This window comes from Diadema antillarum, unplaced genomic scaffold, assembly GCF_040938485.1.
Source record: "Diadema antillarum isolate AM-2024a unplaced genomic scaffold, OU_Dant_1.0 scf00000035, whole genome shotgun sequence".
Classification (NCBI taxonomy): domain Eukaryota; kingdom Metazoa; phylum Echinodermata; class Echinoidea; order Diadematoida; family Diadematidae; genus Diadema; species Diadema antillarum.
The window spans coordinates 4,287,939-4,349,694 of NW_027270924.1; the positions used below are offsets into that span (position 1 = coordinate 4,287,939).

The following is a 61,756-nucleotide window of genomic DNA, read 5'->3' on the forward strand; positions in this document are numbered from 1 at the left end:
ATACCAGAGATACATTGGGTGATTTCAAGTTCGGTGCAAGTGCTAGTGCTAGTGCTAGCCGCCGAATAACAGCGTTAAATCGAGCTCCAACACCGACGGTCAGATTAACGAGGCGATACCGATCAAAATTATCGATCACCAGCACTAGGTGTTGGAATCACAGCACCGCGAGCTCCGCGGGAATTGCGCGACAAAAAAAGTGACTGCGCGTGATTACAGTCAAATATTAAAAGATGTAGCCAAAATTGCTTAGTTTTAGAGACATAGTGAGGAAGACATATTAAAATGCCACAAATTTCATCCACTCCCCAAAATACAACTATCCTAATTTTGCTCCCAGGCTCAGATTTATGAAGTCATGTCGAGAGTGTTCGTGTACGTTACGTGGGCGACCACTGCATTAGCATAGACTTTGCACGTAAAACGTGCATCTATTATGGACGTGAATATGAGTCTCGCACGGCAACGCTAACACCAGCACCGAACTTGAAATGACGAAAATGTTAATCCCTAGGGGCTAGTGTTAGTCAATGGCGAAAAAGCACGTAAATCGCTAACACAATCGGCGGAGCTCGGTTCAGCAGACGACATTCAACACCGAGCCCAGCACCAGCAACCGGAAATACATCATAATTTTGAGGTCAACTCCCAACACCGACGTGATTTCAAGTTCGGTTTTATCGCCGGTGCTAGTGCTGAGATAGCACTAACACTAGCACTAGCACCGAACTTGAAATCACCCATTAAATGTGATGTTATGACATGTTTCGCGGATCTATTTTTTTTCCAGCAATGGTGTTGACCGGGATGGGATACGAGGTCAAGGGGGGCTAGGTATATTGACAATGCCCTGCCCTATTTAGCAGCAAGAATAACAAACCAATGTACACAGCTAATGCCCCACTCTCCCTTACTGACCAATATTTTGGAATGAATGTCATTGGTCATTAGCATTCAATAAATTTTCACATGCTTCAACTAATGTTCCGGATCCATGGAGCAGGGGAGGGGGAGGGGGGTCCATTATGCGTAAACGGTGATAGATGGGGAGAGGTCATAATATCTCACCAGGTTATTTCTCTCTTCCCTTCTCTCCTTTTGTTTTTCTCTCACGAGCTTTATCTAATGAATTCTTTTCTTTTTTCTTCTTTGTATTATTTGTGGCTATTTTTCTATTGTAAATTGTTCTTCACGTGTCTCTCTTTTTTTTCCATTTTTTAAAATGGAAATTGGAAGGGAAAAGGTGGAAAAGCAGTACCTGAATGTGCTGTATTTTCTCAACGCTGTAATGATTGAAATCAATTACATGATTTTCATTCTGGTATAAATGTTCTTTCTCAGGTAAGATAAATCTGATGATCTAAAAGCTGATAAAATCAAGACCGTCGAATATGACCACTTATTAGATACTAAAAAAAAAAGATGCAGCAAGGTAATTTTGCAGCAAAACAATAGAGAAATATTGTAGAAATCCCTTAATATAGTGGTGGTTTTAATGATGTAAGTATATGTATACCAGCGGGCTTCAAGTCGAAGAGAGAGTGGAAATCTTCAGTGCCAAAAATTAGGAGTGATTCCGAAATTCAAAGCATTGTCTGTGTGCTTTATTTAGATATTGTATACATTTTGGTTGACCCCTGCTATATGTGTACGTGGTTGAAGGTGTGATGGTGTGTGTGTGTGTGTGTGCGTGTGTGTATGTGTTTGAGTGTATGTGTATGGGTGAATTAGTGTGCAGTATACGCGCGCTTTCGTGAAGTATATAAGGTATTCATCATGAGCTTCCTCGTGGAAACGATATGAGCTCTCTCGTGATGGAGACATTGTATACTTAATATTCCTGTTTAATATTTCTAAATTTTTATAATGTTTCTCAAGTAAGTATCGACCCGGGCATTTTTGTATAAATTCCCCATTTTTTCTCTCTCTCTTCTTTCTTTCTTTAAAACAACAACAACAACAACAACAACAACAATACACACACACACACTCACATGATAAGTTCATCGCTTGCCTAGTTAATCTTTGTCCAACTTTGCTAATATCCCACTGTCTTCTACCAGGGGTGGCCAAACTCATCCGTTTTCATTCACCCAATATTTATTGATGAAGTTCACACATTTTTAAAATTATTTAATAATAACACAAATATGGCACTTATAGGAATAAGAAGTAACAACACATCATGTGGCCTAGCACATCTGTAGTCATTGCGTCCGAGACATGAGTGTCCCAATCTCAATATCAGAAAAGTTATACGAAAAAATTAATCTAAAAGTTTTGTTCCACTTCACCCCGCTCTCCCTTTAGAGTGACACTACATTGACAGGTTCACTTGCAAAGTAGGGCCTCACAGGCCCGTATATACATAGGGTTTTTATTGGAGGTTTCAGAATTTCAGTTCAAGTTTATGTTCAACATTGGGGCGCAAGAAATATCTCTGGTGCCATTTCCGGGTTTAATTACCTGACAAGCAAACAAACAAACAAGCAAACCAACAAACAAACAAACAAACAAACAAACAAACAGGTTTAGTTTCTGGTACCACTGCACTGCAGTCGCCTCACACAGAATGATGGTTTCTTGTTTGTTCTTTAATTAAAGGGAACGCACTTTGTCTTTTCTTCTTCTTTTTTTTTTTTTTGCTGGTGGCAAACGGGGGGGGGGGGGCTGAACCCCCTCCTCTTGTTACAGGCCTTGGGTGTACAACATTCTGTACCATACCAAAGTGTATAACGTGTAGGCTGTATTCCCCGGTTATACGGACAGATGAAATAAAACAAACCAACAGCTGATGAGTCAAAATCGTCCCAAAGGCGTTCTTTTAATAAAGGTTGTTAGGGTAATACAGAAGTTTTTCAGTTGTGATTATGATTGGGAGAATAAGGGTTGTGAACAAGAATATATATTTTTTTTAAGTGTCTGTATTTTAAAGCATCGTCCAAATTGATGATAGGAATTCTACCTTTAGTCTCAAGCATTACACCAAAGTCCCCTATTCTTTCTTTTTAAAATCCCTCGCAAATTGCAAAAAAGCAAATTGTAGGTTGATAGGGTAGAAGGCAAACATTCTATTATTGCTTTTTAATATAATATGTGGGGGCAATGTGGCATTGATAGTGGGCAAGACTCTCGACTCCCAATCGGAGGACCCGAGTTCGATTCCCGCCCAGTGATTACGTCCTTGGACAAGATGTTTTTTATCCACAATGTTCCTCTCGACCCATAGGTGTATAAATGGGTATACCTGGCAACGCTAGGGTAATAATAATGGCAGGGCCCTCTGGTAGAGCAGTGACAACACTGCAGAGGCTACCTCGGATAAATAAGAGATCATCATTATCATTATCATTATTATTATTATTATTATTATTATTACTACTACTATTATTTTCATTATGTGCCACCTCCTTACGGAGTAGAGAAAAAAAAAATCCATAAACAAATAAAAGCAAAGTACTGTAAAACAACACAGACAAGACCGGGGCAGGGAAGTCAAAGTAATCGGAACTGAATACAGCTAGTGTATCAATATTTTTGAGAGTTCAAGTTCAGACGTGTGCATTATAGGTCTATGTGTCGACTCCCATATCGTATACTAGATAGCCTTACTTTCGGTCGTACAGGAGTACTACTTGTCTCGTGTGGATAATCGCGCACACTTGGTGTCTGGGTGTTGTCTTGTAGGCCTATGCATTATGTATTTTGGAACGTATTCAACTTTTCAAGTCTCATGTACTCACCCGAATATCCGGGACATGTGTTTCCGCATTTGTCGGGGCAGTTTGAAATACCAGAGTGGACTTTATGTTACGCAGTGCATTCGTCTCACGGCACCCACTGCCCCTAGGTGTAAAGAATTAGTAATCGACAGAAAATAACACATCCTCAGGAGTTATCATAACCCGGGTAAGATCGATAAGGGATCAAACTCTGTACCTTTTCTGTATCTTTGAGAAATGTTTACCTTAACTGGTGTTAAAATCTGACTCTTCTCGATTTTCATCAAAGTTGGTAAAAGTTGACATCCGACTTCAATTGCCCCGTTTCTTTCCGTTTCGCAATCTGTTTGTTAAATGTCTGTTAAATGTCTTTATCACCCAGCATATCTTGGTGTTTGTAAACCTTACGGTCTTTGAACTTGATGAAAAGCATTGTATATTACGTTGCTCGATAGATGTTGCATGGTTTTCGTCTTGCTTTTTAAAGTATTTTTGTCTGTGCAGATTTTTTTAACCTATCGAGAGTACGCGTTTGCACAGTGACAATAATTTCAATTATAACCCTTATAACCATGTAGCAGAAAACGTTTGTCTTTTTACACGAGTGATTTCCATTTTTTGAGACATTTGGTCAGTCTTTTGAGGTAGAGTACAATCTTCTAAACTCATACACATTCAGAATTCATCTATCACAGGCTAATTAGTATTTCAATTTGAATTGGCTATTTTTAGCGGTCAGTCTACTGTTTCCAAAAAAGGTGCACGAATCATCGCTTCGGCTGATTTCGCTGGTAGTGGTGAAGCCGTCTATGATTTGGACGCCGTTCAAATACCAGGTCAGAGCAGCCGAGCCGTGGATGTCATTTCCTGAGCACACTGCTGTGACTTCAAGGCTAGCCCGGAGAGGCGAGGGTACCTCGAGGTTCACTGTCATTGCAACTGAAAGAACAATAACAGAAAACAAGGGGATCTTTCTGAGCCATGAATAAATGGACACCCAAACACACCCACACGCACACGTATATATACACGTATACAAAAATGGAACAGAATAAACCTGTGAGTGTTTGCGTGGGTGTGTGTGTGTGTGTGTTATAATAGTTTAGGCCTCAAGGAATATGGAATAAGCTCAAGCGTGATTAGAAAGTCAGTTTATTCACAACTTTACTAGATAAAAAAGTTGTGCCAATGTGGTGACTCTCAATCTTACAAGATTTTATAACATTTCCTTTGCATCACGACTTCCGCCAATCTCTTCGCTGCTTCACACGTTGTAGCTGTCTATGAGGATTTATTTCATAATATACGGAAATGGAATGGTGTCATATAATGTAAAATAATAACTAGATTAAATCAGTGGTACTCCTTACCGCTTTGGTGAATGTTTATGAGAAGAATCCCGACATGCACAAACACTCGGCTGTCAATCATTTTGATGAGATTCCTGGATAACATGAGAATCCTTCTGAATGGAGTAAGTAGAGATGGCAATATTTAATAAAATCATGAGCATATCATATCACGATATAGACAATGCATTAACAAATAGATACCTACATAGAAAATCAGCAAAATCGTTAATAACTAGCAGCAAAGCAAGTCATTAATCGGCACACACATCCTAATTTCATTCGCCTTCAGTATTTTCACTCACAAAAGAAGAGTGAGTATCCAGTATTTTATACGTAAGGAAAATTAGTGGTTAGTTAAAATGAAAGTCAACACTCAGAGTATTTCATATACTTGCTGCAGTCTATAATACTCACAGATATCAATATGTGGAAATCGTCAGAAGAATTTCTTTCCAGATTTCCGGAGACACTTGAGTATGTCCTATGATTTAAAGTTGGTTTCAATCCTGGTTTGTCATCCGGCCTTAAATTTCCTTGTTTTTATTGAGTCACGGGTGGTTAGATGTATGTTAGAGAGACAAATCGTACATCAACATTCATCCGCGCAACGTAATGTCTCTCTTCCGTCTCATTTCCGTCTCACACAATTTTTTTCACGGCTCTTGATTACTTTATCTTAATGCATTTAAAAAGTTTAGTTTTTGATCTCTCCTTTATCTTGCAACTATACATTCGACTACTTTAGTTCTGGGTGTTAAAGGACAAGTTCACCTTCATAAACATAAGGATTGAGAGAATGCAACAATAATAGTAGAACACATCAGTGAAAGTTTGAGGAAAATTGGACAATCGATGCAAAAGTTATGATTTTTTTTTAATTTTTGTGTTGGAAACGCTGGATGAAGAGACTACTACAGCTTGTAAGTCGTATGCGTACAACAGTATAAAGAAAATAAAAAAGAAAATTCAACATATTTTCACTTTTTTCGCATAATAAAAGAGCACTTGACTTGCCTCTTTCTATAGGCGGGGGGAATAATATTACTCATAACATTTGTCGGTAACGAGTCAGGGGAATATGTACTTTTGTCAAAAGATGGAATTTTGTGAAATTCCCTTTTTATTTTCCTTGTATTGTTGTACGCATGTGACATCTAAGTTATACATACACTGCAGTAGTCTTCTCATCCAGCGGTTACTGCACAAAAACTTCAAAAATTCATAACTTTTGAACGGATTGTCTGATATTCCTCAAACTTTCACTGATGTGTTCTACTAATATTGCTACATTCTCTCAATCCTTATGTTTATGAAGGTGAACTTGTCCTTTAAGTTGCCACTAAACCCATAGTGTTCAAGACAACTTAACGCCCTTCTCATTCTCAACAGACGATATTATGTTAAGAGTAAGCAACATAAAATTTGCAGAGATAATTGACATTCATGTCAATATCTACCCTATACTTGTTAACAATCCCATTTCATTACATTCTTCTTGAGAGAGCTTACTAAATTCATTTTGCATTCTGCTCAAATTGCATTATTTTGTCGTTTGTAGCTTTGAGCTCGCAGTTTTGAAAATCAAATTCAGCAATGTTGATTATCAGTTTGACATGTTTCCTGCGTGACATAATAATCGACAAAATGGTTGTTTATCTTACATAGCTAAAGGTGTTTAATGCTTATGATCTGAAGGCATACTGAAACAGAATTTTCCTAATAAATGCTTAAAGATTAGAAAGGTGGAATAAAACATAACAAATCGGTCATGATTTCATTTATGAAATTAAATATATATACATATATATATATATATATATATATATATATATATGTATATATATACATATATATAAACTAGTAGCATATCCTAAATAAATTCAGCAAATGAGACTGGTTTTTGCATTGATTGCATTTACGTCGATCAGTTCTTTACAAGAAGAAAAGGGTTGTATATTATGTAACAGCGTCTTCATTCAGCAAGACCACAGAAATTGTGTAAGTGGTGAAATATTAGTGAAAAACAACCCTGAAGCGGTTAGTGGATTATAACACTTTGAAGTAAAAGTGTCTCGAACGAATTCTCTCATTTCACACATTAATGAAAATCCATGACTAAACTAATCAAACTAGACATGGAAAATGAGGAACTGATTCTCAATATACTGGTATTATTTTTTTTTGTTACTGGATATGTAACACCACGCCTTCTTGATATAGAGAATCTCACTTCCCGTTTTTATTTTCACTGCCTCCAATTTACCGGTTTTTGTTGACTTTTTTTTTGTCAGTCTGTATACACGATAGTCCGCAACGAAACTGATATCACTGCAGTCTGTTTGAATGCCGTGATACTTTGTAAATAGCAGATGCAAGGAATATGCGCTTTGAATTTCACAAGGAGTAATTATAGCAATACATTCACATATTATACGTGTATATGGATGTATACCTTCTAACATTGTATGTTTGTGAATTAAAAAACAAAACAAGAAACACTGCACACTTGCGGCCTCAATGATCTTGTTTATAGAAATAAAAAGGATCTCGCAAAGATGATTTAGCCTGGTCCGATATTGGTGGTTGGTATATGACAAACCTAAACTGACAATCACACGTCAGTCAGATTTTGTATTTTTCTGTTCAGTTTCAGTTAGAAATAGTGGATGAAATATTTTGATTTGGTTTGTTTGTTGTTGCTGTTGCTGATTTGTTTATATATATATATATATATATATATTTTTTTTTTTTTTTTTGGGGGGGGGGCTGTAATTTGCTGAAAGACCGAAATATGAATTATGGATGCGAATGATCCTGAAGTCTCTTTTTGATGAGACATATTATAAGGCATTAAAACAGTATCGAAATAATTTGAAAGAAATCCCAGTATCAAAAACAACGTATCCTTTCATTTTATATCATTCCGAATCTTCCCCACAAGTTTTACATGTAGTATCATATTGTTTATCGTAAATCATCAATCTGCAAACTCAAAATACCAAGAAGAGGGAAATAATTATGACATGTGAGACCTCTAAATGTAGCCCCCTACCCGGAAGGACAAGCCGAAAACACGAACACTCCGGTGACACTGTGAGTAGGCATCAAAGGGCGTATTTACTCGGCGGCGTAATCACATAGGCCTGCAAGGAAGTGGCGATATTAAAAAGTGAAAAAGAAAGAATAACTGAAGATTTTTTTAGTGGATGATGAAATATAATTATGTTGCTACTGTAAAGTACATTAATATTTTCATGTGCAGGCAACCTATAACACAAGCACAAGATGCTTTCAAGGCTGCCTGGCTCTCATTGTAAACGCCACTATTGCTATATTTTTTGTGTGTATGTGTGTGTCTGTGTGTGTTCTATTTTGCCGAATAAATGGCCTAAATTGGCCTCAAACTAATCAATCTAAATAAAAACTTTCATCTTATGTCTCAGTTGAGATTGACGGAATCCTCATAATGTACACATTAGATGAATATTTATTTCTGAATTAATCAAAAGTTGAATTGAGGCACTGCTTCCCAATACTGGTTTGTTTGGCATTAGTAAAAACCTACACTAGTTACTGGATGTTCACTATCACGCCTTTTATCGCTGTAGACAATCTCACTTTCGTTGTTCTTGTTTTTACTGCCTGGCAATTAACCGGGATCTGTTGACATTTTTTGTCATCCTACATGTCCTCAACGTGTATGATATCACTATACTTCGTCTACATGTCGTTATACTTTATGAATAGCAGACGCAAGTTATGCGCTTTGAATTTCACAATCAGTCATTATAGCATTATTCGCATTATACTCATGTTGCTTTGCTACGTTAGTTAATGAAAAAAAAGAAACAACATGAAACACTGCCACAGCCCCCATGATGAAAGCGTTTATAGAAATGAAAAAAAAAATCTCTCAATTTGTCATTGACTCCTTCTGTACCAATGACAATGTGCACGAATTTCTCGCACAAACCATAATAGGCAGGTAACTATAGTGCTTATATGTGTGTGTGTGTGTGTGTGTGTGTGTGTGTGTTTTCGCGTGTGTGTGCACGTGTGTGTGTATTTGTATATGTAATTGTATGTAGGCGTGTGCGTGCTTGTATTTGTATGTCTGTGTATGCACGTGTGTGTGTGTGTGTGTGTGTGTGTGTTATAAAGTTGAAAGTTTGAAATGTTGAAAATTTTGAAAAGTTTATTTTACTCAACAACCCATGCATATTCTGAGTATCGGGTCCAATGTAAAAACATATTTTTTTTTCCCTTCCACAGGGTTCCTTTATTAAATAATATCATACACACAAATATATACAAAAAGAGATATGTATGTACATGCAGATTTAACACATGATATTCTTGGCCATTCTAAATACAATAAGAACAGCGAACAGTTACAAAAATCAATTATAAATTGCAAATTCTTTTCAAAGTGTCAGAAAATTACCTAACAAATCATTTCATAAGAAAACACAATCAGAAACATTTAGTAAAATGTAACCACTTTTTCATAAATTTCTTTTCTTTCAGATTTGTTTTACATATATACTTTTCCATATCATAATAACTTTTTATCGCTGACATGATTTGTTCAAAAGCTGGCAAACAATTTTTGCATTTGGCTGTAAAATTTTTTTTTCCTTACTATAATCATAATGCAATTGAGGGCACTGTTATTACGTCCATAAAAACCAAATAATTTATTTTGATTTGTAAGCTTAATATGAATAGCATTACGGGACAACCAAAGCTCAAGTTTTGACCATATCTCGTTTGAATATATACAAGAACAAAATATATGCATAATTGTTTCTTCGCTGTTATTACAAAAAGTACATAAATTATCTGTTACTAATCTAAATCTCAATAAAGCGTCTTTCATATAAAGAATTCTATTTAGCATCTTGAACTGAAACCATCTCATGTTTACATCGACAGTTGAATAAAAGGGAATTTGGTAATAAAAACTCCAAATGATATTGTCAAAATCAAATTCCTGTTTCCATTTTATAAGACTTTTACATTCCTTTGTCTTATGTTTCAAAAAAGCCTGGTAGATATGTGCACAACCTTTTTTTCACTTTCAGTATTAAAAGCAATGTTTCAGGGATAATGCATGTAGGTTCCATAATTTTAGGTATGACTTTTTATTATAACCAAATCGAATAGCATTACACAAACCATAATATTGAAGAAAGTTTACTTGTACATTGTATTTACGTTGAAAATCAAAATATGAAAGAAATTTTCCATCTGTTTCTAGAACATCGTTAACAAAACGTACCACCTTAGCACACCATGACTTATAATGAATTACATTATTATCAACTTGTATTCTAGGATTGTTCCAAAGGGGTTGACATGCGATATGATCTACAATGGACTGAGTTAGATCTGAAAAGGCTAATAATACCTCTTTCCAAAATGGGTTGCGCATTGAAATGGCTAATTCTTTGTAATGTTCAGCCCCCATGAATAAGTGGAGAGATGTGTATGATGGAGGCAAGAATGATTGGAACATATGTAAAGTGAGATTTTCGTTACTTGGATAACAAAAGAATCTTCTTATCCATGATATTCTGAGTGATTTAGAATGTATAAAAATATCTGTCATTTTAACCCCACCATCACTGTATGATTGGCACATTTGTTTCCTACTTATTTTATCGTGCCATATAAATTTATAAAAAGATCGGTTAACATCATTCATAATTTCTAATTTTGGTTCTGGAAGAGATAAAAGCAAATAATTCAGTTTGGGTATCAATAAAGATTTTACTATCGTTACTCTCCCTAAGGGAGTCAATATTCTTTTCAGCCATATCGCTATCTGACGTTTTATCTCTTTAACCTTTTCTTGATAATTGTGATTAACCATTTCAGATAATTTAACTGAAAAGTCAATGCCCAGGTACCTGAAATATCCTTCAGATATCCAGTTTAATTTGTACTCGTGTAAAATCTCTTTTTTGAAAGTTCTGTTCTTCCCAATCCATATTATTTGAGTTTTAGTTACGTTAATTTTGAGGTTGGACATATTTGCAAATTCATTAAGTATTGTAAGAGCACTTTGTAAATCCTGGGTTGAACCGTTGAGTGTCAAAAGGGTATCATCTGCATATTGCAAAAGGTTAAGCGATTTCCCATTCATATGCAATCCAACTAAAGAATCCGAGTGTCGTATTAGGATACCAAGTATTTCACTGACTAACAAAAAGAGGTAGGGGGACAAAGGATCTCCCTGGCGACACCCTCGTCCTATTTCAAATATATCTGTACAGTATCCGTTAACTAATACACAAGAGGATGCATTTGCATAAAATAACTTGATCCATTTCTGTACAGATAGACCGAAGTGAAAAAAAAAATCCAGGACTTTGAATAGAAAAGTATGCGATACGGAATCGAAAGCTTTTTCGAAATCGACAACAAGAAGCATGCCTGCTATATCAATTTTTTTAACAAATGTCTAGGTTTATTTCATTTAGGAATCAAGATCATTATTCCCATTTTTTGTGAGTTTGACAATTGTCCTGAGAAATACGCATAATTCAGTGATCTTACCAGAAAGTATTTAATATCTTCCAAAAAGTAACGATAAAATTCTACAGTAAAACCATCCTGTCCGGGAGATTTATTATTTTTCATGAGTTTTAAAGTGGAATAGACCTCATCAACACTAAGTGGACCTTCCAATAAAGAGGACAATTGTGAAGACAACTTAGGAATGTCAGGATGATTTAATAACATTTCCAAATTAATTTCATCAGTTTCTTTTTCTGCATAAAGATTAGAGTAAAAATCAAACACTTCCTTAAGTATGTCATTTTGTTTATCTAAAATATCACCATTTTCAGTCGATAAATGACGTATTTCTTTATTGATATTATTTTGCTTTTCCAAATTTAAAAAGAATTTAGAAGGTTTTTCTCCAAACTCCATCCACTTTATCCTAGATCTAATCGCATTTCCTTCATTTCTTTTCTAAATCCTTTTCCCTGTTCACACTTTGTTTTTTAACGAAAGAAGCATATGATATTGCTTCTCCCCGTATTATCATCATTAAAGTTTCAAAAAATAACTGATCATTTACAATGAATTCACAGTCACCCACTATGCAATCATTTTGATCGAACTGTACTCCGTCTTTTGCATAAAACAGAATAGTATCTTTTATTTTTTTCTTAATTTGTGAAACAAAACCTTCGTTTTTTAACAAAGAATTATTAAATTTCCAAAAGCCAGGGCCTCGTTGTAACTGATTCAAACTGAGACTTAAAAGAATTAAAGAATGATCTGTTCGATAACCTGGAAGAATATCAACCTTATGCACTAATGAAAGAAGTTCTGAGGATATCAAAAAGAAATCTAATCTACTCTGTTTAAAAGGGGTAGGTTGTCGCCATGTATGATATTTTTTTATCTGGAAATCTAATTCTCCAAGGATCACATAAATCTTATTCATCGTTCATGTTATTTACTTGTTGTTTTGCTCGCGGGTTATTAACATGCAAATAGTTATATGTATCAAGGTTTGAATCTTGTACTAAATTCCAGTCTCCACAAACAATAGCATGTGGATTCTCAAAATCTAGTATAATTTGTTGAAGATCTGCAAAAAATGTTGGGTTGTCTGTATTTGGCCCATACAAGGACGCGATAGTAATATTATATTCGTACAGAGTTACATCTAAAACCACAAAGTTCCCTGCATTATCTACTTTAAATTTATTTATATTTACTGGGACAGCGTTCTTAAAAAGAATTGATACTCCTCTTGAGTTGGACGTGTTAAAAGAGAAAAAACATTTACCTTCCCATTCCCTACGTATATCGGTCTCTATTTCCCGAGTGAAGTGTGTATCCTGAATACAACAAACATCATATTGCTTAGCTTTTAAATACAACAAAACATCTTGTCTTTTGCGACTATCTCCTAGGCCGCGACAATTCATTGAAATAAACGTAACGTTATCCTGCATCATGTACGAAAAGAATGAAGGAAAGAAAAGAGGAACAACCTGTGGAAGTTTTCATTTTATGTACACAAACAGTAACGACACAAACAAGACTGTACTGTGACGACAATATTACAATACACACAACACAAAACAAAACACACAAACGTTTGGACGCAACGCAACGCATCAGAGCTGACTGACGACAGCTGCGAATAGCAAAGCAACCCCCATAATTTCCTGATCAATGTATGGAAATCAGTCCGAAAAAAAAAATCTATGCCCCAGACCATCGCTGTCTAAAGGTAAATATTTCATGAATGTAACCGTGAAAAAAAATTGTCTATAACAAACATGCAAAATGTTGTTAAAGTCATAAAGTATGACTATTAAATACGATGACCATTTCGCACCAAATGTTCGTTCAAAATGAATATCTATAGTCAGTCTCTCCTCTGGATCATACTTATTCTCTCATTTTCATTTGCGAATTAACAAGCTCCATAATTATGTCAAAAAATAACTAAAACATTTCATTTCGCGTGATTTAAGCTCTTTTTTTTTCTCTCTCTCTCTCTCCTTATTTTCTTTTTTACAAGCGAGATATATAAAAATCAAAGATCGTGTAAGGATTTTAGCACATCAAACGGTGATAAAATATCACGGATATAAAAATCGCCACTCAAAAAAGTCCAAAATAAGGCGTCTTATGATAATTCACTTCACGTGAGATCAAGATTCAAAGCTTTCCATTTTGATTCATCCAAATGAAGAAGATTTAGATCATTCAATCAATAACAATACACCATGCTGACGGAGATCCCTTCTCCCTCTGCACTCAAGATGCAGATTTACACCATTTAACTTGATTTTATAGATTTGTTCTATTTTTTTTCTCACCATATTTCTAATCTTGGACCCAGTAAAAGCACTTCCAAGAAGTGTACATTAAAATTATCCATATACATGTATAGAATTCGTTATATGCACTTTTGAAAAATCAGAACAAGTGCTCAGGCAGTAATGATAAGTATTGTGAAAAAAATAACAACAACCAACATGTCGCGTAGGTTATGACCTCGCTTAAGATAAATACTCTTTTCACTGCATACAGTGATAACCCTGACTTTACTAAACCAATTTAGGTCGCACATTTCTGTGGTCATGACATAGTTATTTCACACATTGAACCAATCTGAAAAATATTCTTTAATTTCAATTTTGTGATTACAAACTATCTATAAGTTTTACGATAAAATGGTTTGGTGGTGTTTTCCCACTTTTGGCTGTTTCTTGTTACAAACCACACACACACACACACAAAATTACTCCGTCTTGAGTTACTACATTTGAAAACTCAACTATACAAAACGCCATATAATTATGTCCTTATACAGGTAGCATCATAGGAACTGATTTGTATCATTAAGAACAATAAACTTTTGTCCAATCCAACAAACTCGTTTAACAAAACCCAAAACATTTTTCTTTGTCGAAAGTATTTTTCTTTCCTTTTTTTTTTCTCTCTCCTATTGGATGTATAATAATCAAATATCTATTATCTCTGCTGAACAGTCTCTTTTTTTTCAAATCCGTAAATGAAAGTTTTAACAGTTTCTGAGAGATCTCAGTATCATTTTTTTTAAATCACATTTCAATTATGTCTTCTTCTTTTTTACCTCTATGATTTTCTAACAATATAATGGTTAACAAGTATTAACACTCAATTATTTTTTTTTTCATTAAAAAATTCACTGGAGAGAATCTTATGGTGTATGTATGTATCAACAACAGATCATAAAGAGACACGATTCATACATTCGCTTGATCAATATGCACATTTGCATCTTTCTCGATCACGGGCAAAAAGCGATGATCGCGTAAGGGTTTTAACACATCATCTGTGATAAGATAACATACTGTAGACTCGACCACCGGAATCACAAAAAAGAAAAGAAAAAGAAAAGGCGTTTTATAATAATCAACTTCGGGACTGGTGACGTGTACATTCAAAGCTTTACATTTTTGATTCAACCAACTGTAGAGGCTTTAGATTACTCAGTCAGTGACAATACGCCATGCTGACGAAGATCCCTTCTCCCTACTCTCTACATGCAGATTTACACCATTCAACTTGATTCTTGTGGATTTGTTCTCATTTTTTCTCATCTGATACGCTTTTTGCTCGAGTAATAAACGCTTCCTCTTCAGTGGTGCAGGTAAGTCGGTCACATAACAAAAACATATTTATATCACATTATCAATTCACAAGTACAGCAAAGTAAATAACAGTGAAAAAACGATTGATGGAAAGAAAACGAAAAAATGTACAGAAATATACAATATACTCATGATATATGGTGAACAAAATAAGGAAGGGAAATATGACAAGAGAGAGATAAAAGATGAATAAATAAATAGATGATATTGCATCAGTGCTCTCAAAAAGCGATTTATCATGGATAAACTTTGAGTGATGATGGTATAATCCTACAGCTTTTTTATCATTTATTTATTTATTCATTTATTTATCTATTTATCTATCTATTTTCAACATATCTATACATGAATAAAAACGGTCAGCTAAAAGCTGTTTACACCGAAGTCCTGCGTGGACAATGCATTTCCCTACACAGGGGATTACTGTAAAAAAAGACAACATCAAAAGTCCAAAATTAAAACATTTTCCAACAGATTTAAAACAACAGGACTGCCGGAATGAGATAGAAATGCACAATCTAAAAAAAAGAAAAAAATCTCCGAATTTTTAGAGTATTCTGAGCAACACACGCAATATTATAATTATTATATACAGCAATCGTTATACGACACTGGCGGAGGGCATTCATTTACATGAACGTGTAAAAATATGCGACACTCCCGCCTCCATTTCGATATCGAGGCCTTCTGAAATACAGAGATAAAAAAGGTAGGTGACTGATAATAGTCCGGCAGTTCAAAAAATCAACTGAAAAGAATAAAACCATACATAGTAAAATATATAAGGAATCCCCACGCAGAAAAAGCTCACAAAATTAAAATTCAAGAAAAAGAAAACCCTATACAATCAAAATTTGATAATTTCTAGACATAAACAACATAGGCAAAATAAATATTTAGTGACGGCTATACATAATTATAATTGAAAAATTAAAAACTGCTATTTCACAATGTATGTCTTAAGAAAAGGTACGTTTATAAGACCTTTTAAAAAGCAAGAGAGTGGGTGCATTTTGCAATTCAGTGGGAAGAGAATCCCAGACAATGGAGCCCAAGTATCTGAAAGATTGCTTAAACATTTCATTATTTGGCTTAGATAATACAACAATTTAGGCCTTGTTTATCAAAAATCATTTCGACTTCATTGCAAGGATGACTGGTGCTATCCCATGAATACATTTATACATGAGCATACGCTTGCCATTTCAATTGTTGTTAGCAAAAACAATTCAGTCACGCTGGTATCTTCATAGCCAAACTGTTTGGAAACTACACGGGCAGCTCTTTTTTGAATGCGTCGTATAGATTCGCATTTTTTGTTTTTGTATCTGTTACTTTACTGAGCAATTTCCACACACAAAACAAGCATATTATGTATAATAAATAGAGGTATATGATATAGTCAATACACGGTTGAATGGTATAGGTCTGTATAGGATGTTAAGTAACCGAGTGTTAAGGGTGCTACTAGTAAAGCAAACACTTTATAAGCTAAACTTTTACACAGCTGTTTTACATGATTATTCTCAGTCAAATGGCTGTCTCCCAAGTATTTTAGACAATCGACTTGTTTAAGTCTGGTTCCATTAAGATTCACATCTGAATCTTTTTTCAATATATTATTCTCATAATAGTTGTATATTTCATAAATGCAGACTTGAAGCCTTAATACAACATCATTGAATTTCACATTTTGTCATTTTCTGTAAATTGCGACGTCGTTAGCGTATATATTACAGATATACCTGAATTAACACGGAGTGATATCATTTATAAAAAGCAAAAAAAAAAGTATGGGTCCGAGAACTCCACCTTTAGATATTCCTATTGTTACTTTGCTTGATTTTGATAATTTTTCATTCAAACATACTGCTTGTTTTCTTCCTTTCAGATAACTCTCAAACCAGTATAATTCAGTGTCACAAACCCCGCGATACTGCAATCTCAAAAAATATAATTCATGTGATATTGCACCAAAACATTTTATTTCTAGGAAAAGTAATGCCACTTCTGCACGAGCATTTAAAGCTTTTAACCAGTCATCAATTACTCTGTGCAAACTTGTAACCGTTGAGTGACATTGTAAAAATACTGACTGTTCAACAGTTATCAGTTCATGGTGAAGTTAACAAGAAATGAACTGCCTTTGGACAAATTTCTCAAAGTTTTGCAACATTAGAGATAATGGAGATCGGTCTGTTATTTCACAAGACCTCTTTATCGCCATTCCCTTTTGGAGCTATATAGGGGTGACACGGGCGAATTTCCAATCTTCAAATATAAATCGAGTCTCTAACGAAAGATTAAAAATACCAGTCAAAGTCTTATATGGTGCGGCAACATTCAAATATTTGCTATCTATATCTAAAATGTCTAGATAATTGTCTTTGCACAGTTTACCTAAAATTTTAAGTACATTATCCTCTTGTATATCAGAGAATCTAACTTCGTAAAAACATTTCGAGTTTTTCCAACATAATGGTGCAAGATCAAAAGAATTGGAATCTTATCTTATTTATTCATTTATTTATTTATTTATTTCCAGCAATAGGGTGGATAGCCCTTTCAACACAGCTGATTTTCAAATGGGTCCACTTGACATACATATAACATTCATATAAAGAACAACAATAAAAACACATTTTAACTTGTACAACGTGGGTATGAAATCATTGTTAACAAAAAAAATTTTAAAAGGTGACTTACAGTCGACAAATTGATAAATTCATCAAAATTATTTCAGCAGCAAATAAAAAAAGGTATACATACAATGACTCACAGTCGACATCTTAATATCATATATTAAAATAATGGCAGTAATAGAAATAGCCGGACAAAAACGATAGAAATCTTTTGAGTAACATTAACCACATAAAATATCAATTTATGAGGACTTATTCATTGTGAACACTATTAACATACTTAGAATTATCCGTGGTTCCCTGTAATTCATTCCAAAGTTTCTTTAAGGGTTGATTTTATACTTTTTTTTGTAAACTGATGCTAAATACGCTTCCTTTGATTTACGGTTTGCATCAGTGACAATGTTTCTTTGTTTCCGATATTCTTTCAAAGAAATAACACATGTAGCCTTTATATACGTTTAAGGTAATTTCACTTATACATCATGCTAATAATTTCTGATGTTATCCGTGGATCGTGTTTATTCTTAATTCGAACACATTTAATTGGTGCACGTTTATCACAAATTTTCAAAAACGCATTTATCCAATTTCACCAAATATCATCACAGATGATTTCAGATGAAAGACCTTCAGAACATCAACACCACTTAACATTGACAAAATCATCACATTTGAATTCACTGTAATATCTCAAACAGGCCAGTTTATGACCTGAATTTCTAGCTGTAACAGTTAACACAGGTTAAAATCATGTAATGGTCACTTAAAGAGATCTGTGCAACATCAGTTATAACATGGTTCTCTGGTATTGTATAGTAAGTATAAGGTCAATACAAGTAGAAGAGGAGGCGGTAACCCGTGTTGCCTTGTGGACAAGGCATTCTAATACATCGATTTGTGAGCTATTTCCACCACTATAATCAACAACAAAATCACCCAAAATTACAAGCTCCTTGTTATCCATTAATAGTTTATCAAACATATTGGTTGGAACATATTTAAAAAGAAATCATTACCACTGTTAGGGGGACGATTATACAACTTACCAATAAATTCATTTTTCTTACATTTTAGTTCAATTAATACTGATTCAATATCATATTCCACAATAAATTCACTTCCATCGGTTGTACTTGAAGAGATTCTTACGTATATACAAACACCTCCTATTTTACATACACGATCCTTTCTTTTAATATTATAACAGCTCTCTATGAGATCCTCATGATCTCCCATTTGTTCATGAAGCCACGTTTCAGAAATACATAAAATATCAAAATTAAGTGCTTTCAAAATATATTGAATTTCATCTATTTGGGACAGAAGGCTATACACATTGATAGGTGCTACTTTCGAACCGGTAACAGTTTCCAGATGGGTACTAATCAAATGATTTGTTTCAATCTCACGACTTATATTGCGGAGCGAGTTAACATTGAGGTGACGTATTTTCAGCCCACATAAGTCTACATTTGGAATGTACCGTCTAGTTATCGGGCTTTAGCAGTCTCTTGGCGGTTTCAAGATTATCCATCTAATCGCGAGGGAGTATCCTTCCTTTCGGTCTCCGACGGAATTTCTGGTGATGATGAGGCCAATTCGGCCACGACTCATCGGTGAATAAAACGCTTGTTTCCGCGAATGTGCACTAGGTACATGATGTATAGTTTCCTGCAGCGAGAGCACGAATGCCAAAGCCATCTAGACGTACGCCATCTACCGACAGGTGTGAGCGAGGGTCGATGTTGCTGTTGTCGATGAATGACCAGCCGTGCTTATTGGCTATAAGTTTGAGACCTCTGTTTACATCTTCCACTTTGCTGAACTCCTTTGTTGTTTCATTTGCGCGATGTATGATCGATGACAGTGTGATAGCAGAAGCACTTGTCTCCTCAACTATTTGGTCAGCCAGAGATGCTAATTTGGCAATCACCTCGTTGTCATCTTCATAGGGTAAATATTTTGTCCCCAGATGGAGGAGTATTTCATCAGGCTGATGTTGATTGGCCGCTGCAAATGTCGCCTCAAACGCATCCTTTATCCGTGCACCGGGGAGGGATTGGCTTGCAACTCGTCGTTGCTTTGATAATCTCGAAGGTATTATCTTTTTTGTCATTGAGTCACCAATGATCAGAAGAGAGGCTCCTTCTGAAGTCACAGATTGGGGTGTGATTAGCGAGGCATGTTGTACTTTGTGTTTGTCACGGTAAGCTCTCAGTTGTTCGTCAACGCTAGGATATTGGGCAGATGTTTGATGCTCCCCCGTTGAAGTGGCAAAACCATTGATTTTCTCGGTTTAATACAGAACGGTCACTTTCATCCTTCTGTGGAGTAAGTGCATTGACGACCACCTGCGGATCATTCGATTCTTTCGAGAGGTGTTTGACTTTTGGTGATGAATTCTGGAGACACAATGAAGAATCCACGGTGCTATATAAATGGTCATTGTCATGGGCGTTGGGACTGTCAGACATGGCAATAGGGCTAGCAGGTGTAGCATTGTTGCTGATCCGATTTGGGGAGAATAACCGGTCGCCCTGAATGGATGTATCTAACAGCGTATTGTCGAAAAGAACTCCACTGGAAGTGACCCTGCTGAAATGGTGGCGGCCATTTTGGATGGCTATACTGCTATAATGTCTAGATATTTCCACATTTAGATTTGCATAATTATATCAATTTCAGTTCTCCAGTTAGATACTTTGTCTGCTCCTCTTCCAGTGCTACATCCCAAATGTCATGTTTCAGGAGATGGTGTTTCACAGTGTATCGATGCTATCATTGGTAATATGTTTCGGGAGCTTACAACGGAAGTCTTCAGTTCCGGTTTTTCCATAGAAAGTGTTAGTTTTCAAAGAATGTTTGCGTTTTGATTTTGCCATGGTTTTTCACAGTGGGATAGATTATCAAAGACGATGACACGAGTAGTCTCGTACGATAAGCCAACAGGATAACCTCACCTCACTAGCGAGAAATCTCACCCCCTGGGTGCTTATTCTGCTCCATGATAAAGTGAAACATGATGGGACTAAGCTGATGACCACTCAGTCATATCCAGATTTCGATTTACAACGACCATCTTTTCCCAGCAAATTTCACATTGATGCGTTTTGATTATTGGTCCTTTTGGTTCCAGCATGGCATCATTGTTCCTTTCGTGGTAGTATCTTCAGTTTTGAATTTTAATTCTCGCTAATCTAGGTACATTTGCGGGATCGTGTGGTCATTGACAGGATAGTGTGCTTCCGTGTGAAGGACTAACGAACCTTATTTCCTATTCCAATAACAAACCTTTCGATTAACCTTCGGAGATTCCTCTCATTTACCGACTTAAAAATAAATGATTGCAAACCTTAATTCATTTTCGGATTGATAAACCGTATGAATACGGTTTCGAAATAACGCGCTATAAAATGTTCGTTTTAACGAACCATATCGTATAATATCAAAGTCACTGATATAATGAACATATAATATATAATATATATAATGAACAGATATGATAAACTGAATAAGAACGTTACAAGCTATGTTAAATGGTATTCAAATGCATGGGCAGTATTATTCCTCACGGACGTTCGCTGCTCTGGAAATGGTAAACTTCCGCGGCAGTGCACAAAAACTTGTTCTTCTGGGAAGATCCTGGTATAATTGGGTCTATCAAAGCTTGTATTAAACTATATTACAATATCAAACGATTTTGAGTAATTCCTACTTTTTAAATTTGGTGCTGTTTTGGCTCAATTGTTCATCATTCAAAATTCTGACCCACTTATTCAATACGTGTATTTTATGCATTTTGTGCATGTTGCCATAATGTATAGATGAGTATAATTTATATAGTGTGTACATTGTGTATAAGTTCTATTTAATGCGTGCCGCTATATCATGTATAGTATAGTATAGTATATTTGTACAATGAAAACGTGTGTGTGCATTGTGTATAAGTTTTATTTAATGCATGTTGCTAATCATGGTCATTACCTTACTATCCTTGGTTGGTTTCTCCCTCTCTCTCTTTCTTTCTCTCTCTCTCTCTCTCGCTCTCACCCTCTCTTCTTTCTTCCTACTCTCTCTTTCTCTGAAGTTCGTGGATTATTTTTACTAACTTGATCGGATAATCACAGGGCGAGAAAAGACATGTTTTCAAAACGTGGCTTTGATAACAGCTTAATATCTCATGTTTATTTCGTGACACGAAATTATACGTTATCATTACATGAATTTAAAGATCGCAATATCAAAATTAAATTTCTCCACCTTCTTCAGACAGCATTCAAAAATTCAAACTTTCTACACATATTTTGAAGGCTACTAAAGATAGTTCTGGTACAGTTTTGATGAAATAGTCTCGTTTTATTGACAGTAAGTATGGGAGTAACTTAAGCATCAGCGTATAATAGTCCGAGGCCATGTGTAAGACAGTGTTTAAAAATCGAACAAAGAATACAACGGTAGCGATTTTATCGCCAATCTAAAACACATGAAACACTTAACGACAGTCAGGCTCTGTTAACTCACTGCACTATATGCAGTCGCTATCTTCACAAATTTCAGATTTACTTCTACAGCACCTCATATCAATCAATGAAGCGCGTGACACAAATTTATCCAGAGATAAAATCAAGCGAAACAAGTGAAGTCACTATATCTTACAAAGAAAAACACTTTTCATTGCAACACACATTGGAAATATCACACATCACAACAATACAAATAATTACACGTTCTGCAATTCTAGCTATCGCCAACGGTTTTGTCTATTGGGTATAGGCTTGGCTTAAAGCTTTCTTTAAAACTAACTCAAGTCGTAGTACTATAGATTTTTATTTTCAGACTTTAGAGAACACAATACCCGCCTAAAAGATGTATGGGGATGGAGTCTTCTTTTCTGTTCCGCCATTTTCGTGGAAATTTCAACCATCAGTCCCACTTCGGAAATGCAACAGCCTCAATACGTCAATACCTGTTCAAGTCTGAACTTAAAGGACATGTTCACCTTCATAAACATAAGGATTGAGAAAATGCAGCAATATAAGTAGAACACATCAGTGAAAGTTTGAGGAAAATTGGACAATCGATGCAAAAGTTATGAATTTTTAAAATTTTTGTGTTGGAACCGCTGGATGAGGAGACTACTGCAGCTTGTGAGTCATATGCGTACAACAGTATAAATAAAATGTAAAGAAAATTCAACATATTTTCACTTTTTTCGCATAATAAAAGACCACTTGACTTGTGTCTTTCTAAAGGCAGGGGGAATAATATTACCCATAACATATGTCGGTAACGAGTCAAGGGAATGTGTACTTTTTTTCAAAAGATGAAATTTTGTGAAATTCTCTTTATATTTTCCTTATATTGTTGTACGCATGTGACATCTGAGTTATTCATACACTGCAGTAGTCTTCTCATCCAGCGGTTACTGCACAAAAACTTCAAAAATTCATAACTTTTGAACGGATTGTCCGATTTTCCTCAAACTTTCAATGATGTGTTCTACTAATATTGCTACAATCGCTCAATCCTTATGTTTATGAATGTGAACTTGTCCTTTAAGGCTTATCTTTTCCAGCAACTTTGTGAATGATTTGTGACACTTTGTGGGAGCTGGGCGCCTTTGAATGTTTTATACAGATAAATGGCGCTATGTAAGTGCTGTTTCATCATCATCATCAAAGTCGGTAAAGTAATTTACAATATTACCATGCAAAAATTTCACACAATTAGGCATGCATGTATCAGCCTGGTATCTAACACGAGGTAATAATTGAAGAGTTTGTTTGCAAAAACTGATAAGTCCATATTTGTCAAATAGAGATATTTGCCATTAAAGGTCAAGAAAAATAGAGAGAATAATAAGAAAATTTTTGCTTCTTTTGACCATAACTTCAAAAATGTACCCTTATATGTAGTGACCAATATATCATTTAAAAGGTATCATTTTGTACTTTATGACAGAGACCGTACTTCAAAATCTTCAAAAATGGACTTATCGGTTTTTGCAAACAAACTCTTCAATTATACTTTTCAATAGGGACGTGTGAATTTTGTCTCAAATGTTATTAAAGGGATGGTACATTGGTGGAGATGAGAATTGCGCTCTTAACTTTTTGCAAGATATCAAGAAACCACTTATAAAATAGAACAGAGCATAACATTCTACGAGGAATTCAAAGTTTATTAGATGAAAATCGGTTTTGGAATGGCTCAGACATCAAAAAACAAAGTAAACCAAAGCGGTCGTAATAAAAGGTGGGTCACACCTTTTATTAGGATTGCTCTATTTTGGATATCTCAGCCATTTCAAAATCAATTTTCATCAAATAAACGCTGAATCCCTCTCGGAATTAAATGCTCTTTACTACTTCAAAAAAAGGTTTCTCATTATCTCACCAAGAAATGTTACAAACCTGAAGTTAGGTCTCAACCAAATCTATACGATCCCTTTAAAGTTGTAACCGTATCACTCACCGATTCTCATAGATACTCCTTAAAGGAGAAGGCTATAGTAACTGATCAGTGGGAATCAGTGGAAATGCTGGGAGATGATTGTTCCAATCCTTATGGGATTCATTCAAGAGTTCATTGTATATCTATTGTTGTGTGAAAATGATTTGCTTCAGAACGGTCTCATATTCAAGTAATATGCAGATTAATGCTCCGTCACTGACCAGGGACGCTAACCTGGAAGCATTAAACTGCACATTACTTGAATATGAGACCATTTTTGAAGCAAATCGTTTTCACACAATAGATATACAATGAACTCTTGAATGAACCCCATAAGGATTGGAACAATCATCTCTCAGCATTTCCACTGATTCCCACTGATCAGTTACTAGCCTTCCCCTTTAATCAGTTATACTACATGAATATTCTAGACAAGCACAAGCTGTATGCTTTCAATTATTTTAGCTCGTCATATCTCCGCCTTTTGCAAAGGCGGCTCGCAATGGACTCGCATTATACAGCGGGCGGTGTTTGACTCGCGCGCACACAGCAATCGGATGGGCAGATGGGAGCGAGCTCGCTGCTCTCGCAATTCGATCCCATTGCTCCCTGTGTGCGTGTGCTGAAATTATATAGCGAGCTTCCTTTGCAAAAGGCTAGTCTTAAATATTGTGAGTTGGGTCTACTCTGTCCCAAACATAAAGACCTGGTTATAGCACTTGGAATTCATGAGTGGCCTGCAGTCATTCAAATTCATGAAATTCTTCCGTCGAGATGTTTTCATTGCAATTGATTGACAAATTGCCTTACATCGACATAAATTAGCACTGAATTGATCAGTGTTTTAGTAGTAGCCATGATAAAAAAAATCATGGGCGTACATACTCGAGCAGGAGCTTGTCACATACGATGTATTTTCATACTCATTGTTGCCTCTCTGTACTACTCCCTTTGAGGAATATTTCATTTCAATGCTGTCATGGGAACTATTATTACGTTTTCGTTGTTGTTTTTTTTTTTGTGTTTGTGTTTGTGATGTAATGTATTTTGTAAGGCAGCTCACCACAAGCTTTGCTTTTTTGAGGTTCTGCCTTCCTGTACAATAATTTCATGCATGTGATTTCCTACATGAAAAAAAGATGGAAAATAAATGTTATACAAACTTGATCTTGAACTTGAGGATTCAAACCTACGTGGAGCAGTCATTCGCTGCTCACCGGATTATATTCGGAAATCACAAATACCACGGGTCAGCGAATGTTGACTTTTGAGTGCATCGAAGCGTACACTCATTGGTAACGGTCCACTCCAGTCAAGTTCTTCGGCTGTGTGTGTCCTAATGCATAGAGATCGGTGATAAAGCTGTACACAGTTTAGTACGGGGATTCTCGAGTACATGTCCGAACCGGGCAGACCTTCCCAATCTATCGATCCCACGGTTTTTACCAGACCTTTAATTAAAGCAAACCAATCCTCATTGTTCGTTAATAAGCAGGGACATACGGTCATTGCAGAACACGTACATACACTCTCACACTAAGCAGACAAGCACGCACACATATTGACCGATTCTGTGAGGCGGTTTGTGCATTATCAGCATGGGCAGCGCCATTACTGCGGTGTCCCGGCCGACCGACCCCCCCCCCCCCCCCCCCTCCCCCACCCCTCTCACGCGCACGGAATGAAAAACTGATGCATGGTTGTTTTAGCCAATAGGCGTCTCGTACTGAGTGCGCGAACGCTTGCTTAGTGCGCGAACCTTTGTTACAAGTGCGCGTACTCCTGCTACCATTAAGTGCGCGATAAACATGTTGCCCGGGGGTGGGGGAGAGGAGGGGGGGGGGGGGGTTGGCTGGGACACCGCAATTTGAGCTAATGGCTGCGCCCAGTGCCACAAATTGGCTGCTGCCCTCAAGGAACCCGAATCGGTCAATACACACACAGACAAAATCACGCACATGCACAAACACATACACTCATCAAACTTGCATTATCCCATAGCAATTTCGTTATTCTTATCTTAATGCCGTTAACAACGCAATTTACAAAGTTATCGATTTCGAATCATTTCCTTCATACAGAACAAAAATTAGTAATGTCTCGCCAGATGTGACGGATCTTTAACCTATGACCTATGACCTATCCATAGAGGTCATAGAAGCCCACATCGCGATTCCGTCTGCTGCTCGGCAAGTCGCTCGAGTCTCTCTCGCGCTGATCCCTCACCAGCTTTTTGTCCCATTTCTGTATAGAGTAAAGATGGAAGCAGCGAAAGAACAAATCAATGCACGAGGTACCTGTTGAAATGTAAATTAAAAAAAAAAAAACATTCTGCCGTCTGCTATTATCCACCAAAGAGTAAAACTGGTTGAGATCTCTGCTTATCAAGTTTGTCCCCCATAGCAACAGTTACAAAAAGAAAGAAATCAGGAAAATAAAGGTGTCCAAAACTGTAGCCTCATTAAAAGAAGAAGGAATTGACGTCCTTAATCGATGAAAGCTGACGTATATCTTAGCTTTCTTTTACATTATTAACAGCGTGACACATGTACGACAAAATAGTAAAACAATAATGTCGGTCATAATTGGAGTGGGTGTAAAGTTTTCCATAGTTCAAGACTTTAAAGGAACTAAAATGTCCACATTTCTGGTTGAGGTTAGGATTTAGCTTTTAATGGTTTGCGAGATATTCAGTAACCACTCTATGAGATGTTAAAGAGCATTCAATTCTAAGGGGTATCAGAAGTTTATTTGATGAAAATCGGTTTTGAAAAGGCTGAGATATCCAAAAAGCAAGGTGAAACAAAGAGATCCTAATAAAAGACGTGGCCTATCAACTCTTGTTATTTTCATTTTTTGTTTTGGATATCTCAGCCATTTGAAAAACAATTTTATCAATATAAATGAACGTTGAATCCCTCTAAAAATTACATGTTCTTTCATATTTCACAAAAGGTTTCTCATTATCTCACTTAGGAATGATATAGGTTTTCCCGGTCAATTTCATACTTTTGTCATTTAATTTCCTATTCCGAGCATTCAATTTCACGAATTTCACGCTCGCAGCACTGAATCAGCAATCAAATTCAAAATCCGGTCATTCGAATTCACTATCCGAGCATTCAAATTCACTCTTGGAGCATTCAAATTCACTATCGGAGCATTCAAATTCACTATCGGAACATTCAAATTCACTATCGGAACATTCAAATTTAAGAGAGGAGCACGCATTTCATCAATGAGCATTCAAATTCATGTCAAGCTGGCGACGGAATCTCGTCGGTCATTCAAAATCGTGAATAGGCAACCATGTTCCAAATAACTGCAGTCAATTTAAAAGAAGTCCTGAATTTAGTTAGTTTGGGTCCGTGTATGCATGTGTTTCTCATTTGGCTTTGAATATATTGGGATTTATGGTGATTATTCAATTTGCACTAGAGGTCCACGTGTCAATTGACAATTTTGAACTCGCGCTTTTGATAGCAAATAGGAATATACAGGCACATGTCCCTCGGATTGGACATAAAATGACGGTCCAACGTGTAAGAGAGTCACAACTCATGCACGTAAAAGATCCCACTTCATTTATTCATCGCAAAGAGCAAAACATCTAACTAGACTCCATATGGAAGACCAGCTTTTGCAGCTGAATATGGGTTATCCAGCCACCTTCTTTGATAGAAAATGAAACAAACAAACAAAAATTAGGCACTGTATAGGCCTATAGACGAGCATAATACGGAGGGTTGATTGACACTTTCGAGGGAAAAAAACACAATTTCGACTATATCAAAACTGATACATGCACATTTTATACGTGTTAGTTGTGTATTGCTGTCTTATTGATTTACTTTTGCGGGACTATGTGAGATCATTGTGTGTCAGTTTGCCTTAAATTGATGAATTGTCATGTGATTGGTGTTGGGGCGTTGTCAGCATGCAGTATTATCAAGAAATATGATTACTAGTCGTTGTGTTGTTTGGATGCACTGCTGATTAGACATTGCAATTTGAAATTTATGGAGATGAAAAACAAAGAATACATGAACAGAGAACAATGTAGAACATGTAAACAATCCTAATTACACTACCTTTTTCCTTTCTTAAAAGTCTCCTCCATTTTCCTCGTTAAATTGATTGCACGAAGTAGGAACTTGATCGCCTAAAAATGAATTTGAACGCTCCAAACAAGCTCATTGGGACTATCACGTGACTATCGCATGAATTTGAATGCACGAGTGAGAAAGTCGGTGCTCGCATTTTGAAATTGAATGCCCAATCGTGAATTTGATTTCACGAAAACGAAATAGAACACTCATAAATGAAATTGATCGCTCGGATTCTGAATTTGAATGCCCGAATATTTTCGCGTGCGTGCGCTGCGTGAATTTGAATGCACATTAATGAATTTGAGTGATAAAAGTATGAAATTGACCGGGAAAACCTATATTAACCTGGATCCTCACCTCAACCAGTCCTGTACAGTCCCTTTAATATCGTCATCATTTCAGCATCATTTCCACCACCGTCGGCGAATTCGACTTCTATGGAGCTCCAAAGCAGCAACTTCACATCACAACCATAACTCCCTTTCCCACAATCATTGGAATTTAGTTTTCCACGAACATGTCGAAGTGTCGTGATATGCTCAATCATGAAGCTAAAATCCACGGTAAGTTGTAGGTCCATGATTCAATCTTTTAAAAAAAATGGATATTGGATATCTCTTTGAGGATTTACTGCTTTCCTTCTAAACCACAGAAAGCAATGAGGAAAGCTAGCAATACGTTTGCAAGAAAGCAAAAATCTTCATTATCTCTAGGTGAAAAAAAAGAAAGCAATGAAGTAATTTGCAGACTGCAAATTGTAATCCCATTCTGAACCACTTTAAAGGGATCGTACAGTTTTGGTTCAGACCTAATTTCAGGTTTCTAACATTTTATGGTGAGATAATCAGAAACCTCTTATGAAATATGAAAGAGCATGTAATTCTATGAGGAATTCAACGTTTATTTGATGAAAATTGGTTTTGAAATGGCTGATATATCAAAAAAGAGCAATTCCACTAAAGTGTGGGACCCACACTTTGTCACGATTGCTTTGTTTTACTTTGTTTTTGGATATTTCAGTCATTCCATACCCGATTTTCATCAAATAAACTTTGAATTCCTCTTAAAATGGTATGTTCTGTACTATATAATAAATGTTTTCTTGGTATCTCGCAAAAAGTTAAAAGCCCAATTCTCATCTCCACCAATACTGTACTATCCCTTTAAAATGCTCCAGTGGAAATATTTTCAAAAAAAGTTAATAAAATGAGTCACGTGATAGTTCTCGTTACCATGGTTACCAACCTTAACTCTCTTGGTGTACTTGTTATGCCAGGGTTGAGCCAGACAATCATTCTCCAGTAGTAACCTCCCATGGATGAGATCCTGGTAACACATGATCATGTACTCCTCACCGACAGACAGCTTCGGGCATGCGCACACGTGATTAATCGAAAGCTGGACCTGCGTCAGTAAAATAACAACAACAAAACAAACACGATGATTGGACGGAAAGAATACAGACCTGTTCGATTTGGGTAATCGTTTATGTCTACATCTTTTCTTCTTTTTTTTTCTTTTTTGCCATATAGCTTGGGGCTTCGGTAGGCATATGCCTCGCAATAGTTGATTTATGCGTATGACTGATTGCATAAACCATTAACCATGTTTTCTTCTTATTTTGGAATTCCCCCGATTATGGCCAACAAAGATTGATTTAAAATATAAGTCTATACTTTGATCTCTACACAAGTGAATACTGGTGATTACGTCAAAAGTTAAATGTTGATCGATTGATTTTGGAAGGTTAAAAACGGACAAAAGAGGCACAATAAAGTCACCGGTGGATTCAATTTTGGTATGAACCCTATACATCAGGTGCAATATTTGGAACATTTAAGGGGAAATCCAGTAAAATATTACGAGTTCAATGGTATAAATTTGGTCGAAATCGGATGAAAAATTAGGAAGTTATGACATTTTGAAGTTTCGCTATTTTCGGGGAAACAGTTCTTGAACAGTCAAAATGAATATGTAAATGGCAAAGTGAGTATGTCATTCCCTCACAACTTACCATAGAATATAATTTGTACAAAAATTTTGAAATTTCCAGTTTTTCATTCAAACGCAACTATACTCGAGGCTCCAAACTTTGCATATTTAACTGATTAATATTCCGAAGTTATTCAACCAAGAATATCGTCATGTTTCAAACTTCAATGAGAGAAACATTGAATTTTTGTCATTTCTTTTTGTACCCGATCAATGGAACATTGTGAGGGTATGACATGTTTAGCTCACTCATTTGCATATTCATATCCACTGTATTAGACAAGAGCTGTTTTGCAGAAATTAGCAAAATTTCAAAATGTCATAACTTCCTACCTTTTCATCCAATTTCAGTCAAATTTGTACTGTTAAACTCGTGTTAGTTTACTCTTTTTATGAGACTAACTTATATTTGGGCTGGATTTCCTTTTTAACAGGTTTTTCGCAGGTACTCTAAATACAGCAAAGGGGCCATCATTAAACGTTCAATCATAGGTGGAGAAAATAAAAATGCACTATAGATTATACAAAGACGCGTGTTTCTTCTTTTTTTTTTTAAGGGAAAAAAAAAATAATTGGACAATTCAACGTTTTGGGTGAGACCTGATTGCTGGCGAAGAAGAAAATGCGAAGTTGTAGGTGTCTGAACGAATTAAAAGCAATGCTTGTAAATACTAGCAATGGTTTCTGAAAATTAGAGCAGTCAAAAAGTCAGTAAAGGACACGCAGAACTCACTTCTCCCGTAGGAATCTGAATATCGCTTGATTTGATCACGTGTTGAATGATGACAGTGACGGCTATTTCACCCCGACGCGACCCGTGAGAAAATCCTTGGACGACGGCATGGATTACTGTGAACATAGATAGAAATGAAATATGTTTTACCGAGGTATCAAAAACAAACAAACAAACAAAAGATACTATATACTCTCTGTAAAATCCCTTCAGAAAATCTCTGTCATGATTTGACTGTTTTATGCGTGTTTCGAAAGCAACAAGAGTAGAGCTTGCTGAATGTGATTAAAAAGAAGAGGTATTAAAAACAATCAAACAAAAAAATCATATATTCTCTGTAAAATCCCTTCAGAAAACCTCTAACATGATTTGACTGCTTTATTCGTGTTTTGAAGGCAACAAGGGAAGTGAACTTGCTGAATGCATATTGTGATTAAAAAGAAGAGAGAGAGAAAACGTGAGGGAACATCAGCGTCGTAACACACGGACACGATCCTTAAATCCACAAACCCCTTTTTATTGATTTTCACTTTTAATCATTTTGTTTTCATGGACCATATAATTGTTGTAAATACGAGTTGTCATGTACAACATACTTCTTTTTTTTTTATTCATGCAAAAAGATGATGCGCTACATTGATTGAATCAGTGATCACTGATATTTATCCTAAATAATAACATCTCTCATTTTCTTTAATTTCTTTCTCCAACATGTAACAGCTGGATTGTGGCATAATTGAACATTGTCTTGTGACGTTCTGACGAATTGTCATCATTTATTTTCCAGTTACTAGGAGCTTGATATTCTCATGACATTACATTTTACTTGCGGTAATTTCATGAATATGTTAATCAAGGCAATAGTAAAATTACCACTGCCACTATAACGGAAATATTTCTTATGAGAGAAGTTGTTGTGCCAATTATGGTATCTCTATGACAATCACAGTACATCGAAGGAAATGGTTCAAGAAGAAAATAATAAAAACCATTTAAAGTATCAACAGCAAGGAACCGACTTACTGTATTCGTACTCCTTTTCGAAGAAGACATTCTTTGAAATCTCGAAGTTGTAAGGACACAGCTCACAGTTGTCTGGAGGGATTAAAGGCACTGGTAAAAGAAAAAAAAGAACAGTATGTGGCAAGGCATTACATCAAAAGTTTTAACTAAACATAAAAGTCGTGAATGACCAACAAAAAAAAAAGGCATGTAATTTTTGTTGAGTGAGGAGAACACGAAAGATAAAAAAGTTATTCCACTACATGTTTTTTTTTTCGTTTCGACAGGGATCTGCAGCTGCACATTGGTAGAATTAGCATAACTATCTTCTTTTTTATTTTGTTGGACATTCATAAGGTATCACGTGGGGTTCTTGTTTATTGAAATTATTATTCGACAACTACTACAAATTCCTGCTGCTTTAGAGATTCAGATAAAATCTAAATGGATGTTGGCATCTATATCATCAGCATTTTCCACTTTAATACAGACCTCCAGAAATCTGTGAGATTTAAGCTAAAAGCGAATCAGCGAGCATAGTTTACACTAATGTTTCAGCAGAGTATTGGCCGATTAACGATCTTTGCCGACAGTCACGAAAATCACAATACTGCCCTCTATAGTTTTGACATTACATTCCGCACTTGCTAAACAGTTCAGAGTCCTTACCCTGCGGTAGTTAGGTTCACAGCTTTAATTCAGCTTGGGATCAAAATAATAATCTGGGAAGGTTGTAGGATTTTGTCTGTGGTATTATTGATTGCTTGTGTTCTTGTTCGTTACTTTCTTTCTTTCTCTCTATTTTTTTTTCACTTTTCGTATTGTCTTATTTGCTTCCTTGATTCTTAAACGAATTAATGAATGAAAAATTTCCGCAACGAAAGTGATGCTGTTTTGGAGGTTGTTGAAAGTAGCAAATCAACGATATGAATTTTCAGTAGAGATATTTGCTATTGTGATGAATGACTACTGAAGAGTGGTTACACAAACACACAAAACAAAACTCAAACAACATCATTTCAATACATGAACATGATGCAGGCAAAAGATCTTTGGGCGTTGGTAAGGAATGACCAAAAAAATAAATAATATCTAAGGTGAATGGGAAGCTTTGGACTAGACCTTTGTGATATATAAATCTTTGAAATATACCATTACCAGCAGGGGATTCGCCTACCGTGCAAGGGCAGATCCAGGAATTCCGTAAAGGAGAGGTCGGGCGTCTTTACAAAATAAAAAGGGGGGCGGGCGCACACGCCCCCATTTTTTTCTTTTAATTCATATTGTTTTAACAAAACAAATAAAGAGAGGGCGCCCCTCCCCGTAGATCCCCACTGGGATGGGTGGGAGTATAAACGGTTTTATCATGATGTACCAAAATAAGAGCAGTAAAATCATGGAGCTACATTCGTTTCGTTTGTAGCTCCATGGTAAAATGAAGAGAAGTCTGCAAGATGTTTGCCGAAAAGTAAACATGGTAAACGAGAGATTAAAGGGACTCTAAAATACTGGTTGAGGTGGGGGATTCATGTTTTGAACATTCCTAAGTGAGATAATGAGAAACCTCTCATGAAATATGAAAGAGCATGTAATTTTAAGAAGGATTCAACGTTTATTTGATAGAAATTTGGTTTTCAAATGGCTGATAAATTAAAAAAAAAGGCCACGCCTTTTATTAAAGGATCTCTTTGTTTCACCTTGTTTTTGGATATCTCAGCCATTTAAAGGGGCATAGTCCCGGTAGTGTAGATGGCGCTGTTGATGCTACTGCCGATCACCGTTAGCATTGATACGAAGATTGCCGAAATTGAGCTGTCATCAAGAGTAAAGCGCGTAGGTGTTGCTAAGTAACGTTGCCTTTGTTGTCTTCTCTGCGCATCACGCAGTCTGCAATAATGCCAGGGTGCGTGCATATGTGCTTCTTATTATGACATCACAAAAGAAATTTGCTAAAGCTGTCATCCCCCTGATAGTAGGCCAGCCAAGACGATTTTTTTTACTTTGGACGGCAAAATTTGTTAATGCTAAGTTTTCCAGCTGAAAGTCTTGCAAAAATACTCAAGTTTAGCGTACGGCCGGATGTCAAGCGCGTTTTTGCCGAAAAATGTCTTTTTTAGCACAAAATTTGAAAGAATGTAAAAAAATCACGATTTTTATTTTTTTACCGAAATAAGTAATGGTTGATAAGTACCTTTCAAACTAGAAATGTGTTATCTTCCATTTCAAGTTTAGAACCTGACTAATATGCATTTGAATGTAGAATTTTTACACGCACATATATGGCGCAATGAAACATAAAAACTTGATTTACTCAAAATTGTACTTTGTAAAATCTACCAATATTTCAAAGTTTTTTTAAACTACCTAAATCAATCTATTCAAAAGTTTTTATTATTCCGAAATATAATATATATTCTGATATCTTATGCAGCAAAGAAATTACAAGATAAGGCGAAAGATAACTCGTTTTATGTTATCCTAAATGGGACGATGTATTTTTACCGGACGCGCATTTTGAATGAAAAATCGAATGTATAGCGTAAGCCCATATATATTGTACATGGTATAGTGCGTGTAGGTATTTATCTTACATAATTGGCGAAGTCAATGGACAGGTTGGATAGCTGACTGCAAAACCCTTTGTGGCACCTTGATATGACTGAAATGTGCTTCTTCCCCACCCCCCCCCCCCCCCAAAAAAAAAAATAATAATAAATAAAATCAGTAGTGTTGTTACCATGGCAACTGATCATCATTAGGTCACTCCCTGAAAATTTCAAATATTCATAATTGTAAAACGTACGAAAGTGTTGAAACATTTTGTGTGTGTGTGAAAAATGTGTCAATCTAACTAATCTATGTTTAACAATGAAACCTAAGAGTTATATAAAATTGTTTACTATGTTCGGAAATGGTTGTCATGGAAACCGTGATAACAAATCACATGTTACTGGGAAAAATTACGATACCAAATCTCCCATCCTGCATACTCACCCCTTCCCCCGAGAATGCTTTGGAATTCGTAATGCTATATAGTTTGCATTCTCAGGCCCTGAAACGGAGCCCTGCAAGGGATAGGCACGAAATCACTTTTACTTTTGTAATGTTCTAAGGCGAGGTGTTTGCATTTTATTTTGATTTATTCTCCCGCAGAAGACTTATACTAAATGTTTCTTTTATGATGGTTGATTGTTGACATGAACGTTGTTTAGAACGCACACTTAGTCGGCGACATAAAAATGTTATAATGTATCCCGGATTTGTGTGAAAAAGTAAGGCAAATATCACCCTCAAAAGAGAAAATAAGAAGCGAAAAGGAAGTAGAAGTGAAATGCGTACAATGCAATAACAGCTTTATTTCCCCTTCCCATCATTAAGTCGGTTATATCATCGAGTCTATATTGCAGATTATATTAATCCTTGGCCAAGTTCTATGTCCTTGGAGCAGACATGTAACAACTTGTTTGTTTGCAATTCGATTTTTTTTCTATATTATCACAAATTTGTGAAAAAAAAAATCATTTCAGTTATCACCAACACTCTAAATTCCCAGTCAACCAACAAAACGTACTACACAATGTGCACACGCCCGCAACCACCGTCTCAAACAGCGTTCACGAATGAAATACAGTAAACAGTAAACGAGGCAATTTCTCTTTTTTAAAGCAATGATTTGCCATTAGCGTACATTTACTAGAATAGCAGCACTTGACATCTATGTTGCTGGTTACCAAAATGCTGATTAGAATACCATACACAGTAAGAACATGCTTGAATCCTGCAAAATATATATAATTATTTCTCTTCAACAGTATTTCGTTTTGAAAGGTAAAGAACCTCAGTCTCCATTTGTGGACATCTAAAAACAAACAAAAAAATCCATCTGAAAGCAATCTTCTTAAATGATTAAAAGCTTTAGAAAAGAATGAGTCCTCAGTGAAAATGTCTTTCATGAACAAATCTCTGTGATATACATCAAAAGAGTTTGAAAAATACAAATTGCGCTGACTACATTAACTGCATTGACAGCCTCAATTTTTTTTTTAATGTGACATATACTATAATGTGTCCAGCATCACAAACGTTACACCAGTTAGAAAAACAAAATGTTCTCTTTAAGCAATATTTCAATATCTCTATCTTTTTAAAAATTTGTGGTTACATATCCTAGCTAATTATGACTGTACGCTGTTGCATTGAACTTTCGTCAATGTACAACTAAATTAGAATGGTGACTGCCAAATTTTTAAAAATCTACTTTTAGTCTGATATTATTTTTGTGTTCTGCAAACCAGTGTGATAAGGTATCTGTACTGAATACTCGTCTCTCATTGAAGAAAAAAAAAATCACCTCTCCAAAATGCATGGTACCGGTATTTCCCTCTATTACTTTCCCTCATTCCAAGTACCAGAATACATTGCTGGGGCCCTGAATAGCTAACATATATTACAGTATTACCAACATCATGACAATTATGGCACATGTGAAAGAAAACCTGGCAAAACATACATCTTGACCAGTACATTTTCTTTTCACTACTTCTTGTACTTGGCGTTTGGATTGAAACATTTTACTTATGTTCGTTCCTTTAAGCTACGTACTATTCTTTTATATCTTAAACTAGAAAAGAAAAAACATGCTCTATGCTATTTCCCTTCAGATTCACCAACTGTTACTTTGTGAAATGTTCTCTTTTTAAGCTCTTCAACGTGCAGTTTTTTTTTTCTGACTAACATGTCACATATTTTCCTCCATCTGATGAAGAAAGGCAAAGTTCACTTCCCTTTTGTTGCCCCCCCCCCCCCCCATAAAAACAAAAACAAAAGACATTCCAATCTGACAGGATTAAAATGTTGGCGTTTGGGCTTCAAAGGAAATAACAGGATCAATTTCCATGAACTACTAGTATGCGGCTTGTAACTGTGAGTCTCAAAGGCATGGTATAGTTTTGGTTGAGATGGAGATTCAGACTTTAACTTTTTGCAAGCAAATAAAAACAACTTATGAAATATGAAAGAGCATCAAATTCTTAGAGTAATTTGAAGTTTGTTTGATTAAAGTTCTTGGTTTTGAAACGGCCGAGAAATTTTTTTAAAAAGTGACACAGAATGATAATAATTAGAAGTGGGTGCCACCTTTATTAGGACCTCTTTGTTTTTGTACATCTCAGCCTTTTCAAAACCAATTTTTAACAAATAAATTTGGAATTCCTCTTGGTATTGTTTACTCTTTAATATTTCGTAACAGGGTTCTCATTATTTTACAAAATCTCCATATCAGCCCCCATCTCAACCAAAAGTAGGCCATCCCTCATCCCTTTAATGCTGCCATCAAAATTGGAAGTAGATCTACATCAAATCATATTGTAAATGCTCTTTGCCAAGTAGTGTTGTGCACATTTTGATATCAGGTCTTGTTTTACTTCATCACTAAGGGAAAAAAAAAGAGAAAAAAGATTAGAAAAGAAGCATTTAATCTGGATTAGTAGAAATGTCTAATATATACACATGTCTTTTATATATTCAACTTCTATAATAGTTCTGAAAGCACATTGTGATTATATTTGAGAAGTTTAGATGGATGCATTCCACATGTAAGTTCAGGTTCTGATGACATCCTTCATACGGAATCTGGATGCGGACCGGATAGCCTGGCAGGGTTGTTTCTGGAGAGAGACAGAGAGAGAGAGAGAGAGAGAGAGAGAGAGAGAGAAAGAATGGTGTATCTGTCTTTACTTGATGAGGAAAGTGACATGGGCACTTTAATCTTTGGTGAAGACACAGTGACATATAGGCTAATAAAGACATACGGTTACTTGATTTCCTCTATATGTAGTGTTTCCTTGAAACTGTAAAGTATATTATTTTATACAGTAGATCCTAATTGTAGCAATTTAACCGTGAGTACACGATGAAATATAAAATGTAGGAAACTTTCATGATCCAAATATCCAATTCTTTCCATTAAGCTTTTTATTCCATTCAGAAGAATTTCAAGATAGTGCTTGCCTGATACTGCAACTGGATACATTCAACACTTTCGTGCATATAATGTCCCTGTGACCTTTCACATCAATACCCTCATAACTAATCAAAGTCAAATTGCTTAGAGGTTATGGTAACTTTGCCATCCGAAGGTAAATATAATGTCATGGTAGCAATGCTCTACAGTCAATAAAAATCAGGGTTTCCCTGTAATTTACAATCAGCAGCAAAATCACAACAATAACTAAAATGCTACTTGTACAAGGCTCAGCAGGTAATCATCTCTTCTGTATAAAACCAAAGTTGAAGATGATCTGCTGAGTAAATGTTAAGTTATTGCAAGATGAGAATAGGACAGATGTGCGTGTGAATGATGACTGCAACAACATAAAAACTCCTGCAACCATCTTTGACAGAGGCTAAAAAAAAATAATAATCAGCGTTAATTCATGTAAATCTTCGTTGTTGGAGTGATTGACTACATGCATATGCAGTACTGCATTCATTTAGCAAAACATGCGTTAATTTTCTGCCCAATGAACGATCGACAGTCAAAAATTTGGTCAAGATGTCAAAGGCTTGACAAAATATTCCAACATATTTGGGGTTTACATTTTACATGTACATGTATTATTGCTTACCTCCCACATTTCCTTTCGAAATAGAGTGCAGGATGCACAGATTAGAGGTTGGTAGTCAGGACATCTCTCTCTTTCTTTTTTCTCTCTCTCTCTCTCTTGTCCGTAGTTGGCTGTGGTTTGCAGGGTCCATTTTGTCCACTTTGTGCTAATTCTGGTCGAAAATACAATTAACAAAAACTTAAATAAGTTATCATTTTTATGAGTGAAACAGGATAATCATACTGCAACATAAACAAACACATTCATCATGAATTAGAATTAATCATCACGATCTCATGAATCCCTTAGTATGAGATTTTGGATCTTCAGGTCACTGTCAACATTAATTTGTCTTACATGTAATACATTAATCATGTCATTGTTATTATCATCTTTGATGCTCTAAAGCCATATCTTACTGAAAATGAATTATGTAGGATGGAAGTCATCTTGACACCTGTAATTCCTGTACACAAATATTTGATTGTATCATGCTCTCATTTGTATGTGGATTAGGATATGATTTCCTTGCATAAATCGATTTGTATTCATGAGATGATATTCCTAATTTCAAATCGATGACACTTACTTCTGAGCTGGAAAGGGCATTCACATCGCAGTCAAGACATCTTTCTATCTCCCCCTCACTCTAGTGGATGTGATCTCAAACTCAGCATGTCCATTTGTTGGTGACACCTTGATAAAAATAAAGAATAATACATCACAGCATATCACCCTTACGTCATACTTAACGCAACATAATAACAATGGAAAGTTAATTGATCTGTGACTACAGACGTATTTTCATTTGTGCACACATTAAACACTTGTGCCAATTGACATGGTTGAGAAATATTTCATTACATATATAATCTTACTTGATTACATTTATGTTTGATTTTTATATGATCTCATCTTCAGTAGATAGAATACCGTTCTTTCATATGATCCTCTACAATAGAACATGCAATGAATTTACAAGAAAACAAGAATACACATCCGATCATAGATTTGCTCCCCTTATTATATAAATGGAGATACACGTGTATAAGATTATTCTCCTCTCTTTGTTTGCAAAGTATTTGTACACTGCATTGTAATGCAACTGTCAAAGCGAAAACATGCTTGTTACAATTTATTCAAATGGAATAGGAATATTTGATACTCAATGTATTTAGATTTGGCATTATTTTCAACTGGGCACTGAAGTGATACATTTGATAATCAAACACTTAGTAAGTTAGTATTTAAAAGATATTTCAAATTAGACCGCTATTTAAGACATTTACCGTTTCTTACCTTCTGGTTGTTCTGCAATTTGTTGCAGGTAGAAAGAGCTCAGTCTTTACAATTAGATTTTGGCAAGTCAGAATAGGCATATGTCTCTCTCTTTGGTGAAGTTTGAAGACAAGACTCAGTCTGTCCACTTGTTGGTACATCTAGCTGAAAACAGAAATCAACATGACTCAAATAATTTTTTTTTTCATCTTTAAAGCAGAGCATTATAAGCTAATAGTGAACAAAAAATAAAATCAATTTGAAATTTAATTGTTTTGAAAAGGCATCTTGACATTGACATAATTTTCTTTGTTTCCCATGCAAATCAATTATAACTAAAAATATATCTCTTTCATTAAGATGATATTTTTTTTTTAGCTTTTTAAAAAGTTAAAAAAGAAGAAGATATTTAGGTTTCAGTGAGTCGGTATAAATGATCCATTAAAAATGTAATATTTACATTTTTTCAAATGAACCTTTATTCTTTGAGACATTAACATAAGAACTTGGTACTTATGAGTAAAGACATTTCTAAATAGTTTCTCTTTGACTAGATCTATTTGTAAACTAGAAGAGTACATGTAAATGATTCACAGATTAGGAGGTTGGCAGTCAGGACTGAACACTTTCTCTCTCTCTCTCTCTCTCTCTCTCTTTCAGGCATATTCGAATGGCAAGATCACTTGGTTGTAGACTCGCTTTTATATAAAACACCTAGGCCTAAATCCTAGACTCTTTTTCTGAACCCACAGGTCTACAAATACCAGAAAGAGTGGAATCAACCTTAGACCTCTGCTCTAGAGACTAATATTAGCCTAGATAATTCACGTTAGAGCTAATGTTAGGATCTTCTAATGTTAGATCTAACATGAACTTTTTGATCAAAGTTAGCCTACATCTTAGTATAATTATTATGCATAGATTTTAGAACCTCTAGATGCCTAAACTTAGGTCTAGCTAGGCCTAGTAAGCTGGGTCTTTACAACAAAACTGCCTAGATATGAGTAGTAGATTACTAGAAACCTCTAACGTTAGGTAGAATCAGTGGCCCAGATCTTGACTAAGGTTAGACCTAGATCCTAATTCCAGACGCCAGCTATTTATGCTTCAGACCCCGGCCCTAGATTTTATATTGTAGGTCTAGTATATTACTATTAGACTCTAAACGTTGGTAGATCTACATCTACATCTTCTGTATAGTCTACAGCCCCTTGCCCTGGACCTGGCTCTAGCCCTACAAATAGAAATACATCTAACCAGCGCAGTAACGTTAGTAGTAGTGGACCTGTACTGTCCACGTTATACAACTGCTAATGTGCTAACGTTAGGTGTTAAGTTCATTGTGATTATACTACTAGTGTCATAGGGCCTAGCCCGATTGAATTGTTTTGGCATAATAACAGGCGTAGCCGTACATTCTAGCACTAACACTAACATTCGTCGTTAGAGTAACACTACCCCTACTAGCTAGAATGTCTAACACTAACGTTAGTATAGGGCCATTCTCCGAAAAGTGGCGCCAAAGGGCATTTTTGTGTCTCCAACCTTCTCTAGGCCATAAAGCACGATTTTTTTCATCAGGAAAACAATTGTTTAACTTTAAGTTATACTAGAGAATGTAATGAGTAAAATTAAAATCAATTCAGGTCACAGCACCTCATGAAAAAATTATATTCGACAGCATGACATATGTATATGTTGATTTTACCCATGTCTCCAGCGAACTCTGTGATTATATTTCACGCTCCCGCTCTTTACTGTAATATCAGAACTTTAAGTTTTGCTCACTAATTTATAGTGCCTTCGGTGCCTAAATAAAAAAGCATAATGCTTAGCGAAAAAAGATTTGTATATTTTTTTCTGTGATCTTAGCGAAGGTGTCTCCAAATCTCCGTAAGATACGTTACTTTTTGTATGACGCCCTAAAAAATATGAAGACAATAAAGCAGTGGTCTGTATTTTGGTGTAGTGAATGAAGTCCATTTCAAGATTATGAAAATACAAGTAGTGTATTCTGAAACTCTATAATAATAAATATATTCAGACACAAAGTTTGCAATTGTGTATGTTACGATAAGCTAAAATAAGATACGTTACTGAAACTTTGCTCTATTACAGAAAAAATACTTTGTTGACAAAGTTATAATGCATTTTTCTTTAAAGCACCATACATTGCTTGTATTCATACACGGGAGTTGCGAAAGAAAAGGTTGTTATTTCGTAAAAACACAAGGTTGACCATTAAGGCCGTCAAATACGTTACCGTCAAATACGTTACCGTCAAATACGTTACCGCATAGAGTCACAGATATATATATAAATATATCTGTGCAAAGTGCGTCAACTAGGCGCAACGCGCTTTTCGCGCTCATTCTCTAATTTTGTAAATGGTTCTCTGCTCTTCAAAGCATGGCGGCCACTTTGAGCGTGATGTTGCATTACATTTAGTACGGAGAGTCTGAGGGAGATGTAAGGCTTCTCGCCGTTTGTTATTCGTCCCAGCTACGTGGTTGGTAAGAATTTTCATTTTTGAATATTTATCTATTTGACTACTCACAACGACAGATTTTAAAAGTTATTTAATGTTGATGGAACAGTTATACGGCTTAAAGACATATTGCGTATGCATGATATAATTGTTTCGTGTGTTGTGATAGCTCGCATGTACGTTAGAATATTACCCAGCATTGGCACGGTAACGTATCTTACCCGACTCGTAACGAATCTTATTGGATGATAATGTCCTGTTCTTACGTACACGACGACTATATATATATTATATATATATATATATATATATATATATATATATATATATATGTTATTTACTATCAGATAACATACATTGATTAAAAAACTCCCATGCTGATATTTTCCCTCTCTGTCTGTCTCTCGTGTATTTTAGAAAGAAAAAGACATGGGTAAAACGCTTGCTGAGGTATACAGAAGGCCTACAGAAAGAGAAAGAAAAAGAGTGACCCCACGTTTCTAGCAAAGGAGCTGAAAAGACAAATCCAATATCGCGTTCCTGTTTTTGATCAAGACATGTCGACTCCGGAAAAAGGAAAATAATGACGTGTTTAAATTTCTTCTTTTTTTTCGGAAAACATTTCTTTTTTTAAATGAACAAATTAATGATTTAATCTCCTCACATTTTTCTACACATTTTATTTTCAGACATCCTCAAAATGTCATATATCAGATATCACACGGTATAAAGCTTTCCTTCTATTAATCCAGAATGTATGAGAGATGATATTTGTTCTGACATATCTTAATATAAGGATATGGTTTTTGCCTGTATTCTGCAAAAAAAAGTAAGAATTTCCCAAATATCATGTATAACATATAATGACAAATTATGAGCAGATGACATCAACGACTTGCTCATTAGAATATTCATAAAGACTGGTCAAGAAATGTTTTCTGAAAATGTGAAATTTAGAAATATAATATATTATCTTCTCTACTTGTTACTCGGCATGTATTTCTTGTTTTTCTTCCTTCTTAAATCATATGAATTTCTGACCCAGATTTTTCCTTAAATACTTGCCACATTATTGTACAGGGGCAACGTAATGTTAATTGTAAACTGATGTACGTGGAAGGAGAATATTTACAATTTCTTAATCTAGTTGTTTTATCTTGGCTCTCTATGAATGTACAAAAATATGAAAATGTGGAATACGTCAATATAGTGTAAGCTTTAATAAATATACCAAAATATTTGAGTGGATGATGAATAAGATGTGTTAATGCAAAGAAGTTTTACTTGAGAGTTGTGTCGGTTATGTTATTACCACCATTATCTAAAGTATTGCTCCGTGGCTTCTTTTTAAAACAAATTTCATGACAGGACATGTGGAAATACATTAATACATTCAAGCTTCTGACACCTATATGCAACATGACTACTTGCTGGGAATGAAATCTTTTATACTATTTTAGAAAGTTCTTTTGGGTCTTTTTGTTAGGAGCAGAGCCGAAACACATGTAGCCCAAGTGAAATAACATTGTACATGTATTAAGATTAAACTGTCAGCAGTCAAATACGTTACCTTCATACATGTACGATGGAAGTTATATATTTGTCTGTACACTCGGAGCTGATTATTTCATCATGTTGTTCAAAACTGAATGATGTTGCATATCTAATAATGAGTTAACAGAGGGACAGAGCTACATAATAGGCTGTACATTGTCCATTAGAAATCAAAAGTCTCGGTCATTATATTTGAAACAGAATTATAATTACGTCTCGGGTTAACTTTGTGTATGTTATCAATTAATAATTTTACTAACTGCACTATGTCAAATCAATTATCCGGGGTTATGTTCTAGGTGGCTATAATGTTTTGATGTAAGACAATATGCAAGGGTGAGTTTATCATCATGTTACTTTATAAGTCACAGTAACAACATTTTGTATGGCATAGATGTCTGTCAGATACGTTACCATATCGACATTACCGTATATATTTTCTTTGCACTCGTATAGGTATGAATTTGATGATATTTAATAATGTCAGATATCTAATCAATTAGTTAATAGAAGGGAATGGACTATACTATACATTTTAAATCAAATTTCAGTCACACATTTCAAACAGAACATGATTATGTTATTGCGTTGATTTTGTTTATATAAAAAATTATGCATGCACATAGTGCTATTGATGAATATATGACTTTGTATTACTGAGCAGTGTTAAGACTATTAACTAGGGTTATAAACATGAATGTTCAAGGTTGATAATTCATTTGGGTCTAAGATATAATGCAAGATTGAGTTTATTGTCATCTTGTGATATAAATCACAGTAACGAAATTTTGTGGAAGAAGTATGTCAGATACGTTACCATTTTTCTCTTTCCTTGTGATTCAAAATGTATGAAATCTGCTGTAAAGTTTGCTTGCAATTAGCTTTCTTTGATAATTTCAGTACTTATGTATGATTTTTATTACTGTTTTAAAGCAATATAAGATCAAAGTGTATTTGAGATATTAACTGCAATTTATGGTTGTGTATTTTCTACGAAAAATATATATATTTTTTGCGCTGATTTTGACTTACAGGCTTCAAACGTCAATCGTTTTTTACATCTGGACCGATCAAAGTTCAAGAATTACTTTTTAATCATGTGCGCATATTAGTTACGTTTGCATTGAAATAGATGTTTTTATTAATGGTCCACAGATGATACAACCACAGCCATTTTCTTGTCTAAAGCCTAATGGTAACGTATCTGACGGGAGGTAAAAACTATGATAAAATGTGTTCAAGTTCAATGCTATTTCTTGAAAAATGTGTTGGTGTCAAAAATCACCCGTTGGGTGTTATGTGTTCTCAAAGTATTAAAGTTTCTGAATTCAAATGAGTTTCACGACTTTTTTAATGTCGAAATTTTATAGTTTGTCCAACCGTGTTGGTGCCCTTTTGTGGAGAACGGCCCTATTAACAGTTAGAGAGAGTGTATTACCGTTAGATAGATTAGACCTAACAGTAGACGAGGATTCAGTCCAACTGCATGTGATGAGGCCATAAATTACAAACCTAGATCGAACTAACAAGACACCTAAATCTAGACGTAGACCTAATGTTTGTTAGGCCTCTTTTCGCACCGTGTCAAGACGTGCTTTACGGAATAATCGCTGTTCCACTAACAAACACCGCCGGCACGGTCGGGTGGCGGCCCGGGGGTTGGTAGGCATGCCCGCGCCCACGGGATCGGTGCGAAATACAGTAATTAAAGACATCGGCCTAACGTAGTACTAGCGCTTGAACCTTGATATTAACCAAGTCTCAGATCAAAGTTTTATATCTAACTAATAGATCAAAACAGATTTTTAAGTTCCGTTATGCAGTGCAATAAGGAACTATGTATTTATTTACTAAGTTACTTACATTCGAAGGAAATAGTCCCTTTTCCAGTCACCACGTTTCCAACTCAACGACCGAAACATGCAGCTCTCGCGCGAGAGATTTTACCTGTATGTAGCTAGATCGTAGGGGTAGTGCGTGTGGTAGACGTACGCACACGTATTAAGTATTCGCGCGCACACAAGCTGCGCGGGGCTACTGGAAAATGCTCGGAAAATGCATTTTCTGAGTTCCTGCAAGTTCAGAGTTTTGATTAAAAGTAAAGATTTCTTCAAGAAAACTAGAAATAATATTGACACATTCAATTAAAGAAGCACTTGTAGTTTTATAAAACATTAAAGTACTTTTGGAAGATCATCTAATTAGCTTGGGAAAGCAAACTTTGCAGAACGTTAAGTAATCTGTGAATATTATTTCGAGAAAACAACACCCAAACATTTGAGAGCCCCATATATGGCTGTACAAAATGACTTTTTAAAATGCTAAGGAAACACATTTAAATTGCAATTTCATTAAAAGGGGCAATTGAAACTCATGATCTTTCAAATATCAATTGAATGCAAGCAAAAAATAAAAATCGTGATTTTTGACATGCTTCTGAATTTTGTGCTAAAAATGACATTTTTCGGCAAAAACGCGCGTGACATCCGGCCGTACGCTATTCCTTAGTATTTTTGCAAGACTTTCAGTATGAGAACGGAGCATTAACAAAAAATGCCGTCGAATCCTTATCTAGAGCCTTTTTTGAGGTTTGGCTGGTCTACTATGAGCCGAATCATGAGCCGAACTGTGATCGGACCACTGACACAGTGGATCGGACTTCTTCGGACTCGGGGAAAGTGGGCCAAAGCGTAAGCGCCCAAGAGAAGTCGATAGCATAGGTCTCTATATGAATCTTGCGCCGTGCGCCCGCGTACGCATTTGACTAAAACACGGGGACCATTCACCTTTAAACACCGAATTTCATCAAATCAGCTTTTGATATCCCTTAGAATTGCATGCTCTTTGACATCTCATAGAGTGGTTTCTGAATACACTTGTATCTCGCAAAATGTTAAAAGCTAAATCCTCACCTCAACCAGAACTGTACAGTCCCTTTAACGTGAAAGAGATTCGCTTTGTTACTTCCATGGTTTCTAAGCTATGGGACTGACTCCTATCAAAGTCCCAGGGTCATGAGGTCAGGTGCAAAAAAAAAATGCATTAAAGCGTATCTTCCGCAGCATTTATCCAATCTGTAACTCCATACTGTTATTATCGTAATTACATTTTGGATTTACCCTTCGTTTCTCCCTCAAGGATAAATCTGCTGTTATGCTGAATGTCCGTGTTTTCTCTGTCATTCTAATCGAATGGCGAAATAATAACAATAACTTCAATTCATTCTGAGGCAGAATTATTTGTCATGTGACGTAGATTTCCTCTAGCCTTTCATTCTATTGGATTTTGGACATTCCATCCATCAAAAATGTCTCGTCTATATTTACACCAGCACTGTGGGGGGTAACCGCCATATCGTAAACAACCAATCATGTCTTGGCGAGTTACGTGGCGTAGCTGCTGAGCTCTCTACGTGTATCGTATTAGTACGGTCACCCCCGGGGAGATGTTATACACATACCAATGACATTGACTGGATATACAGCCAATACTCACTGCAGAATTCGCACAGTTAAAGGCATTATTTACCTTTAGCAGATGAAACAGAAACAGAAATTAGTCAGTTAGTGCTTCAAAAGAGTTCTAAAATGTGAGCTATGGATAGAATCAACCATATGTAAAAGATAGAATCAGATACAATCGATGTTAAGTATTGCTAAATATACAAAATGTGAACAATAGTTATAATACAAGTGTTTCGAGATCAAGCCATCTACAGTTATGGGTCAATGAGAAAAATAGCGACATTTCCTAATATTTCTGCTTAATTGCAAATTTTTATATGATAGGATGTTTTGTGATACATCCATGACAGTTTATACACCATGAATCAAAAGTGATACATCTTGAACATTTTTAAATCACTGTTCCCAAATGAACGCCTCAAGGGTGGCTGTTCTCGTCAAGAAATATTCAGGATTTGCGTATACAATGTGAATGATTGTCTGTCCGTGTGTGTTTGTGTGTGTGTGTGCCTGTGTGGAAAAAGGAAAGAGAGAGAGAGAGATGGGGGGGGGGGAGAGAGAGAAAGAGAGCTATATGAAAGAGAGAGAGAGAGAGAGAGAGAGAGAGAGAGAGAGAATTTTTGTGGAATATAATAATGAGTATGAATTTGTCTTTATTGTGGCACCGTTTTCAATATTCAGAGAAGACTGAGGTTCCTTTGAGAATGGAGGTAAAGAATTGAGCTTAATTGAAAATAGCAGATAAGATTATGGTCCCCTTGAGTATGGAAGAAATATTGAAGTCCTCGTGAGTATCAAAAAAAAACAACTTGATATATCCAAAAACAAAGTAGAACAAAGTAAAACAATGTGGTTCTATAACGAAAGGTGGGTCCCAACTTTTGTTACAACCTCATTGCATTTGGATATCTCGGCCGGCCATTTCAAAACCAATTTTAATCAAATAAAATTTGAATTTCTCTTAGAATTGTATCATTATGCTCTTTATACCTCACAAATACAGAAATTTCACAAATACAGAAAGAAGACAAAACAAAACAAAACAAAACAAGTAGTTTCTGATTATCTTACAAAAAACTGAGCACCCATTTCAACCAAGACTATCCCTTTATAAATATCACAGTTACAGAAATAAACCAAACCAAACAAGTGGTTTCTGACAATCTTAGAAAAAGAAACTGAGCACCCATTTCGACCAAGAATATCCATTTAGAAATTTCATAAATACAGAAATAAAACAACACCAAACAAGTGCTTTCTAAAAATCTTACAAAAAAACTGAGCACCCATTTCAGCAAGAATAACCCTTTAGAAATTTCATAAATACAGAAATAAAACCAAACCAAACAAGTAGTTTCTGATTATCTTACACAAACCTGAGCACCCATTTCAACCAAGACTATCCCTTTAACTAAAATATTGCAGGCCAGAATCAAGCTGCGATAAGTTGCTAGCAATAGATCATGGTTTAGATATTCATGCCCTGCAAAAACATCGGTGTTAGATTTAACACCATGGATGTTAAATCTAATACCGATCAATAGAGGACCACACCCACAGGTGTAGAAAGAATGTTGTGATGGTGCTGAAAAGTGTTCACCTGGCACTTCGCGGTGTTAATTTGACACTGTTAAAACTGGGGATATCTTTTTAACACTGCGCTGGTGTTGATTTAACAGTGACACCGCATGGCCGGTGTTGATTTGATATTGCTGGTGTAAATGCCAATGATGACATAACACCCGTCCAGCTTCAATGGGAGACCACACCAATTGGCTTTACTGTCTTGTAAAATTGTGTTCACACCTTTTTTTCCCAAAAAATGAAGTACTTTATAATGGGCAAATTCTTGACCGTTTTGTTGAAGTTGAAAAAAAAGTAACTAAGAAACTATTTTAAAATATTTATATATTTTGAAGTGACACCCGGAGGTTTTAATCTAGCACCATAAATTAGCACCGGAAATTAACACCAGCTCTGTGGTTCATATCTAACACCGGGCTTTTTGCGGTGTGTACTTACTTCAGGCACATTGAATGTACCTGATGAGCACCGTGGCTTATATTTATTCTGTGACATTATTTGCAGTACATGTACTGGTATATTTTATAGACTGGGAAATATGTTGTGTATTTCTTTTGTAGTTTCACGTGTGGGTAGAAATCCACGTAGCTTTTGTTAAACATTTTTCTTTGTTTTGTTTTGTTTTTCTTTTCTTTTACTTGATCAATTCCCTAAGCTTCCAGTCTGGAAGTTCAAACTGTCCTCCCGAAAGACACCGCGGCGTAACCATGGTGACAATCCATGCATCTATGCAGAAAAGGTTGTCATGATATAGCTAGAGGGATGTATTATAGGGATATTGTAGATGCTTCTATTCGAAAGGCAGACTTGCAGCAGTTAAATCTATATTGGTTAATGCATCTTGTCCATTAGTTGAGGGGTGGTAATGTGGCATGCTTTTTTGTCCTATGCCGACTACCATGTTTACAAACAGCAGCGCAACTGTGCGACTTGTTAAGCTGTTGAAACCATAAATAATTCAATTTGCTGTGTTTTCTCCGTGCCAAGAAAATGAACTCATTGTTTAACAGCAACAGTGTTAAAGTTTTCACCAAGAAAAAAAAATCCACGAAATGATATATCATGAGTCTCAAGATTACTAATGTCTTCTAAAAGGTCTACAAGAAATCTTGAGAAACAGACAAGAATTGTTATTTGCAGTTAGGGTTAGGAATGGACTGAAAGACAATATCCACGTCACCATGGCTATGGTCACGTACGTCACAAATCGATTTGATTTACGATGCAGCTACCACAGTGCTTCTGTGTTCACACTTCTACAACCTGTCTTATTATTTTCTCTCCTCTCCACAGCACCATGATTATAAAACATAAAAACAAGCATTCCACGATGGCTGTGTCGGAAACAATGAGGTCATTGTAGAAACAGGCTCACACCGCAACGGACACCTATAAACCATCTGCAATAAATAACAAGAGAATTTTGTTTTGTTAGTTTATGTGACAATAAGGCAGGCCTTTAGGCAGTCGGATAAGAAAACCGAAGTCATAACGAATGTAAAAAGAATGCAAAATTTGGTGAAAAAAGATGACGGCAAGAACTGAGGTAGAGAAGCAGACGATGTCCATCATGGCAACAGTTGTCATGGTGATAAATTAGATAATGGACCTTTCTTGATGTCTGGCGAAGAAGATGTAGACGAAAATAATGTTGAAAATGATAAGGACGACGACAACAGTAATTTTGAAAATGACAGTGAAGAGGGAGGATTAAATGAGGATGAAATCAATGCTGATGGTGATGATGATGATGATGATGATCGTGACGACTATGGTATTGACAATCGCGGTGACTATGATTGTGGTGACAGCGTTAAAAACACTAAAACAATGTAAGGGGTTGTTGCAAAAAAGTCGAGTTGCAATCAATCGCAAATATCTATTTCAAAATTTGCAATAGATATTTGCGTTGCAACTTGCATTCAGTTGAAGGTTCCGTTGCAAGAAGGGAGTTTGCAGCGATCACAGTGCACTCCGGTTATAACGAGCACGGACAACGAAGTAAAAATTCAAGCCGCAACATAATCCACTCTATGTGTTCCTATCGTTTCTTTGAACGAAAGAAAACCGCCGCCGGTCCCATGGACTTCCTTATAACGGGAGTCCACTGTAATTGCAACTTCCTTGCAACAAGCCGTAAGATGGATCAACGAAAATGTGATGAAACACTTCTCTCCCAGAGAACATAGACTAGTCACGTGATTGACTGTGCGCTGTAAATCACGCGGACAATAGAGCCGACATTGAGCATGACACGCTGTTCTAGTTAAAGTGTACAGGAGGTCAATGGCGAGGTATGTGAAGGTATGCGACGACATGTTTGTGGTAACAAGGTTAGCGAGCTATTGGGTCGGTCTGACACAATCAGGATGCAGCTAGCTTGTTTGGTGTCTGTCTGAGTTATGGCCTCAATAATAATGACGCCAAGAAATATTCATCAAGTGAGTCACCACTGAAAAACTCGTCGGCAGTCGCTTTAAGTCTTCGAATTCAAATAGTGAGCGAAAAGAAGAGTAACGGTTAGGCGAGATCATTTCTTCCTTTGCTATACCCTTGTTTTTGTGTCTGTGGTTATTTATTTTTTTTAGTTATTTGAGTACACGAAAATGTACACGGAGTAAATTTGTCGTATTGGACTATGATATAGGCGCAGGACAAATATTTCCTTTTTTAAATACATCGTGGTGTTGAGATTGGCGAGTACCATTTTGAGAACCAGAATGATGTAGAGAAATATCGTCACCGTTTTTATGGCGACAAAAAAAAACAAAACACACCTATGTATATATGAACATATGATTTGCAAATATCAACTTGATATACAGTGTGCTTTATATGAAAATCATGTGTTTCTAGACTCCATAATGTTCCATAATGTATTACGTTATAAACTTTGTCCAATTTTATCCTCTTAGACCATAATTATCACAATTAGAAATGTCGCTATGACGACTGGCATGCCTCCGCCATAATGCATGGTTCTCCCAATAAGTTTGTAGTACGTCTTGACAATGGCTGATGACAGTTTCACGTAATTGGCAAAAAAAAAAAAAATTAAACGACATCTTTGTCACAAATGTGGAGATTGTTCACTTTCCTTGAAATAAGTTTAATTGGATCAACGGCTATACCGTGTAGAGAGCAGTTATTAGGGGATTTGACGATTGTTACTTGACCTTTGACCCTTTTATATGCATGTACCAATTTCCGAAGTATGGAGAAAAATATAATTTCTGTATTAAATGGTGAAATTTCAGCATTTTGATCTGGCCTTTGATCCTTGACCTTTGACCTCATGACCCTAAAATTACCCAGGGAATCAATCATTCAGTACATGCATATAGATATGTAGGCCTATACTTAGTTTCATGATAATACCTTAAGCCACTCCCGAGATATGGAGGAAAAGGTGAAATTTAGCACATGCTATTTACCTTTAACCTTTCAACCTTTGACCTTTAAGCCAAAAACTATCCAAGATGATGTTTATTGGGAAAACATGCAAACACTAAATTTCAATAAAACACCTCCAGGTGTTATACATAGATATTAGGAAATAAAGTGGCATTTTGAGGAATTGATCTTGACCTTACCTTTTGACCCTTGAACTTTGACCCCATGACCCCCCCCCCCCCCCCCCCCCCCCCGAATTTCCAAGAGAATCATTGTCGGGCATTGCATGCACATGTACTACGTTTCATGAGGATACCTTGGACCGTCTGGAAATACGGAGAAAAAGCTGAAATTTTGGAAATTTCTATTGGCGTTTTACCTTTGACCTCACGATCCGAAACTTTCTCTAAAGAATATTTCTCGTGTAATACATGTATGCACTATAAACTTTTAAGAAAATATCTTCAGGCATGGCATAGATATTGAGAAAAAGTAAAATTTTCAGCATCTGACCGTGACCTTTGACCTGTGACCTTGAGCATATGCAACCAAAATTTAATTGGAACAACTTCGTCATGCATACAATCATGTCAGGTCTCAATACGATACCTCAAACAGTTTTATTGTTAATACGCTGTCCACAAATTCGATTATACCCATGTCACACTTTGCCCGATAAAGTTAATGCAGGAGAAACGGATGTCGATCTTTGGCATTCGTTGATATCCGTTAAAATGCGTTTCAAGTCAGGTATTCTTTGGATTGACGTTTATCTTCCGGTGATTTCCGTCAGAGCGTTAAGAAAAAAAAAAGATGGGCATGCACAAAGTTTTTCCTCGCCAAAAACGGAGAGGGCGATATGACCCTTGTCCGACAGTTGTACGTTTTGTCCTATATCCGTACTGTATCTTACTGTACGCACGGATTGAAGGAAATTGAAAATTGAAATTGAAAACTGAAATAAAAAATGTAAGGACGGACAACCCAAAAAGCATAGTGCCTCCGGCGACACTTCGTCGCTGAGGCATAAAAACCGTATGAAAACTGTCCTTCACATTGACATACGTGTAAATGAGAGGAATCGAATTTGAACCTTTCATTCCAGGAAGTTGGAGCAGTGTAATCAATGCTATGGGTGCTATGTACCAATCGGCACTCAAAGCGCATAAAGGGATCAGCCATTTGATGATAAGATATGTCGATGTATTTTGAAGTACTTAAAGGTACTAGCCCACATTTGCAAACCCACGAAAATCAAAACTGCATAAAACAGGTCCAATATGACTTCAAGTACAAGTTATAACAGTAATATACCTCACCTGTTGCTCTTTGTCTATACCATTCGATAAAAGAGAGAAAATCATCGTTTTAAAATCAATTTTCAAACCGGGTCAACCCGACCAAAAATCGAATTACGAGCGCGGGCTAGCTACCGTTTACGTACATAACTTACACATGTATCGCATGCATGTAGTACGTACGTGGACCGGAGCTAGTGAGCGTTATACGCATGCATACGGTGCATTTTCATTTAATTTTATGAAAGTAATGGACTACTTGGAACGAAATTTTGCACAGGTGTTACTGCAATCATACCCAAACTCCATGCTAACTATGAGACCAATTGCTGCAGGTTTACACATGTGGGCTAATACCTTTAATACTGTCCATCAATATCATGCTTCAGAAGCACTGATATGTTTCAAATTTCAAAATTTGTCGTAAGCTGTCATATTATCGGGTACATGATATTATAACACTTTAGACATTTTGGCAAACGTCATCATTATTTCGACCAAATCATTTTCGTCTTACATTTTTATTTTGGCGAAAGTAATCACGGTCACTCACATTAATATCCACATGACAATGGATGGATGCTTAATTGGTAGTCTAAAATATCTCGTTCGATGTTTGTCTGTTTGTTTTGTTTCGGGTTTTTTTTTTCAGATCATTAATCTGTCAGATCAATAATTTTGACAGAACAATTGAAATAAGATTTGGCTAATTTCCATTTTCCTTGTAAAAACCGAAGTAAACCGATTAAAACCAAAATAAAGTAAAGTTGCAACACTTCGGTAAGGTTGATATCAAAGTTTTGGCATCGTACAGAATGTGTATTCAATATAATACAACTAGTCGTTTTCAAATGACAACAACTATAACATGTCCAGTTTTGGGGGGCTAAGGGGCATTGTTTTTATAGGTACCAACGTTCAAGGTGTCCAGCTTTTAAAGAGGAAATCCCCCAAATAAATAACGTTTAAAAGAAAGAGCAAAGCATTCCCCCCAGAACGTTCAAAAATGTCAAATGTCGGATCAGAAATATTGAAGGAAGATAAGACATTTTTAAATTTAACATTTCTTCGGAAAACATTTCTTGACTAGTCCTTAAGAATATTCAAATGATTGAGCAGATGATGTCACGCCCCAACAATATTTTCTTATGGATGTTATGTATGAAATTCGGGAAGAATTGTTAATTGTTTTTAGCTATTTAGTACATGCAGGCAAAATCATACGCCCATACCAAAATATATCAAAGTAAACATTAGTTGTTGTTTTTTTCCATTTTTTGGGGTGGTCTTAAAGCAGGTCTTATATTTACACAGCTGAAATCTGTATATGAAATGAATAAAAAATTGGGAGAGCATGACATCATTACCTTGCTGATTAGAATATTCAAAACGACTGGTCAAGAAGTGTTTTCCAGCAATATTAGAATGTCAAAAGGCCATAACTTCCTTATTTCTTATCCGATATTTGATCATTTTTGCAGAGTTCTGCACCATTTTTTTTCTTTCTTATGAAGAATTTCTCCTTTAAGGTAAAAGTACCGTAAAGTTATGATGGTTTACCTAATGACCACAGGCGCTTCGGTGATGCCATCGCTCGGTTACAGTTCGGAATTCCGAAGGTTCATTTTCTTTTTCGGAATTAGTCTAAAAATGAAATAAGGTCCGCTTTCCTTACGTTCTTAATTCCGAAGGTTCGGTATACGTATATGCATCATTTTGTAATTTTCGGATTAATGGATCATAATCTTATTTTCGGATTAAGAAACTCCATTTAATTTTCATTTTGATGAACATCTACACGTATTGTATACGGAATTTGTGTGTTTCAGAATATCAAACTTTATTTTCTGATTTCTGATCATTTGGGATAACGGACATCACCCCTTCGTTCAAAATATCAATTTTACACCATTGGGAAGTGAACGAGTTGGTCTAATATACTTTCTGTGTTTCACTCCTGTTCGAATAAGAAAACCCAGGTCAATGGATTGATTCTCATTTTCTGCGTCCTTGGCTTCACTTTGAGTCAGCTCCCGAGGTTAACTTAAAGGTTTTTTTTTTCTTCTTCTTCTTCTTCTTTAATAGTCGTCTAATTTGGATTGCTTGGTTGCTGATTTCATCTTTCTTTAACTTTTTTCTTTCTTTTTTTCTTAACCAGACGCCATGTCCATGCACTTCTGGTCTCTAAGATTTCGACATTTTAAGTAGGCATGCACTACAAGGTTTTATCTTCTCTTTTAAGTTGGAAGTTAATGACGCTTTCTGAGAGGGCGGACTGAAGCTAGAAGTTCATCTTTTTGTCGTGGAAGAAGGGTTTTCATAGGTTAATATTTATCATGACTGTCAGTGACTACTAAAAGATCATCATCGGCAACAAGTCTCACCTTGCGGAGTGGGCACCATGAGCTCCGTGGTCGGACCTGAGTCGACGATCGCTTCACGGGTGATACACACACCTGACGTGTACTCGGGAAACTGGTCACATGACAGATAGATCGGCCAGGAGATGTTATACGGCACGATGATTGGTTCACAGTCTGCGCGTACGCTCTCACAAAGACTCTTGCACGGCGGCACTGGATCCTCCATGAAGCCGACGGTACAGATAGGCGCGTAGATGGCGCAGAGAAAGAATGTCAAGTTGGTGTTACAGTTGGTTTCTACGAGTGGAAGAAACTGTTCAATGGCTAGCTTGGCGTTTTCCTGCGTACTGTGGTGGAGTAGATTGGGCATGCGCGTCAGGTTGTACGGCATGCCGTGACACATGGGTAGCTCAACCGGCTGGCATTCGGGGCGATTCTCAACCACCATGTTACGCACCGGAACCAGTAGCGTCATAAAGCACACCAGGTATCGTAGGCCCGCTGCGTGTGAGGAGGACTTCGCCAGCGACGGTCTTGGGAAGCTGGGCCGAAAGAAGTCTCTTGCTCGAACCCCCATTATTCTAGTCTCTCTTTCCTTACAAAGACGGAAAACAAGAAAGTTTCTCTCAGTTTATCGCTCTTAGAATTTTCTCACCACGTGCCTCACTCCTTTCCTTTGCTTCTTCCCTAAAATATTTCTACGGAAGAGAAATGATGGAATAAACTGAAAAAATGTAGCAGATTCCCAACGGATTCCTTTTATAGATCTTGCTTTGTCGGTCAGAGTGGCGTAAATAAAGGAGCACACTATTTTGGTCTGTGGTACATTCAGCGATGTACCAAAATTCTAGAACTGAAAATGAATCCTTACAGTCTACCAGAGAGGGTGACTGAGCTACTCCGTTAACCAGATCTCTGGTCCTGTCTACTCGCCACTCACCTCTGGAGTGATCGCTTCATCACTTCCCACCTCCCATTATAAACCTCGTGTAAGCACATCGACGGAGAAACAATACTTCTAGCGTTTGGTAACTTTTCGACTTATAATCCAATCTTAGATCAGAGTGGTTCTCCGCAAAAATGCGTCACTTCGCTGAGGCTCGTTGTTCTTTCTTTACCATGTGAACCAGAGTTTCTTTTTCCCTGCAACAGTGGTAATAAATAAATGAATGAATGAAGGTTAGGCCACGGAGGTTAACACACTATCCAGCTAACCACTTAATCTTCTCTTTTCGGCAGACGTGACGGATGGAGAATTTTTTCTAGTGGGAAAACATCCTGAGAAAACAAGCCACGAGCAAGCAGTGAAGGCGTGTCGTCTTTAAGCGTCAAGAGAAATAGGGCGACCTCAGGTGAGCTAACTACGTGTAGTTAGCTTCCACTCTTGTCATGCCGTCACAATGGTTGATGAATGATGTCATCTCGATGACGCTCGTCATGCCATGTGACACCCTGCAATGAAAACCAGCAAAACATCATATTAAGTTACCAATGCTGCCGTTGTTTTTATTCGTGTGCTTTAGATTCTACCACGATTCAAACAATAGCTCTTACGCGTTTATGTGTGTTTGTGTGTGCTAGACAGTTGCGGTATATGATAGAGATTATTCAATGCGATTTATTTCACTTCACAACTGATAAGCTATATGTGAGTATAACAGCAGAGAAAAAAATGTGAACCAGCGATGCAACATGTCCTCCCCCCCCCCCGCCCGCCCCACCCTCTCTCTCGCTTTTTTTTCCCTCTGCTCTCTCTCACCCTCACTCCCTCTCTGTCAATCTCATACTCCACCTCATATTCTATGTTTTTGCTCAAACACAGCCAGAGAATCGAGCATAGCAAACATGGATCAATGTTATCACGCACGAACAATGGCGGGTTCGGAGTCGTTGCACTTTCGATCATTCAGGCAACTTTAGTGGTCTCCAAGTTTAATTGATACCACCCACGGAGATATCGCCACCCTACCTTTCACTTGTCACTTCGTTAGAAATCGTCCATGTCTGTTGGCACGGCGTACTGTGTCACTCAACAGTTTTTCAGCTTTTTGTTTTTCTTGCAAAGCTTTCATAAAATATAATTCACTCAAACGAAAAAAAAAACAAAAACATGCTGTTAATGTTAATTTCATTCAACACTCAGAGTCAGAGTGGCGGATCCAGGGGGAGCGCGCCCCTATTCCCTTTATTTTTGCTAAAACAAAATACGCAAAGTTACTAAAAAGAAAAAAAAAAGTAAAGGGGTGCGTGCGCATCCCCCATCCCCCCCCCCCTCCTTTAATCTTGTAAAGGCGCCCCCTCTTTAATGAATACTTGGATCCGCCTCTGGAATCATCACCATCCTTTGGAGAGTGTGAGTCTCCCTCAGAATTACCCTATTACGAATCATTTCGGCAGCTGGCCATCGAGTCTTGGTTTGGAGTCCTGCCAGTAATATGTCTTCGTACTCCAGCGAGTATCAAAATTCCATGATGTTTTCCCGCAATGTTTCTTTCATTTCAGATGAATGGTTGATTAACAACCTCTTTCTTGTGGATGCTAACATTTCCCTCCCTTCATCATCACGTCTGGAGTTTTTTTTTTCTTTCTTTTCTTTTCAAATTTGCTTTAAGTTTGGATATTCAACACTAATTTCGCAAAGAATAGAAGGAGATTATTACCCCAGTTGATAGAAATTATTATGTTATACAAGGCAACAAAAACAACAAAATACAGACGTTTAGTTTCAAGCACCACAAGTTGTGCCTTTTTCTACTCTTTGTTTATATTGTTTCGTTCCAGTAGACAAAATGTGTGACATAACTCCAAGGAGGTACCTCATGTTATTCACTGATAAAACGTAACATTAACCTTATTTTGTGACATTGTGTTTTTTTTTTTTAATAAGAACATGATATTCACTTGTTATAGTTGCTGATTGAATAACATTTAACCTTCTTTCTTCAGGTCAACGAGATCTAACTACGAACTCAATTTTTAAACATAATTATCATAATCGTATCATAACTCATAATATCATAAACATCGCAGGAGACTTGCAATCGAGATTTTGTTTTCGTCGAAGGTTATTTTTTTTTCTTTTTTATGTGTGTGTGTGTTATTTTTTTTAATCTCTTAATAAGATTTAAAAAAATAGTGTGCTGAGTCAGTGAACGAATGAATAAGTGAATTATGAATTAATAAAATCAATGAACGATTGAATGAATGATTGAATGAATGATTATAAGTAGGCCTAAATGAACGAGTGAATAAATGAGTTAGTGAAAGTTACACTGGACTCTCGTTATAACGAATTAAGTCCTCGGGACCGACAGTTTTCTTTCGTTATATCGAAATATCGTTATAACCGAACAAATCAATAATAAAAATACATATTGGGCTTATAGCTGATAACGTTGCGGCCTGAATTTTTATTTCGTTGTAACCGGAATTTCGTTATAACCGTGTTCGTTATAACGGGAGAGCACTATAACTGATAAGTACCTAGGCAAATTTTAAAACTTACGGTTGCCCTGAGAATTCTACTCACTGAGCACGGGATCAGGACATCATTCTTGGCCCAGCTCCTCGATTGATCCCCTATCCACCTTCCTATAGAGCTTCTCCGTTACTATTCCCGAAGGTAACTGATCGATGATCGTAAGTTGAAAAAGGACGGTAGGCCTATGTATACCTTACTTTGCAAAAAGGCCCGTATCCGCTATTTCAGAAGAAGGTGTTAGATTCCAGAACCCCTCGCAACCTCGAAGTATAGCGATCGTCGATCGGGCATTCGAGAGCCAGACGACGAAGACTGCGATCGCCTGGTGATCGCGCCAGAGGCCGATGTGACGAGCACTGTAAGGAACGAACGAGCGATGTCAAACTAAAACGTGAAGACCAAATCTGACGCTAAAATCTGTCTCCTCTCCACAACTTGTCACTTACAGCTAAGAAGCATTAAATCCTGATGCAGACAGCGTCTTCCCTTGTTTACCTGGTATTGTACTCTTTACGAGTCGGACCAAACAGTTGTCTCACCATGTGAATGGGTGTTTAGACAACGAGCTTTTGTCACGGAGGGAACGATACAACACCACAGCACTCCGTTATTAGTTAGTCTACCATTTCAGACTAAATTGCCTCGTGTTACGCGACATTGCAGATCGGGTTAATATAATTATTAAGTGCTTCGAGTTAACGGTTATGAGTGACAGATACTCTGTATGAAGAATCCGAACTGAGCACTTCACGCAAAGAATGTATCGTCAGTTCTCTCATATCTTGGGAGAGGCATCACAGTGGCAGATGAGGGGGGGGGGGGGGTGGGGGGTAGGTGCACTAGGCGCGCGCCCCCTCTTTATTTGTTGTGAAAAAGAAAGAAATAAAAAGGGGAAAAAAAGATGAAACCCAGGAGTAGCACCAGGTATATTGTTTGCTCCCCTTCCCCTTTACGGAATTCCTGGATCCGCCCTTGCATCAACTTTTCCACAGCAAGCACTATAATAAAAACCTTTTATTTCTTAATTTTATGAACGTTTGCAGGGAAATAAATAATATGCTAGACTGCTCTGTACTGTGTTAATATATGAAGAGTTTGTTTGCAAAAACCGATAAGTCTATTTTTGAAGATTTTGAAGTACGGTCTCTGTCATAAAGTACAAAATAATATCTTTTAAATGATATATTGGTCACTACATATAAAGGTATATTTTTGAAGTTATGGTCAAAAGAAGCCAAAAATTTTTTTTTATTATTCTCTTTATTTTTCCTGACCTTTAATCGCAAATATCTCCATTTGACAAATATGGACTTATCGGTTTTTGCAAAAAAAAAACTCTTCAGAATAGATTGATCGCATTTGGAGTTGAAATGATAATAATTATACTCGTAGATGATGATGTCAATTCATACACTCTCTTCTTAGGAATATAGAAGTAAAAATGTATGTTTCTATTTGACAATTCATTGATGCCTCAGAAACACAGCTTCTGTCACATGTGTGTGTGTGTGTGTGTTTTACAAAGAGACACAGGCAATGTCCATTTCAAAGATACTTGAGAACAAATGAATCCAGATAAGTTTGCCCATTTGGAGTAAACATTGATATGTTTTCTTAAAGAGATAAACAATAAAATAAATGACTGCAGTGTTGCAGAGAAGCAAGGAACCTACAGTAATGGGTCTCGGAATACAGACTAGCTAATATCAATACTCATCACACCCAAGGTCGTATGTAGTCTCAATAAGCAAGACATCTTTTCTCAGAATGTGAGAAGAGAGTGTGTAATACAAAGACATACTCTCCATTCCAAGTCAACAAAGCAACTAATATCCGTAAGTTACAACGTTAAACGATTACCACAAAGGAATAAAAAAGTCAGCAAAGTATTTTGTGCTGCAATGGATCAGTGTCTTTTCACCCAGACGTAAACATGGCACTTGCTTGAGCCTGAAATATAGACTATGCCCACTTCTCTGGTGATTCTTGGCGGGGATAATTGGTGTATACATCGAGGGAGTTGTCATGGTCCGGGCTTGGGCGGGGTGATTGACACCTGCCAGTC

General features: G+C 36.3%; 1 protein-coding gene and 1 long non-coding RNA gene across 2 annotated transcripts; both read right to left on the minus strand.

The window, feature by feature from the left end:
• Positions 1–26,486: 26,486 nt before the first annotated feature.
• LOC139744007 (secreted frizzled-related protein 3-like) lies at positions 26,487–56,781 on the minus strand. The gene is made up of 5 exons (XM_071654477.1): positions 56,232–56,781; positions 32,205–32,294; positions 31,182–31,297; positions 29,702–29,860; positions 26,487–26,591 (listed from the first exon to the last, which is right to left on the minus strand). Exons 1-5 carry the CDS (start codon positions 56,683–56,685, stop codon positions 26,487–26,489), a joined length of 924 nt encoding a protein of 307 aa, XP_071510578.1. The 5' UTR covers positions 56,686–56,781.
• LOC139744001 (uncharacterized) lies at positions 37,667–46,042 on the minus strand. The gene is made up of 5 exons (XR_011711796.1): positions 45,972–46,042; positions 40,088–40,231; positions 39,378–39,484; positions 38,810–38,960; positions 37,667–37,849 (listed from the first exon to the last, which is right to left on the minus strand). It is a non-coding gene; the product is annotated as an uncharacterized lncRNA (long non-coding RNA).
• Positions 56,782–61,756: the final 4,975 nt, after the last annotated feature.

Bases quoted from the DNA above. Each gene is read 5' to 3' on its own strand.
- LOC139744007 (XM_071654477.1), bottom strand. From the start codon at position 56,685: ATGACGCTACTGGTTCCGGTGCGTAACATGGTGGTTGAGAATCGCCCC. The intron at 31,298-32,204 runs GTAAGTCGGTTC...CTATGTTCACAG, and splicing joins CGAAAAGGAGTACGAATACA to TAATCCATGCCGTCGTCCAA. The intron at 26,592-29,701 runs GTTGGTAACCAT...TACTCTATACAG, and splicing joins AGTACACCAAGAGAGTTAAG to AAATGGGACAAAAAGCTGGT.